Source organism: Ammospiza nelsoni, chromosome 17 (genome assembly GCF_027579445.1).
Source record: "Ammospiza nelsoni isolate bAmmNel1 chromosome 17, bAmmNel1.pri, whole genome shotgun sequence".
Taxonomy (NCBI): Eukaryota; Metazoa; Chordata; class Aves; order Passeriformes; family Passerellidae; genus Ammospiza; species Ammospiza nelsoni.
In genome coordinates this window covers 441345-502292 of record NC_080649.1, presented here as the reverse complement: position 1 = coordinate 502292, position 60948 = coordinate 441345, and the positions used below count along the sequence as shown (strand labels likewise).

Genomic DNA, 60948 nt, shown 5'->3' with positions numbered 1-60948 from the left:
GTTTATCACTCGTGTGCACTTCCAGAGACACGCCGCTGTCGCTAAATGAAACAGAGTCATTTCGTTGTGACCAGTAAAAGCCCGTGAAGTGACAGTGAGCATCTCACAACCACCCTGTGCCGGAGCCCTGTGTCAAACCTGTTAACTGGCCTGTGTTTGCGTTACAAAGATCAGGCAGTAAAACCCAGACTGGTTTTGTTTTACAAGGCGCAGCAGAGGGAGGGAAGGGGGCCCGGGCTCCTGCTGGCCTGGCACAGCTCGGTGGCCCGTGGCACAGCGAGGGCTGCTCGGTGCCAGGGTCGGGCACTGGGCTGTGGCACCACCACGTGTGGCCCTGCCAGCCCAGCTGTGGCCACAGGGACAGAGGGATGGGGCAAACCGCTCTGGGGCCCAGCTTGCTCAGCCTCAGCACGGTGACCTGGGCACTGAGTCCCAGTTCCCCTGCGGATGACAACTGGGCAGGTTCGGCACAGCACTGTGATCATTTGTCACTGGTGGGGTTTCCCCTGACCAGCTCTGTAACTAATTGTGACAGGGCATTAATTGCACTCATCTGCCTTTTCCGCTGTACGAGTTTACTGGAAAAAATATCCGTCCTGCTGTGACTCCAGCATCCTGGGATGTGGCAGCTCAGGTCCTCTGGATGCCCCCAGGCCGCCCTAGTACAGGCCGGGAGGCTCCAGCAGGATGCAGCAATGTAAAGGTGCCCTGGGCTGGTGCTTTATGGTCCCCTCCCATGTCCTGGGGCAAATGTGAACTATTTTGTGACTGATGACATTTTGTAACAAGACCAGAGCTGATTTATAGCAAACCCAGGAGTGATTACCCCTGTGTACCCAGGGGAGCAGCTTGTACCGTTCAGGATTCATTATGTAAACTTGGGTGAGAAGGTCTTAAAACCCAGAGGGACGGCACTGGTTGTGACAACAGGGTGATTCACCCCGACTGGAGCCAGCTGCCACCTCCGCTGTGTTCTGGGTGATCACATCCCGCCAGGACAGGACGGCTCTGTGCTCTGTGGCAGGTGAATAAATACAGGGAACACATGGTTTTAATCCCTAGAAATACATTTGGATAAAGCACATGAGTGGAAGAGAGAGATGTGACCCCTCATCCCACCCCTGGTGCTGGATGGGGCCTGCCTGGCTCAGTTGCTTGGGGCTTTGCAGGTTGGGTTGGGTTTTTGTCACCCTCCCCACAGTGTCCCCTCCTGTAGTTTGTGTCTCACAGCTTTGGGAACACTGCCAATGGCAAGGCTGCTGGGGTCACAGTGCCACCACAGTCCTGGGGGGCTGGCAGCCACATACCCAGCAGTGAGGGGGGCTCAGGTCCTGACAGGGTACTGCTCCCACCCAGGCAAACTGAGGTAGATGTGCACCACTGGGAGGACAAGGCAGTGCAAGAGTGTTACAGGAAAATGCTGAGGCTTGGCTGAAGATTCCAGAGGACAGAGGCAGGAACACTGTGTCCACAGCCCTGGGGCCAGGTGTGTTTCCCTGTTTACGCCCCCGGCTCTGTTACAACCAGGCCAGGGAGCAGGCATGGCTGCGGGTCAGCACCGGGCCCGCGGCTGCCCACAGGGGCAGGGACAAGGACAGGGAGGGCTGGAGAGACCCTGTCCTCCATCACAGCTGCCCACAGGGGCAGGGACAAGGACAGGGAGGGCTGGAGAGACCCTGTCCTCCATCACAGCTGCCCACAGGGGCAGGGACAAGGACAGGGAGGGCTGGAGAGACCCTGTCCTCCATCACAGCTGCCCACAGGGGCAGGGACAAGGACAGGGAGGGCTGGAGAGACCCTGTCCTCCACCACCACTGCCCCAAGGCCTCCACTGCCCCTTGCTGCACACTGGGTACACCCCAAATCCCTGCCCAGCCACTTCCCCAGGGCTGGGTGCCCTGAGTGCCCAGGCAGGTGGGACGGGTGCAGGCTGTGCCCACGCTGCCCAGGCCGGAGTGGCACAGCAGGCCCAGTCTGGCAGCTGGGATGGCAGTGCCCAAAGCTGGCCCGGGGTTCCTGCTCCCCCTCCTGCCTTGGGCAGTGCTCTCCTCTCAGTCTGGTTCCAGGGTGAACCATGCCCATTGTGTGTGCCAGGGGGTGTGGGCAGCTGGTGAGGGCTCCACATGTCCCGGCCTGTCCTGCTCCAGGGAGAGGCCGCCATGGGGATTAGTGTGGGGCCGTGTGGTGGCATGTCCCTGCTGCAGCCTGGGTCACACTGCCATGGGGATTAGTGTGGGGCCGTGTGGTGGCATGTCCCTGCTGCAGCCTGGGTCAGACTCTGACTCACCTGGAACCGCTGTGGTGCCACCACGGCTTCCCTGCCATGGCCTGGCCTTGGCTGGGGATGCTCCAGCTGCTGGAAAATGCTTCCAAAGTGCTGAGAACAGGCTGGTGGGGATGGCTCAGGCCATCTGTCTGGTATGGGGAACTGCTCCGGGGCTGGCTCACCCTGCCCTGGAGGCAAAGGGGTAAAATTGAGCCATCCACACTGTCCTGCTGTGTTTGGCCTCCCCAGAGCTGGGCTTGAGCACAGAGGCTCAGAGCCTGGATGGATTTTCCATTTCCATAGGCATGTGCTGGAGATGCCTTTCCCCAGCCCAGCCCCATTTACATTAATGAGGCATTTAACTCCCAAACCTGTTTGTGGACCACTGGATGTCACCCAGATGTCACCATTCTGGAAGGGACCTGGGCAGTTTTTAACCCTGTCGGTGCTGCCTGGCTACATCTGCTGGGAGCAGCTTTGGACAGCTGCCCCTTCCTTCCACTCCGAGGGAGGCTGGGGTCTGCTCTCCAGGCTGACAGCCCCACACGGGCAGGTTCCTGCCATCCAGAAAATCTCTGCGCAGCTGGATTTTCCTCCCCCTCGGCCACTCTTCCCCCACAGCCCTTCCATCACCTCTGGCTTTCTCCCTGCTGGCAGTGGCTGTGGAGGAGCAGAGCGAGGTTCTCCTGCTGTGCCTCCTCTCCTCCAGGGCCGGTCCCGGGCTGCCAGCAGCCTTTCCCGTGAGTCACCGGCACCTGCTGCCCCAGGTTTGTTTCAACACCTCTCCCCAGCCTGTCTCTGGCCAAGGCAGTGCCTGCCATGCTGCCTGCACCTTGGCTGTGGTATTGGGTACTGCAGCTGCTCCCCGCAGCCCTGCGGTGCCACAGAGCTGCAGCTGTGGGTCTGTGGGTCCGGGGTCATCTCAGAGCTGCAGTTGTGGGTCTGTGGGTCTGTGGGTCCGGGGTCATCTCAGAGCTGCAGCTGTGGGTCTGTGGGTCTGGGGTCATCTCAGAGCTGCAGCTGTGGGTCTGTGGGTCTGGGGTCATTGCCATCCCTGCCCAGAGCTGCCCACTGTGGCTGCAGCTGTACCCCAGGGACGGGAGGCAAGCAGGGGCTGTTGTGAGTGAGGGGTGCCTGCTCTGGAGCCCTGAGCAGGGCTGGCTGGGCTCCCAGTGCCTGCCGTGGGTCTCCTGGGAGCACTGTCCCATGGCAGGAGACCAGGCTGCCCACCTGAGCCCAGAGCCAGCGCAGTGCAGCAGGGGATGGTGCTGAGCCCTGGGTTTTACAGCCTGCTGTTCCCATAAACTCCGAGCTGAGTTTCTCAGGAACTTTGGGTTTATGATGTTCAGCGTGTGCCAGTCCTCATTCTCAGACCATCCCCGGTGCCTTTCTGTGTTTGAGGTGACTCAGGAGTTCAGCACAGCGCAGTGTTTAACTCATGATGAAGTAAGCCATTTCTGTAGCTCCGTGGCTCTCTGCCTTCTGAGGATTATTCATACAGAGAAAAGGCGTTGCACCTGCCCAAGAGTAACTGCAAACAGCACCTGCAGAACACCTGTGCTTTTCCAAAGAATGTAAAGCAAGTGCTCTCCCAAAGAGGCAGCTATCAGGACACACATCCTGGGCTTTCAGTGGGACAGCCCTGACATTTCTGCTGCTGGACCACTACAGGTTAGCAGCCCTGCTCTCCATCAAAGGATATTCCCCTTATCGGAACTGCAGTTCTTGCTATAAAGTCTGACCAGTCCTACACCTGCTTTTGTGCAGGGTTGGCACTAATCTGTTTATTTTTCAAGGTTTTGTTTTGCTCTGGGAAGGCTTTAGAAGCACAAACCCCTGCACCATCCCAGTCTGTGCCAGCTGCCAGTGCCTTCCCCAGCCCTGGAGCTGGGCTGGGGGCATCCCTCCTATCAGGGGGCTGATTGCATGATCAGCACTCCTGATATAACCCAGCTCTGAGGGCTGCTGGGGCTGGGCAGAGGTGCTGGAGCAGCCTGGGGGGAAGAAGAAGCCCAGTACCAGCCTGAAGCTGAGCTTGGGTAGGCTCTCCTTAGCACTGCCTGCAGCAGATGTGAGCAAACCCCGTGAGAACTGCAGTCTCGGGTGCTGCTGCACACACAGGTACAGATGTGGAGTGGAAGAGCTGTGCTATGCCCACTTTGTGGTGTTTGCTTGCTTTCCCCGGGAGGTGAGCCCCCCAATGCTCCCTGCAGGCTGTGCTCCATGGCAGCTGGGGGCAGCTGACCCCTCTGCCCTGAAAGGCAGGTCCTCAGTTAGGTGTAACGGGGCCAAACCAGCTCCTGTGCCAGCGCCACCAAGCTGGCAATGAGGGGGTTGGTGGTGAGGTGTTCCTTAGCTCTGCGCTTTGCTGTTACTCCTGTCCCTGCTGTAGAGGGGACAGCTCATGCCTGTAACACCGAGGGGAGGTGGGGCTGCCCTATTCTGCTCTAGCTCTGTTCTGCTACTGCTGCCCATGGGCAATATTGCCATGATGATCTGGTACTTGGTGCTGTTAGAGGGGATGGGGATGAGCCATGGCTCGCCCAGGGCTGCACCAGTGGCTGAGGCAGATCTGCTTCCCATTCTTCCTGCAGCCTCCAAGGGACTGCTTGGGTGCAGAGCTGTCTGGGGACACCTGAAGTTCCAGTGGTTTTGGTCTCTTGCTGGTTAACATTGCTTTGTGAAAGGCCTTTTCACTGTTAGTGCTTGCACCCCATGCTCCTGCTGCCTGCTCTGAGCTGGGTCCCACAGAACCCCCCTGCTGCAGCTCTCTGAGAGGCCTGGGGTATCTGAGAACCTACAGCCCCTGGGCAGGTAGAGACAATGCCTCTCAGCTCTCAGGATGCCTGCAGGGAACTAACTCATACAGTGGTAATTTAAAAAAAAAAGGGCAAAGCAGTTACTCAAAAATATATCTTTATTTTTTTCAGTTTATCATATATTTAAATAATTCAGTTAAAATAGGTTTTATTGCACATTAAAGAACCTTTCTGGATTCTCACTGTCCTGTATAAAATAAGGTCATAGAGAAAGGAAAGGAGAGACTCTTCCACTCAGACACCCCTGACATGCTCTGCATGGCTCTGGCCCTACAGACCCCACCAGCCCGTGTGGGATGGGCTCTGCTCCTCATCTCCACAGGGAGCTGAAGGCAGCACGGTGGGCTGTGGCAGGAGGGAGGCCCCAGCTGCCCCAGGAGCACTCACGGCTGTGCTGCACAGCCCCTGGCCCTGGGGGAGCAGCACAGGAGGCAAAACGTGGGTACTGACACTGCTCCGTGGATGGGACTGTGTGGGGGCAAGGCGGATGAGGTACACAAGGGGCAAAACTTCCTCCAGGCATTGCCAGCTCCAGGGCAGGCGGGGGGGGGAACTGGCTGCAGGAGGAAGTCCTTGCTTGGGGTTGAGCAGGAAAAGAGCAGCCAGCTAACTCCCTGTCAGGCTTCTGGGAAGTAATTTAATGAGTGCCTTGGAAGTTATGTTTAAGGGCTGCTTGAGTGATGTGGAATGGAACAAGCTTGCAGAGGATGCACTTCATTACTGTGCTCCAAATTGGATTTCATGCCCTTTCAGATGATTCTTTGGGGATGACTTGGGCTTTCTTACCCCAGCTGTAGTAACTTGCTCTACAAGCCCATTTTTGGTTGTCCTGGCTTTTCATCTCACAAGAAAGAGCTCCTCAGGCCACCATTGGAATTGGGTTTCTAATGAAAATTCAAGTGAGAGCTTTCCTTTCATGCTCTTTTGTGCCTTGCCCAAGCCCCTGTCATGCCCTTCCTACAAATGCCATCCTGGATTCCTGACAGCCTGGGGTTTTTCCCACAAGTCCAGCCACACAGCAGAGAGCAATTAGTGTTAATGCTCAATGTGGCATCAATCTGCTGCTGTGGAGCAATTCCTGCCCACATGCAATGGGGTGTGTGCAGCTGGTGGCTAATGCGTGCCTTTGCCTGGTGAGACATCCCAGCTTAGCACCACATCCTGCTCCAGCCATCTCCTGCCATCATTAACTCGAGAACTGATGTTGCTTGAAGCTCCCAACGTCTCTGAGCCCTCGGCGTCTGTGTCTGAGCTTTGCTCGGGGCAGCTTTGAGTGCCAGTTCAATCCCTGAGTAAGGGTCTGACCTGGCAGCCCTTCGGTGCTTGTCCGGATCGGTGCCTGGCCCCGAACAGGCGTGTCCAGCACCCACCTGGGGGCGGGTGTGCGTGTGGCAGGTGTCAGTGCCGGCCCAGCTCCAGCGTGTCGGGCAGCTGCTCTGTGAAGGCCGTCTCCAGCCGCAAAGTGCTGTAGTTGGGCGGGGGAGTCCTGGGCAGGGGGCTGTCCTGGGGCAGCGGCAGGCGCAGGGCCGTGGTGAAGGTGGGCAGGTCCTCGTCGATGCACGCGGGGTTCTCGTGGCCCTGCCTCTCCACGTCGCCGGCCGTGGCCTGGGCCGCCCTGCCCTGCTGGCGGCCGCTCCACCACTTCTTGGCCCTCTGCCACTGGCGCCGCAGCACGATGGACAGCGAGTCGATGAAGAACACCTCCACGATCTCGATGACGCACACCACGGAGCAGCTCATCCACAGCCCCAGCTGGCCCCCGAAGTTGGACAGAAGAATGACGAGCTGCAGGAGCAGAGAGCACAAGGTGAGGGTCTGCCATGGAGCCATGACGGCAGGCAGGGAGACGGAGCCGGGGCACCCAATGCTCAGCACTCCCAAAGCAGTGGGCCCATCTCTGCTGCTGTTCTCTCTGGCTCAGCTTCAGAAGGAGCCTGGAGCTGAGCTTGCTGTGCAGCCCCTGCACAGGGCTCGGGGCTGGACAGGCAGAGACGTGGCCCGAGATAAGGGCTGGAAAGGGCAGGACCGGCCCAGAGGTGCATATCTGAGATCAGCTTCCTGCCCCTGCCCGTGTGGCATTGCTCCCCTGGGCAGGTGAAAGCTTCCAGCCTGCGTGGGAGGAAGCGCTGCGTCTCCTGGGAGTAGGGACCAGCATGCTCACTCACCGTGTTGGCAGGATTCTCTGAAATGAATCTCTCGTTCAGGTCCTTGTAAAACACCATGAGGTTGGCAAGGTCTGTCCTGGGGAAGAAGGAGGCAGGCAGAGGGTTTAGTAAAACAATAACATGAAACATACTGAAAAACTATGCAAATAACCAGTTGGACCAGTAGGGCTGGGCTGCTCCAAGGGAGCTTTTTCCCCAATTGCCATCATTAGGGCTGCTGAGATCGTATCAGAGCTGGAGGTGCAAGGCAAGAACACACAGGGGGACTTACTTGTTCAGCTTCTTGTTGAGTTTTTGCCCTTTGTCCCAAGAGAGAACTCGGAGCATCCAGTCCTGGAGAACAGACAGAAAATGCTGCTCTAGCTGCAGGTTCTTGTGCAGAGACCCTTGGGAAGGGGCTCGTGCTCCACATCTCCTTGGGCTAGTATGGGTACCAGAACTGAGTGTGTGACAGGCCAGCTGAGCCCAAGGGGATCTCCCAAGACAAATTTCAGTTTAATGATGAACGGCTGGAGGGGAAGCCCTGAGCTGGAAATTACAGACTGTTCTCTGGGCATAGTATCACTGAATGCTACTGACTACCCCAGGGCCTCCTGCTTTTGTGCTGAGCCTCTGGGGTTACTCAATGCCTTGTGCCAGGCTGCTGTTCTGGTGGAGTGCAAGTGGGGACTGACCTCTGACACGACGGACGGCCACTGAGCAATGCTGGTGGTGAGCGCCCACTCCTTGAAGCTGCAGAGAGAGGCAGGGTGTCACTGGTGAGCTCCAACTCCCACACACGCTTCACCTCTGGCTGTGGCAAGGACTTACCTGCAGGCGTCTTTGCAGATCTGCTGGCAGCCCAGCTGCTCCTTCACAAACTTTTCATGCAGTCTGTAGTAGCAGTACACTGCAGGGGAGGAGCAGGATGTGTGTGAGAAGCCAGAAAGAAAACCTGCTACCTGGGCTGGGGTGGGACATCTGGGGCATAGGTGGCCTTTGTGGCCATCGCCTACATGGTGGGGATAAAAAGATTTATCCTATAAATATTGCAAAAGACTCTTGAGAAGTGGCTGTCACTTGATATAGACATGAAAACTGCCACACCTGGTCAAGCCCTCCACTCGACTGTTCTATGGTGGGCACAGGTGACAAGCCATCAGGGCAAGTTTCACAAACCAGTCAGTGTGAGCAAGGGAGCCAGTCTGGCTCTGGGTGTGGGGGCTTAAGTGGGTTAAGGCAGATTTGGCTCATCCCAGCACGCTGGGTGTGCAGCAGCTGTGACAGGGACACTGGGGGTGCAGGGGCTGTGTGACAGGGACACTGGGGGTGCTGGGTGCAGGGGCTGTGTGACAGGGACACTGGGGGTGCAGGGGACAGGGGCTGTGTGACAGGGACACTGGGGGTGCAGGGGCTGTGTGACAGGGACACTGGGGGTGCTGGGGCTGTGTGACAGGGACACTGGGGGTGCTGGGTGCAGGGGCTGTGTGACAGGGACACTGGGGGTGCAGGGGACAGGGGCTGTGTGACAGGGACACTGGGGGTGCAGGGGCTGTGTGACAGGGACACTGGGGGTGCTGGGGCTGTGTGACAGGGACACTGGGGGTGCTGGGTGCAGGGGCTGTGTGACAGGGACACTGGGGGTGCAGGGGCTGTATGACAGGGACACTGGGGGTGCAGGGGCTGTGTGACAGGGACACTGGGGGTGCAGGGGCTGTGTGACAGGGACACTGGGGGTGCTGGGGACAGGGGCTGTGTGACAGGGACACTGGGGGTGCAGGGGCTGTGTGACAGGGACACTGGGGGTGCAGGGGACAGGACTGGCAGCTGAGGCATGGGCAGTGCCACAGTGTTTCAATACTAACTCCAGTTTGGGTTCTTCTTGTAGTTGCAGTACTCGGCGCCAGCGGGCAAGGGCTGCGCATACTGGGCACAGCCACACGACTCCACCATGGCCTTCTGGAAGCAGGAGTGCAGGCAGATCTGGGGAGAAACAACACCTGGGGGCTAAGAAGCAGCACCAAGCTCCAGGCTCCTTTGCACCTAAAAACACCCTGCTTATGACAACAGCAGTGGGATGGGAACCCTGTTTCCCTGGGCCTTCAGGCTCTGCTGTGAGTGAATACAAATATGGTGCATGGTGGAGGGTTGAGGTTCTAGTGCAAAAAAAAAACCAACAAAACGTAATCTTCATGGAGGATTACATATATGGGGGTTCTGTGAATGCCCCCACTTCCCTACAGCCACCAGAAGCTTCAGTGTTGCAGTTGCTCTTTACAGAGTCAAGGAGAGGGTTTTAGGCCTGCCATGGCACGTGGCCCATGAATCACTAACTAGGTGTGGGAAGTGACTCACAGCAGCAAACGTTCACAGCTTCCACCAAACCCTGCTGGTGCCTACTGAGAGAGGTGAAGCTGGGAGGATTAACAGGGCAGCAGAGCTGTGGCTTGTGCTAAAACACTGGGACATGCAGGAACAGAACTTCTCTTTTAAATCCCAGTCAAGCCTTTCGGTCCCAGTGCCAGCCCTCCTGAGCACTGAGTTTCGGTGAAGTACTGTTATTAAAAACCTGAGATCATGTCTGGGTGATCCTACCTGGCACTAGACCAGAGCAGATTTCGTATTCCCCATAAAACAGAAATTCAGCCCAGACCTGGGCTTTGCAGCAGGCTGGAGCTAATGCAAGTACGATTCTTCAAGTGGAGAGTGGCAGAACAACTGACACTCTCCAAGAGGACCAAATTACAGAAACCATGCAAAATTAGTGGAAACTTACTCTGTAAACAAACATCCTGCTATCTGGATACTGATTAGATGGTTTCTGTTATTCTTGGAGTCCTAAAGGTCACAATTTCTGGCTTCAAGGGTTACTAAGCTGCAACCTTTACTTGGCCAATATTTTCCAGTCTCACATTGCTTGAAAATTGCCTAATGAGCTCATGTTCTCTCTTTATCTAACAGGGTGCCTGAGGGAACTTCAAACAGCAACCACTTAGGAATAAAAGTTGGATTTTAAGAAGTGCTGTTGCATTTTACATCAGTGGTAAAAGCAACAACCCTGTGCTCAGACTGTTCCCAGTCTCAGGTCCTCAACCACAGACTGTTACAAAGTTTTTCATGCAGGCAGTTTTCAAGCAACTGATAAACCCAAATGCAATGGCTTTACCTGGAGTGAGTAGCTCTTGTTATAGAGATTTTCCACAGGTATGTCAGCTCCTGTCTCTGTGCAGTCACTGTAGGGTTTGCTCAGCTTGCGAGACTGAGTCTGGGAAACAGAAAAGAAAAAAATTGTGGTTTTGGAGTTCACAGACAAACCAAAGGGTTCAGTGACACTTTATCCCAACTCTGAAACTGTAAGTGATAAGGCAGCTTTGAGTAGAATGTTTACCTTTTGCTACCTAAAGTGATTTGTCGATCCCTTGTCAAAACAAGGGTTTTTTTGTCACTAATATCCGTTTCCCAAAAAAGCTGCTCTGCTGGGATTCTCTGCTGTCTTCCTGGAAACCTTCTGCAGGAATGCAAGGTGGTGCAATCATGGCAGTGAGGATTTTTCAAAGCACAGTAATCCATATGCACGTTCTCTCCAAGTCTTAGAGGCTGTGTGTCTTTACTCTGGATGTTTGTGTTCTGAGGGAGGGCACTTGTTGTCGGGGGTTTTGGGTTCTTTTCTGTGAGGATCCCCACCTGCCTGAGCTGCTGTTGCCTGGCTGCTCCCGTGCTGTGGGTAAATAGCACTTGAGGCTCCACTGGTGCTCAACAGCACCTCTCTCAATCCACTCTAAATCTCCCTCAAACCTTTTTCCAGGTGCTGCTTTGACCCTTCCTCTCAAATGCTAATGACTTTTCCCAATCTCTGCCCAGAGCAAAGAGCTCTGACATGCCAAGCCTGTGCCTGCAAGCTCTGTGAAACCAGGGCTGGGAGCCCTCAAATTCCCAGATCTGATCCCAGCTGCATGGCCCACTTCCTGCAGACTGCCCTACCTCCCTCAGCCCCTGCTATCTTCCCCCAGTAATTATCCACTTTACAACAGAGTGGCCTGAAACAACAAGAAACATCCATTTAAGAATCCATTCACTGATCTTTCTCTACAGAGTTTAAAATTAGAATTTAAAATTCTTCACAAAGGATCAATCCAGCAGGAACATGAGAAAGGCTGTTACCCCTAAGGCACCGAATGCAGCTCCTGAGGCCACCTGATAAGAGCATACCTCACCACTTTGTCTACAGCCAGAGAAGGCTCTGGGCCATTATGGTGCAAGTCAACACTTTTAGAGATGTTTCAATCTCTCTTTGGAGGGAAAGATGGGATTTCAGTACTAGAGATGCATTACTTTTGAAAATTGACTGAAACCAACTTTTAAATTCCACATGCAATGTAGTGCCAAGACACTACCTCAGTCTGCTCCTGGGGCTTCCAAGAGATGATCGATCCTTTGTACAGAATTATTTTGTTGTGGCTTATGCTCCTACAAAACTTACTTGTTCCTTCAGGTACTGAAATAATTTCCAAATGAAATATTTAACTAAAGCATTGTAACTCTGACCAAGCAACGCCTTGTTTGCATGCCAAAGAGGTTGGAATATTTTTGGAGGTGGAGGGCAGTCCTAGCACCCAGCAGAAAGCCATGAGCACTAACCAGACACTAATGGCATGTTCAGAGCCCAGCGAGCAGCACCGTGAGGGACACAGCTGCTGTGTCCTCCTTGGTGACCTCGCATGTGGGGACAAACCCTGACCTGGCACCTCGGCGCTGCAGCCCTGTCCTGACAGCCCGGACCCCCCACCACTCAGCAGGCTCTCTGGAGTTCTTTTCCCAGCAGGACAGTGATCCCCAGCTTTTGTTCTGACACCAGAAATTGCGTCCAGCCTCTATTTTGGCTGCCTCATTAGGATGCAATTGGATCCCTTCCTCATGACAAATCCTTTATATACAGACATTAAGATGTGCCCAATCTTGTTTTTTATACTACAGCAAAAGTTCAACCCTGTTGTGCTAGGAACATATTACATTAAATATTGAGACTGCCTTGTGTGACAGAGCCTCCGTACGGTGTGATGGTGACAAAGAAAAGTCTTGAGAGAGAGACTTTGTGTCCTCACACCATCCCGGTTCCCAACCTCTCAGTCATGATTGACCAAGGAGCTGCTGCCACAGTTTTCCAGACAGCTGGAAGACAGTTAACTATTTGCATTTTGTGAAACATCAGCCCTCTTTTAATGCCTTTTCTAATGCAGAGCCTATCAATATTCGGCATACCCAGATAAGCAGGATAGCTGATGCTCCACCAGACCACCAGAAAGAAAGGCAGAGCTGAAGTGCTCACTTAACAGCCCATCCAGATGAAAGGGGACCCGGCATAGCTTTCGCTGCTGTGCCGAATCCCCTTGGGCCAAATGCCTCCTCTGAACTATGCTAAATGGGGAAAGCAGGAGCTGCAGCTCTCCTTGCCTTTGCTCACTGCTGGCAAAAGCAAAGCTGCTGCCCAGGGCGGTGGTTTACTGCTGGGATACAGAGAAAACCAGCAAAGTGAGGCTTACAGTCACAAAACACTTCAAGGGGTTGTGTTGCCACCATCCCTAAGGACCCGACCCCAGCACGGGGACCCAGCTCCAGCTCTGGCTCCTCAGCCCGGGGACCCTCGTGGGATCAAACTCCCTGCTCATTGCTAAAGCCAAGCGAGGCACTTGGCAACATTTCTGTGGTTGTGGATTTTGCTGTGAAAACAAAACCAGAAATCCCCTGGAAAGCCAAGGGGTGGAAGAAAAGGGAGAGCAAACAATATCCCGGGACAGTTTGGTTTAGAAAGACCTGATTTTCCCACGGCCTATTTTTCAGAGAAGTGCTGTCACAGGATTTCCTTCAGGGCACTTCAGGTGCTGAGTGGGAGGCATTTAAAGGCCTTCGAGCTGCTGGCTCTCTGAAATCACCCCATCCTGTTCCTATTTACAGCTGTACCAAGGCAAAGGTGCGCCCAAAAAGGAGATTGTTGCCACTCACAAAGTGCATCCCTATGGAGGTGGCCGCTGCAGTCTCAATTTCCGTGCCAATGTCTTCAATGAAGGGATACTCGTTTTGGTCGTGGACCATGATCTTGGCTCCTGTGGATGTCACCAGGAAGGGGTTGTAGTCTGCTTCATCGATGTACAGAACAACCTGCAATCCTGAACCACAGAGACAAGGCAGGAAGTTACACCAGGAGCTAGAGCCACGTTTTCTGATCAGAGAGGGCAGGTTTGTTTCATGTTATCTGGCCTTTAGAACTGTAACAGCCAAGCACAGCCTCTGCCCAGACAGACCAAGACACCTGCAGCCAGTAACATCCCTTTGTGGCACTGAGTACAGCAAACAAATAACGTCTGCTGAGAACGTGGCTGGAACTCATTTCAAAAAGTTATATAACTGGGCAGCAGTAATTTCAGCTGGAAAACATTAGTGATGCAATGATATTATCTGTATTCCCAGGCAAGAGTTCGCACTAGTTCAAACAGGCATTTCCCCAATCAGCCTGTACATCTACAGCCAACACATCGCTCACGCTCCAGCAAGATCCAGTTTGCTGCACCACTTGTTATCAAACAGTTCCTCTGCAAACCGCCCTGGAACACCACACGCGTGCAAAGGGCCCTGGAACACCACACGCGTGCAAAGGGCCCTGGAACACCACACGCGTGCAAAGGGCTCCGGAACACCACACGTGTGCAAAGGGCCCCGGAACACCACACGCGTGCAAAGGGCCCTGGAACACCACACGCGTGCAAAGGGCCCTGGAGCACCACACGCGTGCAAAGGGCCCTGGAACACCACACGCGTGCAAAGGGCCCCGGAACACCACACGCGTGCAAAGGGCCCCGGAACACCACACGCGTGCAAAGGGCCCTGGAACACCACACACATGCAAAAGGCCCTGGAAAACCACAGGTGTGCAAAGTGCCCTGGAACACCACACGCGTGCAAAGGGCCCTGGAACACCACACACATGCCAAGGGCCCTGGGACAGCCCAGGTGTGCCAAGGGCCCCGGGACAGCCCAGGTGTGCCACGGGCACTCACCGTACTCGCTGCCGCCCGTGGAGGTGCTCAGGATGGTTCCGCTCTCGCCGCTGTTGAAGGTGTAGCAGTTGCCGTGCAGGGGGTGATGGAAACGAGTGAAATGCCTGGAATAAATCGAATAGCATGACATTGTTCCCTGTAGTTCTGTCTGTGGGAAAAAGGCAGCACATTTGGACTTTGGTTTTGACAGAAACAGACCCGGACTGCACGGGGGGTTTATTACTTCTTTTCAAGAAGTTTATTTTGCTGGAAGATGTGGGTCTCTTTCTGAGTAACTTGAAACTACATGGCAGTATGATCTAGTTTAATATTTCAGGAGATGGAAACTCGAGGAAGTTTTAATGTGGGAATGGGGTTAATAGCATGGGGGAGGCAGATTCACAGAACTAGCAGTGGCTCCTGCTGGAATTCAGCAAATACCAAATATTCCATTCCTTCATATTATGGACTTGGAAATAAGCTGTTAAGATGGCAGGAATTTTCTGTGCACTGACCTTTTGTCACAAGATAGGCCATCAAAGAAACATGTCAATAGAAGGTCCTCGGCAGAATAACTCAATTTTTCTTTAATCTCCAGGGGAATTTGTGCCATGATGTTCATGTAATGCAGCTTGTACCACTCCTGGATGGCGTTAACCCCCGAACTGAATGTGTACAGGGCACAGTCGCTGCTGTTGTTTGCGTCACACTGACAAGCACAGAGGGGAAAAAGCATTTCAGATGGACTGAAATCAGGGATTCTACAAGGCAGGTGTAAATTAAGGATTGTACATATGATAGTGTTTCTCTTCCACAGAAATAACCATGTATGAAGTTACAGCGGGCATCAAAGACCTTTTATGCAGGGCTAAGTGATATGACCAAATATTTCAGGACCAAAAGAAAGGTCACAGATGACACTGACTATTTGGGAAGACTTCAGGAAGGTACTTCTCTGCAGGTGGACCTGCAGCAGCCATGGAGGCTTAGGCAGAAGAGCAGACAGGATGCTCTTCACCACTGTGCACTGCAAAGCCACCTGAGCAGGCAATACAACCTGCCAGAGGGACACTGACCCCAACACAGCCCCTTGCTGCCCCGCGGGACACTTGCTGGCCAGGGCACAGTGACACTCACCAGCTGAAAGCCAATGATGTCATTGGAATCGCCCGAGTTCACGATGGACGAGTCCTTGTGAAAGACACTTCCCTCTATTTTCCTCTTCTGCCCAGTGTGCAGCTCAGTGGCTGTCCTGGAGAAGTCCTCGACCTTCAGCAGAGGGATCTGCTCGAAGAAGTCCCTCCCTGTGCTGTTCCAGTCATCCACCGACCGGCGCACCTTGGACTTGCCCTCAGAAAATCCATAGAAAGTTTCCAAAGCTTTTTTTGTCTCTTTGTCCAATTCGTATAAATATTCTTTCATGGCACTGTACCTGCACGGGAAACAAGGTAACAGTGACATCCCATCCCACCTCACTGCCCAGCTGCAGTGCTCTGCCTGCTGCACTGTGGATGCCGTGGCTTGGGGCAGAATTCCCTGTGGTCTCCCACCAGGTTCTCACATCAGTGAGGGCAGACAGAGCTACATCCATGGAGAGATCTTGGAGCAGGGACCCCAGGGAGCAGAGCAGACTGAACTACAGAGAAAGTTCTCCCAAGACTCTCAAGCTCCTTATGTTAGGAAGTCTGAGGAGGCAGAGCATGTGGAAATAAGACTTCATCTGTGAAGCTTCATTAAAGAGCTGGATCCCCATGGGGACCAGGGTGGTGGGAATCTAGCAGCAGAACGGAAAGCAATGTAAAGCATGATTTGACAGGAGAAAAAGTACTGCTGATGAATCATGTCAAAATATCCCATAAGGAAAGAAAGAAGCAAGAGAGGAGTGAGAGATCTGCCCTTTCCACTTTTTAGGAGATGATGCTGTTTGTAATCCTGGAACTTTAGTCCTGGGAAGAAGGGAATTTGAAGAGAGCCAAAGAGCTGACAGGGACTGTCTGGAGCAGAAAGCACGAACCGAGCCGGCAGCAGCGAGAGGTGAGAGTGTAAGCCACACAGCACGGAGGGGGATGTGGCACACCAGGTGCCCTACAGGGCAAAGCCGCGGTAGGGAAAGTGCCGACAAGGAGCGCCGGGACGAGCTCGGGAGCTCCCATCGTCCCGCCAGCCCCCCGAGCCTTACTTGTACGGGTTGATGTTGCAGATGGTGACGGCGGGGAAGGGCAGCTTCTGGAACTGGACGGTGACGGACACCGAGGCGCTGTAGTAGTTCATGAGGAGCTCCGCGCACTGCCAGAGGATGAGCCCCACGGCGCTGAGGGTCAGCACGATCCAGAGCAGGCGGCGCAGGCGGCCGCGGGACACCACGATGCGGCGGCAGCCGTGCGTGTTGGTGTTGAGGCAGTACCAGCGCATCAGCTCGCTCAGCGTGGGCGCCTGCGGGCCGCGCACCGGCAGCGTCCGCTTCAGCCGCGCCGTGATCTTCTTACCGGGAGCCGTGGCGGCCGCTGCGGGCGGACCGGGCACTGAGCGGGCGGCTGGGGGATCGGCGCCCGCCCGGTGCTCCGCCACGCCGCGACCGCAGGTCCCGTCCCGTCCCGCCCGGAGCCGTCACCCGCCATCCCGCCCCTTCCCGGTGTTTGATCCCCGGGACGGCCGTGCCGGGGGGATCGCGCTCGCCGCGCCTCACCTCGGCCGCTCTCGGGCCCCGGCGGCGTCATGCTCCTCTCGCAGTCCCGGCGCCGCTGCCGATGGGCCGGCGGGCGGCCGCCCCGGTACCTACCCCCGCCGCCGGACCGCCCCGCCCCGGACCGCCCCGCCCCGCCCCGCCCGCCCCGCTCCGCGGCCGCGCAGCGCCGCCCCACGGCGGCGGCCGGGGCTGCGCGGGGTGCCCGGAGTAACGGGCCCGAGCGGGGCGGGCCCGGCCGGGCGGGTCCCGGGAGCGCTGCCCGAGCCCCCGGTGAGGAGCGCGGGGACCGCGAAGGGCGGGGCTGGGGGCCGGACCAGCGCCGGGACCGGGGGCGCGGCCGCGGGGGTGGGGCCCGGCCCCGCCCGCGCCAGCACCGAAGATGGCGGCGCTGCGGCAGCGTCTGCCCGTCGCCAAGGTGGCGGCGCGGTCACGTGGCGGCGCGCCCCGCCCCGCTCGCTGCATGGCGGCGCCGTGAAGCGGCGGAGCCGCGGCCCGACCCGGCCCGGCGGGATGCGGCGGCCGCCGGGCTGAGCTCCGGGCCGAGCGCCGGGCGGGCTGAGCGGGCCGAGCGCCGGGCGGGGATGCGCGCTGCGCCGCGCCGCCATGTCGCGGGTGAGCGGCCCCGGGCCGGCCGGCAGCGCCAAGGAGAAGCGCTCCTTCAGCAAGCGGCTTTTCCGCGGGAGGGCGGCGGGCGGCGGCGCGGGCTCGGCCCCGACCGCCGCCCCGGCCCCAGCGCCGTCCGGGCGGTCGCTCGGCGGGTTCATGAGCCGCGTGCTGAAGACCCTCTCCACGCTCTCGCACTACAGCAGCGAGCCCGAGACCCGCGGCGCGCTCGCCCCGCGCCTGCCCCCGCCGCAGGCGACGGGCGGCCTGGGCAGCTGCTTCCCGCCGGGCCCGCCGCGCAGCCCCGAGCCCCCGCCGCGCCCCGCCGGCGGCTCCGAGGCCGTGCCCGGCGTGGCGGGGCTGCGCAACCACGGCAACACCTGCTTCATGAACGCCATCCTGCAGTGCCTCAGCAACACCGAGCTCTTCGCCGAGTTCCTGGCGCTGGAGCAGTTCCGCGGCGGGCCGCCCCCCGCCGACGGGCCGCCGCCCGCGCCCGGAGAGGTCACGGAGCAGCTGGCGCAGCTGGTGCGGGCGCTCTGGACTCTCGAGTACACCCCGCAGCACAGCCGCGACTTCAAGGTGAGCCGGGGCCTCGTCCCGTCGAGGCGGGAGGAGCGAGCGCCAGGCCAGGCCGCCGGGAGCAGCCCCGGAGGGCCGGTGCCCGCGGTGCGGAGGCGGCGGGGCTCGGGGCTCAGCCGGTGCTGCCGTGGCTCACGACAGGTCCAAACGTGACACGACGGGTCACCATGGCACCGGCACCGCAGGCTGCCCCGGTCACCAGCTGCGGAGGGTATCCTGCCGGCCCGAGCAGCCGCGCCGTGGGAAGAGCCCTCTGGCCCTGCTATCTGTGTGCCAATGGCCCTGGAGTGCTGCTCCTGCTGCCGGCATCCTCCCCGGGCAGCACGCCCTGCCCAGGTGACAGCGCTGGGCACCCACGGCAGCGCCGTGGGGATGGGACCGGTGCTGCCGCCGTGCTCTTTGCTCATGGTGCTTGATGCTGGCTGATGGCTCTGGATGGTTTTTATCGGTGAAAATACCCATTTTACTGTTTCATTCATCTACTGTGCTACTATCAGGGAAGTTGTAACTAACTGTTGTTTGTGAGTTGTGAGTATGCAAGGAAGGAGGCTGTTGAGAGGTGTGCCTTGAAGTCTGCTAACCAAGAACTCGTGAGTTGGGGCTGATTTAGGGGGTGTGTTTCAGGAGTACCTGCTTGTCCTCTCTTGCTCGGACTCGCTGGTGGTTGGCCCCGCAGTGTTGGTTCCATCCAACAGCCCCTGCCCTGCCCGGGCCTTGCGCCTGCCCCAGGAGCTGTTGGAGCACAGGGCTTGGTCCTTGTGCTGTGGTGTAAAAACTCCCTGCCGTGGCTTTGGATGAAATCGGGCATTAAAACATAAAAACTGTTTTAAAACTGCCCTAGGCCTGCTTTGCGTCCTGGAACAGGGAGAAGTGTTATTCCTGGCACGGAAGACTCTGGCTGTGTTAGAGAATCAGAGGGTGGGTGGTAGCCTCCACACCATGAACTTAGAGACACTCAGGGGAATGTCTCTACCACTTGCAGGGGTATTTTTCTTGCAGGGTGACTTGCAGAGGAGATGTTCAAATGCATGAAAGCAGCGAGAACACTGACACAGTCTTGGGCCCTCTGTATGCAGTTCAGCTGGGGTGCACAGCAGGTAGAGACTGCGTCCCAAAGTCAGCTCTCCCTTGGCGCTGCTGGATGGTGGGATGTCCTAGAGGGTTCTCTGAGGTGGCAGTGGCCTTTGGCACCCTCAGTCATTTGCATGGCCAGCACCTCTTCCCTCTCTTCTCTTTGCTTCTCCTGTGCCTCTTGAGGCAGCTGCACCCACCTGTCCTGCAGGGAATAACCCTGGAGACCCTGGCTGTTTGCCTTCTCTCAGGATGCCTGGCACAAGGACCACGTGTGCCTCTGGTCTTTTCAGGAGAGGTTTTTATGGGAGAGCACCTGGAAAGCTGATCACTCTCTGAGTCCAGCCTTGGCAGCGCCACGGGGCACTCACCTTGACCTGTCACTGCTCCTGAGGTGGTGTGGCAGGAGAACAAATTGTGGATTTCTCCTGAGTAATAGCAGGAAAAACGGTGAAAGCAGGATTGTCTTCTGGCAGTGGAGCTGATAGAAGGGGGAGCAGCTCCCTTTCTAGGCCAGGCTGTGGGAGCAGGGACACGAGTGGCAGCAGGAGGAAGCCATCACGGCCAGGGATTCAATTAAGGCCATGTTCCGCAGGTGCTGAGAGCAGAACTTTGCTGTTTGCAGGCGCTGCTGACGGTAAGGCAGCGCTGTTCTGCTAGGGATGGAGCTGGAGCCCATCCATCCCATACCTGCCAGGTCCCTGGAGGTTCTGAAAAGCCTCTTGCTGGAGGAATCTGGTCCCAGTCGATCCAGTTCAGCACTGCACGGTGCCAGCAGCCTGGGTCCTGCTGCAGGACTGTGTCATTGTGTCAAGTGCTGTTCCCTTACAGAGGTCAATTACTTCTAATACGAAATTAATGTTTCTAAAGACAGTTAAGTTGCTGAACCTACTATTAAACTTTTTCTCAACAGCAGATTTGCACAGATCATTTACAAATGTAAACAATGCGCTCAGATTGGAGAAAGGCAAAGATCAGTATTTTCATTCTGGAAACTGCTGCTTCTCCGCAAAACAAGGAAAACATCCCCCCAGCTTGTTCTGCTTAGAGGGTGGAACATTCCTGCCTTGATGTAATTGTTTTTTAGGGTGTAAAGTGTTTTCACAGAGTAATTTTGGGCTTTCCCTCCAACAGTAATAGCCACTGACAGTAATATTTATTTGATAGGCAAAAGGCTCTTTATTCAGCATGCTTTCAAATCCATGTGTTGTTTTGTTTGCTATTTTTCCTCTTTTGGCACCAAATGTAACAGGGCAAAAGCACTTGCTAATTCTTAAGTACTTCTCTGCAGCTACTAAATGTATTTTAGGACAAAGGATGATACTTATTTTTTTGCTCATTCTTATATCTGAAGGCTTCTATCTTGGAAGAGAGGAAATTATTTTCAAGGAAGCATGTCTTGGAGTCCTTGTGGACAAGGGCCTTTGAAGGGCTGGTTTTTAGCATACTTTTTACCCTCAGCTGGTTTTCCTTGGTAGTGTTTTCTCTCTTTTTAAGTTGGTCTTCAGGAAATAACCCATGTCATGGGTCTCTGAATGATGCAGCTGCTGAAGTTAAGCAAAATGCAGTTTGAACAGCTGGTTTGTGATAAATGGTTCATCTGTAGCTGCAGGTTGAGGGGAGAGTCTGGCAGAGAGCTTGTGCACAGAGAGGGGAGGTTGGGGCTGCTGACAGAGCAGGGGAAAGGAGGCTGAGGTGGTAGGAAAAGGTCCCCAAGGACCGGACCGAGAGGTGAAGCAGAAGGGTTTGGTTCCTGGGTGGGAACAGAACGGGAGCACCGTGGCAGCGCGCCATGGCAGTTGCTGGGTGTCTCTGCTGAGGGTGACTTTCCCACTGGTGCTGGGCTCCTTTGCTGTTTGCTTTAACAAGCCTTCTCTTCCGATTGCTCCGTGGGTTTTGTTTTCCTGCCCAAACAAAGCTGCTGCTTTCATAACTGGGGCCGATATTGCAGCTTGTGCTTCCTCTTTCCCCTTTGTGATGGGGTGACAATGGTGACAAACATCTATTGTATGAGCAGGGTTTTGGGGTTGTTTTTTTGCAGGGAGCTGTCCCGTGCTGCCTGCAGAGCTGCCGGGAGTGTCAGACCGGCAGCACAGAGTGCCCTTTGTGTTGGAGCCCTCCGAGGTGATGGTGGGGGTCGGCAGTGAGAAGGATTGTGATTTAAACTAATTGGGCTTGGAAAATTATGTTCTTATGCAAATCCTCTGCCTTCTGTGGAGTGTGGGCCTTCTGTGAATGATGAGGCTCTTACCGTCTTGAGACTTTCTCTGAGGCTCCGGGGCAGTTGGCCACTGAAGCATGCCCATGTTTAACAAGACCCTTTGCATGCCAGAGCTGGGATTGCATTTCTCATCCTACAAGAAGATGGCCTTGGCTGTCACCTGCCGCATGTTCAGCAAATACAGCACAGTCACCATAACTCATCTGGGTTGGATTGTCAGAATTGGATCTGAACCCAGAATGAATCCCTGTTGGTAGAGCAGGGATTATTGTGCCAGGTTAAAAGTGCTGCTTCCTTTTTTTTTTTTTAATTTATTTTTAAATTTATGTTTGGTGTGGGATTTCCAGGTAGCTGTTTGAAACTCATTTCAAGGTGTTTTGGGAATGCATTTGGTGCAAATATATCACTTTGGGACAAGCAATCTGTTGGGCACTTGTTTGGGAGTTAATCACTAACTCGTGAGTGATGAAGGAGCTCCTGGAAGTGTTGACATGGTCAGATCTTTGCCTCCTGCTGAAGGTGCAGTGAGAGCAGCTCTCATTGGGGCTGCTGGGGCAGTGTGGCTGTCAGGAGCCTTTGGTCCTGCTCACGGAGCTGTCAGCCCCAGGCCCTTCTGCTCCCCAGAGCCCTTGTGCCTTGCTAATGGGGCCAGTGATGTGTCAGATGTGATCTCCTGGATTGTATTTTAATTGTCTTGCTCTCTGCCCAGCACAGGATCAGTTATTTTATTCTGGGTAGGATCAACTGCTTATTCCTAAGATATTTCTGCAGAGAGCAAACTGTCCTCCCTCTGCACAGAGGGATGGAAGAAAGGGACATGAAAGAATAAATGTGAGACCCTTCACCCTTCCCTTCTGGTAGCGTGGCTGTGGTTCCTGGTGCTTCAGTTTCTGTGTTGCTCTAAAGAGGCTTTGAGTGGGTTAGGTAACGTGGGATGTTGAAGTGCTTGTTGCAGTTCAGTCCAGGTGCTTCCAGTGGTGGCATCAAACTGAGGAGGTTTGTCCTAGGGCTGCTCTGGGAGTTGGAGTTGAAACACTTTCCTTAAAACAAAAAGCAAGTTACAAGTTTTCTGCATCATTTTTCTGATGGTTCTTGGCATCACAGGAATGTGTTTCACTGGGATCACAAAGGTCTGGCAGTCCTGCCACTTTACACCTTTTTTTTTTAAATGTTCATTATCAATAAGATGTAAGTCCATTATTGCATGTATGGTTTGTTTTGTTTTGCTTATTTTCTTGCCTGTTTTTCCTTACAATTGCTTTACTCTCTTTCTACACACATAAACCCCTTGGGAAGGGTTTCCTGCAGCAGATCTGGTTGCCTTAAGGCAGCTGTCTGACTTACCTGTGAAGTCAAAATGCTTTCTGGGGATTTCTGTGTTGTGCTTCAAACTTTGATCGGAGTGAGTGCAGCACGAGGCTGGGGAGCCGAGGCTGAGCAGCAGAGTCCAGAGGTCGGATGTGGTTTGCTGAGGGGGTTCTGCTAGAGGGGCAGCAGAAATGTGCTGTGGGTGCTCCTTTCCAGAGCAGAGGCTTGGCTGAGGCAAGAGAAGAGACTCCAGTGTGGAACAGCATTCCTGCTCCACTGCCAGGTGCCCATGGGGGTTGGCAGGACCCTCTGTGAGGCTGGGGGAGAATGTACATCGTTGCCCACTTGTGTTTTTTGTCTTCTGAGCTTCCAGGTTTTATTTCCATGCTGCTTGTGCAAAATGACACATGGTGAAAGTATGAGAACTGTGTGGTGCCTGGCAGCCCGCGGAAGCCGTGAGGGGGATGCATGTTCCCAGGCAGCTTAATTGGATCTGTGCTGCCCTGTGCTTTGCACATGGCCACACTTCATTGGAGTGAGCCCATTCTCCCTGCCATTTCAGCACAGCACTGCTAATGAACTTGTTTGCATATGGCTGTGTCACTGAAGTGCGTGTTTGTTATAATGTGCAAGGGAAGGCTTCTCAGAGTGGCAATGATGGGATCCCCCCACTCAGTTTCTGTGTCCAGCTCGGGACCTGCAGCAGAGCCTGGGGAGAGCAGGAGAGGTGCAGGTGTGCAGCTCCTTGGGCTCTGAGCCCAGCCTTCCCGTCTGCCCTCTGTGCCAGCATTTACTGATAGTCCTTTACTGGGCTGCTTCACGTTTGTGGCATTCTCCTGCTCCTCAATCCCTTATTCTTTTCAATCCCACCAGTTGCTCTACTAGTGTAGCAGGAGAACAAGTTCTCGCTGAGCAATGTGGGATTTCTGCTCTTTGTAAGGTGAATTCCCCTGGCAGCCAGCGCTGGCTCCTGGCAGTGCCTCCTGGCAGCGGGAGCTGCCCTCTGGGAAGGGCCTGGAGAGGAGTGTGCCAGCTGGGCAGTGCAGCACACATCCTGCCTCTGTGTCTGTGCACACTCTGCACAGCATCGTCTGGGCAAGCTTCACTCTCTCCCTACGGCTGAAGGAAGGTGCTTAAAGAGGATTAACAGGCTTCAGCCTGGGAGGGTGAGAGTAGCTGCCGGCATGAGAGGTGTTAGGCAGGGGCAGGGCGATGATGCTTCTTGTCTGGGCTTGTTGAACGTGGTGGAGAATCCCTCTGGTGCTGCTGTGCTGCTCCCTGTAGTGCTCCTCATGGCTTTGCTTCCTGAACTATTCTCATTAGGGCTGTGCTTACTCCCCTCTGCCTTGCACAGGGCAGGACTGTGTGGGGACACGGGCTGCTGCCTCCAGAGCCTGGTGCCTCTGGCTGCCCAGAGGCCAGGGAGGAGAGCTTTGTCCTGCCCCGGCCGCTGTGACAGACCTCCTGTCATCAAAGCTCCCTTTTCCCTGTGTGATGCCTGTGCTAAGGCCAAGTCCGCAGGGATCTCCTCTGCCCCTGAATGGAGGAGCTCCCTTCCTGAGCCCTGGGGCCTGAACCACGCTGCTGGCTGGGTGCTGGTCTCCCCAGAAAAGAACATCTCCAGAGAGGGGGAAGAGCTGTCTGTGTGTGAGCAGAGAGGGCAATTCAGGTAACTGGTTGTCTGCTGTAGAACTTACTCAAACACAAAACTGTGGCTGTGGGCTTGAACAAGAGAAATACCGTGCTTGAGCATAACTCACTGTTGGACAGAAGATAAAGAATGGCCTTTCTCTCCTGCTCATGTGTGTCATTGGGTCAGGTCTCTGCTGAGCTGACTTTGTATCTGCAAATGCTTCCACAGTTGCTTCCTAGCAGGGCCACACTGGAAAGTAGCAGCCTGGCATTTTTCCTCTCGTTGTCTTTGTGATCTGGAACAATAATAGCAGCAAAGAAGAGGCCAGTAGTTCAGCTCTGTTTTGATCTATTTATTGCATCTATTTGGAGCAGTAGATGAATTATTATTAAACTTTCAGTGGCCTGGTAAAAATGATAATGTCTTTGCTATAGATCTGCTTCATGGACAGGCAGGGACTGATAAGGTTGTAGGGTGCTTGTATTAGGGGTACATAAGTGGGATTGATGGGAAATTTTGATTTTTCCCCTTATCTCTTTGGATGGAGCCACTTCACTCGGGGTGTCTGTGTCCCGCTGCATGCACATCTGGTGGAATGGAGGATCGACCCACCTACGAGGCTCACAAGGGCTGAGCTGAGGATAGGGCTGGAGGTGCTGTGCATTGTGGAAGGTGTTGGGAGGCAGTGTCAGCGTCCATGCCCACTCCTGGTGCCTCACAGCTGAACCAGCCACACCAGAATTGTTCCAGAGTCATTCTTAACACCCTGCAATGCTGGACAGAAGCTGGTCAGATGTGCCAGCTCTGCTTACAGGAGAACCAGATTAGGGGCAGAGGATTAATGGCTCCTGGGGGTTGGTAAATGTGGTGGTTTTCATGTGTTTTTAGAGCATTTGCATCCTAACCCTGTGTCTGAATCCAGTTACAGTTGCTGTTGCATTACTGCAGGACCAGCAAAATTAGGTGTTGTCTTAAGTGATGAGCAAAAGAGGGGTGAAAGTTTAGGGTTATGGCAAGAGCCAGAAACTTTCTGCTGGGCTGGAAGGGCAGACTTGGAAAGTAAATATGGAGAGGTGCTGGCTGGCCAGTGCTCAGTGTTGAGGCTCTTGCTCATTTGTCTGCTTTGCCTGTCAAACGTTCCTGGAGCTGTTCAGGAATGGCCAGTCTGGCTGCTGAGGGGCTGCAGTGCCCCATCCACAGCACAGGGCTGCGGGGATCCCCAGCTCCTGTACAGCCCTTTCTATTGCTGGGGGCTCTGGGGACCCCCATGCTGTTCTGCCTGCTGCCCTCAGCCCACCAGGGAGCAGGGAGGTGTGTGGGGCAGTGTTTGGTGCTGACCCATCAGGCTGGGGGCCTGCCCTATGGGAGTTCCTGGTATTTGTCTCAGTTGTTAAGTTGTTAATTTGAGTCGGCACCTCTGTCTCTCTCAGGTTTAATCACGTCCCTCAGCACTGACTGTTCTGTGTGTCCATTGTTCCCCCCACACCCTGCGTGTCTGGGGTTGCTGCCACAGCCCCTGACAGGGGCTGGGAGGGGACACACACACACAGGACATTCCCTGGAGCAGCAGCCGCAGGGGTTTCAGCAGTGACAGACCCACTGACAGGGGCTGGGAGGGGACACACACACACACACACAGGGCATTCCCTGGAGCAGCAGCCACACACCCACTTGTAGCAGCGCTGGCAGGAGCTGTTAGTGGTGCTGGGGACACGCTGCTGATGCTGGAGTGTTTGTTTAGCAGAGCCTCTCGTGAGGAAGTTGCATCTGATATTTTGTCGTGCTTCCTGAATCACTTCCAACGTCTTGTGATGTGTCTCCACAAGCAGCTCTTTATCCTTAGTCCACTCAGGCTGCAAGAGTGCTGAGGAAAGCAGAGCAATTATCATGGAGATGCTGCTGAGCCGAGCAGTGGCACAGATACGGAGCAGGGCACGTCACTGCTGTGCATCCCTGCTCACTGTGCTTGGGATTGGTACAGCCTGGCTGCTCTCTGGGCACACTGCGTCACCAGGGACACGCATCAGCAAAAGCCAGGGAGGCTCTGGACTGGAGTGATGTGCCTCTGGGGAAGAGGCAATAACAAGTACTAGCCTGGATCCTGAAGTCCTTATGAGAACCCCGCCATGTCCCCTTTTCAGAGGCGCTGGGATCACACCAGTGTGGCACAGAGTGTTGGCCACGGACCACTCCCGTGGTTCACGCTGTGTGCACATATTTTATGTGGGAGAGTGCTGGTCCCTGCACAGCAAGGGCAGTAAATCTGCTGTCAGAAGATCTGCACATATGTAATGAGAGCAGATTATTTCTGTTTCCCATTATTTTGCAGCCTTGAGACAGTGGACAGATTATAGAGCATAGAGGGTGTATGTTTATCAGTCCTTTCCTGCCTCTTTCATCACCACCCCCCTCTCTGGTGACCCCATTTTCAGAGGGATAAAGTAAGCAGCCCAACCTCATTTCTCAAATCTGTTGCCAACTCTGATTAGAAGAGTGGAGGAGCTCTGGCACGAGGCACATGTGCAGCCTGCTGGGCCTGGGCTCCTTCCCACCCATTCCTGCCCTGCAGATGCTGTCTGGCCTCTGCCCTGCCACTGCCCCTCCTGAGGACCCTGCTCTGTCAGTCATAGTCCTGTGTGAACAGTTTCTCTCTGTTCACACAGGTGTGCCAAGGATGTAGGTGCAGCACAGCATGGGACAGGGTGCTGCTCCAGCACTGGGAGCATTGGCTCTGGGGTGCCATGGTTCCTTGTGTCCAGGGAAAGCTGCACCTCCCTGGCCTGGATGGCAGCAGAAGATAGTGTTTAGGATGAGTGAGTTATGCATAGTGGAGTCAGTCTTGGTACCCAGCAGAAAAAATTCCATGGTGGCCTGTACTACTCCTGTGCTTGACACGGTGCTGATGGGACGTAATTTTGCTCTACCTGCATGATGATGATCAGACTGCAGAAGCATCTGTGATTTAGATGTCCTGATCCTGGCTGAGTCCAGGAACTGTAGACCTAGATTAGCATTGATCACCTGCATCAAGGTTTTGGGAAAAGTGTGACCCCACCAAAACTGCAGTCAGCAAGACAGAGTGTGTGGGCATTAGGAGACTAACTTGTTGTTTTGCTTCAGCTGGAGCAAAGAGAAGGTTTCATTAGGGCAGCAGTGTCAGGTGCTATGTGAGGCAGGGTAGGTGTGCTGGAGTGGCCCCAGCCGTGCATTGGCTGTTGCTGCAGGGTCTCTTCTCCCCACAGAACATCGTGTCCAAGAACGCGATGCAGTACCGCGGCAACGCCCAGCACGATGCCCAGGAGTTCCTGCTTTGGCTGCTCGACAGAGTCCACGAGGATCTCAACAATGTGGTGAATTCTGGTGGCATGCCTCCGCTCAAGGTAAGGGATGCTGCTGGGAGACACTGTGGGAGTCTAACTCGCACACAGGCTTTCCTGTTAAAGTAGTTCTCCCCATTGGCTTCTCAGCTTCAGTAGTTCAAGTGGAACAAAAGCTTGCGTTAAAATAATGTTTGTTTCTGCCCTGGAATGTAACCAGCTGTTCCACTAATCCCTGCTCCCTGGGGCAGTTGTGTTTGAGTGGCTCTGCAATAGCCAGGAGGGTTTACTGGGGGCTGCCAGACCCTGTCAGGTGTGAGCCCCATGCCCTTCCTGGGGTGCCCTGCCCACCTCACCTTCCTGCATGCCCACCCCTTGGAGCAGAGTGTGCTTGGTAGTTAAAAATGCTTGTGGCATTTTCCCAGTGATTTTGGCTAAGGAAAGTACAATCTGACTGGGGTTCTGGAGGCACCCTCTTGGTGCTCCCCCCACACCTGGGTGTGCCTCAAGGGTTTGTTCTCTCTTTCAGCCGCCGCTGGAGGATGATGTGCTGCTTGAGGGCCCAGCCTTTCCCATCAGTAGCACTTTTGTGCAGGAACTCTTTCAAGCCCAGTACAGGTATGGTATTCTGTAAATCTGTTGAATGTATGGGTGACCCCAGTATGATTCTAAACTGACACTGGCTCCCAGTACAGTTGGGACTGGTATCACTCTGTTAACAGCTGCTTCTGAATTCCTGCTGAACTAAGACCTTGCTCTAGAGGAAAGAGTGATCTTCACTGCTTCAAAACTGGTATATTCTGTGTAAATCTGCAGTATGTCCCACTACACCTGTTCCTGTGCATCCTGAGAGTGAGTCAGTGCTTCATGGGCAAAGGCTCAGGAAAGCCTATTGCTCTGGGGCTCACCCTGACTGTCAGAGGGAAGAGCCCATGGCAGGATCTAGAGGTGCCTGGGAGTTAGAGATCCCCCAGTGTGTGCAGAGTGCTTGTCATCTGGCACTTGGGAATTCTGAGTGAAGTTATCACTATCCTTTCAGGGCTCTCCCTTGAGTTTCCCTTCTTTCTGACAAGAGAGCTTTCTAATTTAGAACTATTGGAAGAGAACAGCTGAATCACCAGTGTTCCTTGATGACTTGTGCCTGTACTCCTGTAAGAATTAAATTGCTGGGCTTCCTCCCCGTTATTTGCCAACTTTTCCTTTGTAAAGGTAAAACCTTAAGCCTGGTCTAAGACACAAAGCCTTTGTCAGGTGCAGGTTGATTCTGAATGAGAATGGAATCCTGGAGAATGAGAATGGACTCTCATCTGGAGCTTTCCCTGTGTAAGGGCTGTGTGCACCCCAGTGCTGGCTGTCTCTGTCCCTGTCCTGTAACTTCACCTCTCCCCAAAGACAAACCCTTCCTGGTTTCCCGTGGTGGATGTGGGATTTGATGGTTTATACATTGCCAGTGAGGTGTAACTGTGCCCTGTTATCCATGTTGTCCCAGGTCCTCCCTGACGTGCCCTCACTGCCAGAAGCAGAGCAACACCTTCGACCCCTTCCTGTGCATCTCGCTGCCGATCCCTCTGCCGCACACCCGGTACGGAGCTGTCCCCAGCTCTCGGCTCTTTCCCCTGCGTGTCCTGCTCCTTCACTTGCTGCTGCAGGAGACAACACCGACAACATTTCTGATAAGTCATTAAAAAGATAGATAGGACCGTATGGAGATTAATGTTTTGCTGTTTAGGTCAAATGGAAAATTGAGGCTTTTACTTGAAAAGCCTATCCTTCGTATAGAATTAATTTTGGGAGAAAAAGTCTTTGTTTCACATAACCAAAATATTTTGCTGTTCCCTTGATTTATAGCATTTTAAAATTAAAAAAGGGAAAAGGATGAAACATTTTGGTTTTTGAGAACAGCCTCACTGATCGCTCCAATTTAAAAAATTGAAGTTAAAGTCTTTCCTCCAAAATGTTTTGCTTTTTTGAAAGACAGCTGATGCAAATAAAGAAAAAACTTCAGGGGAGGGAAAAAATCCAGATAAAACATTCAAAGTGAAGATAGGGATGCACAGCAAAAGTACATGTGGTATAAACAAACTCCTTCACCTGGTGTTTGCATCCAGAAAACTTGTGTAGGTTCCAGAAGCATTGGAACAGAGCAATGATAGGGCAGATGAAACATCGCCGTCACATTTGCTCTGGAAATCCCTGCTTCACCACTGGGTGGAGGCTGAGTGGGCTGTCCAGGGAAGGTGTCCCCTCCCTCTTCTCTCCCCAGTAGTGCTGCTGGCTGCTGTTGGAGGCAGGATTGAGGCAGCCTGTTCCCAGTAGCAGCTCTCCAAGTACTTCAGGGTGCTGTCTTATACTGACTGTGCCCAGCTTCCTTACTGGATCCCTGCTGGAAACCTGATTGCCTTCTGCTAGACAGTTTTGGTTTTAACTTTGTGGGCCCTTTTGAGATGTTCTGCTTGTGGGAGCAGGTAACACCAGGCCATATGGTAGGAAAGGAGTCTATAATCAAACACCCTTGTCAGGCTGCGGCTGAGTGCAGCTGCAGTGAGGTGGATCCGGACAGTCAGGAGGGCCCTGTACCTGGGGGGCAGCCTGGGTGTGCCCAGGCTGGGCTGAGGCTGCTCGGGCGGTGCCCAGGGGTGCTGAGCCCAGCCTGGCAGTGCTGCCCTGCTCTCCACAGGCCTCTCTACGTCACCGTGGTGTACCAGGGCAAGTGCTCGCACTGCATGCGCATCGGCGTGGCTGTGCCCATCTCCGGAACCGTGGCCAGGCTGCGCGAGGCCGTGTCCTCGGAAACCAAGATACCCACGGAGCAGGTAAGGGGCTGGGCTGCTCACCTGGGTGCCCTCCCTGCGCTGGGAGGGAGAGGGGAGGCTTTTGTCCCTCGTTGGATGTATAGGAATTGGAATTGGCTGCCCATGCTTGAATAGGGAAGCGAGGTAGTGGTGGAAATCTGGTCATGCTCTTCCCTGTGCATTGGCTGTTTGGATCCTAGTGATGTTGGAATAGCCCTCAGTGCAGTGTGCAGACCTGCCTGACCCCATGGTGTGCATGCTGGCAGGGAGGCAACCACAGCAAATTCCTCTGTAGGAAGAGCTTCAGGAAAGCTGTTGAATTCCACCAAAACCTCTCCATATGTTGCTTTTACCTCAGCTTCTCATTTGTGGCTGTCCTTCTCCCTGTTCCTTACTCCTGGCTGATGACAGGGTGTGTTGAGGAGTGCCATCCCTTAGCAGGAAAATCCCAGCTGAGAGATGGGGCACTGAGCTGGTGTGGGTGGTTTGATGGGCTCTGGTTTGCTCGTGGTGCCTGCAGATCGTGCTGACAGAGATGTACTACGATGGGTTCCATCGCTCCTTCTGCGACACCGACGACTTGGACACCATCCACGAGAGCGACTGCATTTTTGCCTTTGAGACCCCAGAGATCTTCAGGCCTGAGGGCATCCTCAGTCAGAGAGGTGAGTCAATAACTCTTAATGCCCACCTCGGGTGACTGGTGAGGGAGGTTTGTGTGGGAAAAGAATGAGTCCCACAAGCTGTTGATGTTCTGGTGTATTGATTTCAGCTCTGACTTTGTCCAGGCTCATTCCAGAAGATTTAATAGTGTTGTCAGCTGGGAGGTTATCAAGCAGTGCTGTACACTCCTTTCTGCCTCTTCTCGGGGCTGATGCTGCAGGCCAGGCTGGCTTAATGGGAAATCTCTTGTCAGCCTTAATTTAAAGGCCTGCTAGGGACCAGATGAAGCCACTGAAATTGTGTTATTTAAAATCAGATTGCTAGTGATGAATAAACAGTCTCAGGAATGAACAAACACTTTCTCTTTCCAAGCTCAAACTCCTCGGCCTCTGCATGGCCCTTTAGTGAAAGGGAATCATGGTATCCTGGGCAGGTGGAGTGTAATCAAAGGCAAATTTTATTATTGGAAGTAGCAAGTTGGGTTCTTGGCTCTTCAGTGTTTCTTGCGGGCAGTAAAAGCTGGAGTGCTTGTACAACCTGCTGTGAAAAATCAGATGGGGAGCACTTGCAGATAAACACTGTGAAAGGAAGTTGCTCTTTGAAGCCTTTGTCCAAGTGATGAAAATGCTCCTGATTCCACACTGACCTGCTCCTCTGTAGCCCAATGAGGGCTTCTTGAGGGGGGCATCAGGGCACTAAAGGCAAATGACATAATGAAATGTTTCCTTTCTCTTAATTTTTCAGGAATACATGTGAACAATAACCTGAATAACTTGAAATGTGGCACTGAGCACTCCCGAACAATAGCTTACTCTCAAGGAATGGTGAAGTCTGGAAAACTGGAACAGTCCTCTCCTAAACTAGCAGCAAATGACAAGATTGTCTTGCTGGTGTGTAACAGAGCGTGCACTGGACAGCAGAGCAAAAGGTGACTGGCAGCAGCATGGCTGGAGTTACTCTTCTGGCTGCTTCCTAAACTGACCTGGATTTTATTGTCCTCTAGTACAGGCTCAGGTGAAGGAGCAGCATCAAGTGCTAAAGAACTTGTTGATCAAGAAGCATTAATGGGTGCAGCAAAATATTTCTAATTTTGGTGAACTTCAAGTATTGCATTACTGCAAAGAAACAAATGCAGCCCAGTTGGGAGGATACACCATGTTTGTCTGGTTTGAGAGCAGCATGTTTGACCAGACGCTGTTATGGGTGGGAATTTTTAATTGGAGTGAAAGTGGGGGGAAGGAGAGAAGTGAGAAACAACCATGACAAAGGCATTTGTATCAGCTGGAGGCTGAGAACTGCCTCAGCCTCTGAAGCTTCACAAAATTTCACATGAAGTTCTCCCATGCAGTTTGGGGTTCCGATTGCTGAACAGGATAACCTTTTAATTGTTCCTCAAATGCTTCTCCTTTCCATAGGTTTGGCTTGCCCTTTGTGTTGCACTTGGAAAAAACAATTGCTTGGGATATTCTGCAGAAGGAAATACTGGAGAAGATGCAGTATTTCCTGCGGCCTGCAGCCTGCTTGCAGGTGAGACAAATGTGAGCTGTTGCATGCACAGGTTCCATTGCTCAGCCCTTTGTCAGCTCATTGGCACAGGCATCTTTGAGACCTTGTACATTTGCTTTATCATGTCAAACGTGTTCTAGGGTGAAGTCTTTGTCAGCCAGGGGCAGGTTGGGTTGGAGGCACTGAGGTGTCTCTGTTCTCTGATCGCAGGTTTGCCCATTCAGCTTGCGAGTGGTCAGTGTTGTGGGCATAACATACTTGCTACCTCAGGAGGAGCGACCCCTCTGCCACCCAACAGTGGAAAGGTGAGCCGGCCCTCAGTGCTGGGTGCTTCCCAGCAGGGCAGAGAGCTGTGTTAGCTGGGAGCTCGGTGTTTGCCATGCAGAAATGAACAGTCCTGGTGGGGATGTGTGGAACGCACTGAGGAGCAGGGAAATGAGGGAGCATCCTCAGGAAGCTGTGTGAGAATACCTCAGTTGTGTGTCATGCCATCTGGAGTCTGTCCTCCCTGGAAATGGAGAACAGAATGAAAATATTACTCTCACTATTTTTTATTTTTTTCTTGTGCCTGTTGTTCTCTGGAATGTTGATAAATGCCTGATCTGTAACAGGTGTATGTTGCCTTACAGAACTCGCACACTTGGGTGAAGGCATTTACCAGCTTTGCCAAGTGTTTTGCTGTGTGAATTCCTTTTACTCCTTTGCAAATCTCAGCTGTGGGAGTGAAGGAAGGGTGAAGGGCTTGTAGAGAGAAATTACATGCCTGTAGAAGATAATGTAGACTTTGGATTGAAGGATGGTCTGACTTATTTCTGCTCCTCCCTGCAGGGCATTGAAGTCATGCGGACAGGGGGGAACTGCTCATGTGAAATTAGTGGTAGAATGGGACAAAGAAACTAAAGATTAGTAAGTATGAAGTAAAAAACCTTAAACTGTGTTCAGCCCACAATTGCTGCTTGCAGCTTGCTTGTGTGAACTGTGCATCCTTCAGCAAACATGAGACCACTCAAACTCCACCTGTGCCCAGCCCCTGTCTGCAGGGGCAGCCTGGGGAGCAAGGGGATGTGCTGGTAAATGTGGTGTCTCCCTGATGCAGCTTGTTTGTGAATACAGAAGAGGAATATATTCCAGACTCTGAAAGCGTCCGCCAGCAGAGAGAGCTTCATCATCAACCTCAGATCTGCACTTTATCTCAGTGTTTCCAACTGTACACCAAAGAGGAACAGGTAGATACAGACTGTGTGCTCTGGCTTGTTCACATGCTGCAGGAACTCCCTCACTCCAGGAAGCTCTGTTGTGCAAACACCGATTCCTTGTGACAGGAGAATAGATTTGTAACACAAGATTAGTTATCTGTGCTGCTAACGGAGCTCCTCTGCAGTGAGAAGCTTGTGGGAGGTCCTGCTGCTGAGTTCTTTGCCTCCCAAATGTTGATACAAGGACTTAGTCCTCTCTTTGGCAATTTCCTCTGTGAAATACAGTGAATATGATAAAGGGTCAGGACAGTGTGCCTTTATGGGTTCAGTTCTGCAGGAAGGTGGCTGCTCCCCTGCTCTGGCTCTGCCCGTTGTGTGAGCCTGGAGGGACAGGAGTGATGGTGTGCACAGGCAGGCTAGAGAGGGCTCTGACCTGGCCCCTGCCTGGCACATGGGAGCCATCTGAATTCCTGTGGTGGTCTCTAATCTGCTGCACAAAGGGCTCATCTGGAGATAGTCTTTGGACCCAGGACTGAGCTGTGATAGTTTGGGAACCTCTCTCTCTTGTTGGTTCTTTCAGAGGTGGGGAGGAGTTAAATCTCTGTGGCTGCTGAGTTCTCTGAGCACTGGGCTCGGAGGGAGGCTTGGGGGACAGGGAGAGTCTTCAGTGTGTAACTCTGGGCTGTTGGGACTACAGAAGAAGGAGAGGGTTCCTAGAGGGCAGTGAGGTGTCAGAGGGGCATCCAAAGTACACCTTTCTTCTTTCTGCTCTGATTTTTTTCTGCTTTTTTATCCCTGCTTTTTTTTTTCTACTGCTGGTTTTCTTGAGACAATACTTTTCAGGCTGCCAAGCCTGCCTGCTTTTTGCCTTGGTTTTTCCTGTTCCTTCTCCACTTCCAAGGCACTGGTGTTTATAAGGTGCAAAAAGTCCTCTGCACAGCAGCACTGGCTGAATTCTGCCTTGCAGCAGAAAGTGCCTCCTGAATGAGACACACATATCTCTGCCTGTCACTTTGAAAAGCATCATTGGGAACCCTGCATTTCCACTGAGCTCGATAAGTGCTGGGGGGAGATGAGGCAGAGGGGTCAATGTCTGCACGGGGCTAGGGGCAGCAGGGGAGCAGGGGTGTGGTGCAAGCTGCCTTGGATTTGCAAACCAACACCCACTCCTGCCTGTTCCTTGTAGCTTGCCCCAGATGATGCATGGCGATGCCCTCACTGTAAGCAGCTGCAGCAGGGTAGCATCACACTGAGCCTCTGGACCTTACCTGATGTTCTCATCATACATCTCAAAAGGTTTAGGCAGGTAAGGATGCCGGTGGTGTTGCTGAGGGACTGCTGAGTGATGTGAGTAGACTCCCCTCTTTAGAAGCAGCCATTCCGCCCTGTGTGTTCCTCACCTGGGCTTTCCCAGGCATGGTGGCCTTGGCCTCTGCAGCTCGTGCTCTTCTCTGTACGCAGGAAGGAGACCGAAGGATGAAACTTCAGAACATGGTTAAGTTTCCCTTGAGTGGCTTGGACATGACTCCTCACGTCGTGAAACGCAGCCAGAGCAGCTGGAGCCTGCCATCACACTGGTCACCTTGGCGGAAACCCTATGGCCTCGGCAGGGATCCTGAGGACTACATCTATGACCTGTATGCTGTCTGCAACCACCATGGCACCATGCAAGGGGGACATTATACAGGCAAGTGTCCTGCTGTGCTGTCTGTGGGGGAGCCTTTCACAAAGATGCTGGTTATATTTCTGTATGGAGTCAGAAAGGGAGTCACTGATGGAAGCAGTGTCACAAGTTACAGAGGGTGAAGGGAACGGAGCCACCCCAAATGATGTTCTGTTCTGAGTGGTAATGGTGGACAAAGAAAGTCCTGAAATGTAAGCTGTTTATAATGTTCTGGCAGCCTCAGGCTTCCATCTTGCCAGTCAGACTGGAAGATGATGCCAGAATCCATCTGTCTCTTGCATTGTCTGAGTCCATCATAGCAGATAACCTTATGTTAAATGTCACGCAGCAAACCTGAGAGCAGTAGGAGTGAGAGAGTCTTACAGTAATGTATTGTTCCTTAGCTTATTGCAAGAATTCTGTGGATGGCCAGTGGTACTGCTTCGATGACAGTGAAGTTCAGCAGCTTTCTGAAAGTGAAGTCTGCAAGCAGACCGCTTACATCTTGTTCTACCAGCGGCGCACAGCGATCCCCTCGTGGTCTGCCAACAGCTCGGTGGCAGGTAAGCCCTGCTGGCCCTGTCCAGGGCTGCCTCTGACTTGTCTTCCTTGGGTACTTTGTCCTTCTGGGGAATTTTCCACCCAGCTCTGCTTAAACCCCCATTCTTGTGTCCCAGAACTCAGCGAGGCTTGTCTGAGTCTGTGGCTGGGTGTCAGAGGCCATGGCAACTTTCCAGCTCTTCTGCTAGGGCAGTTTTGGCAGGGAGATGGGGGAGCCCCTGTGCCCCACGGGTGACTGCTCAGAGCTGCCCTTGTGCAGGACATCAAATTGTGACTTGCTCCTTCCCTGTGGCAGCATTCTCAGTCCTAAGGAGGTGCCCATAGTGCATGTGTTGGTGGAATCCAGGGTGAGCTGTGGCCTCTGGAAAAAAGGGATTTTTGTGGCCTTGGGGTGGCAGCTGAAATGCCAGTGCCTGTGTGCTGGTATTCACAGCACGCTGGGACAAGTGCAGATCTGACCATAAATGCTCCAGAAGAGTACAGCCCCATTCCCGTGGCAGTGTCTGGGTGCTGGGGCCATGAGGGCCAGCTCCAGGCTCAGGTGTGACCCAGGGCAGTGCAGCAGTGCCTGACCCAGGGCTGCCCGGCTCTGCTGGTGTGTGTGTGTCCTGCAGGTGCGAGGTGTGACCCAGGGCAGTGCAGCAGTGCCTGACCCAGGGCTGCCCGGCTCTGCTGATGTGTGTGTGTGTCCCGCAGGCTGTGAGGGCCAGCTCCAGGCTCAGGTGTGACCCAGGGCAGTGCAGCAGTGCCCGACCCAGGGCTGCCCGGCTCTGCTGGTGTGTGTGTGTGTGTCCCGCAGGCTGTGAGGGCCAGCTCCAGGCTCAGGTGTGACCCAGGGCAGTGCAGCGGTGCCTGTCCCCGGGGCTGCCCCCTCTGCTGACATGTTTGTGTGTGTCCCGCAGGCTCCACCAGCTCGTCGCTGTGCGAGCACTGGGTCAGCCGGCTCCCGGGCAGCAAGCAGCCCAGCGTGGCCTCGGCCGCCTCCTCGCGCCGCACCTCGCTCGCCTCGCTCTCCGAGTCCGTGGAGCTCGCCGGGGAGCGCAGCGAAGATGATGGTGTGTACCTCTCCGGGGGCTGCTTGTCCTCCTGTGGCACGATCCTTGCGGAAACAGCTGCAACATCTGTGGTTGAGAGGGATGGTTAGTCCAGCTGAGACAGGCAGGAGCTGGCTCAGTGGGAGCACGGGTGGGCTTCTGTCTCATAGGAAAAGTTGGAGGACAGCGGGCAGGAACCTTAAGGAGCCTTTCAAAGAAAGCAAATGCCATCAATAAAACCTTTCAGTCAGGAACTTCTCGTGCTAGTGTTCTCTCTGGGTCTCACTGCATCACCTTTGCAGGGTGGCTGACACAGTCCTGGCAGATTTAACATAAGCACTAATTACCTGCTGCTGTGCTTATGGATGGTCCCAAGGAGGGAGATGAAAACTCACCCATGTGTGCAAGTTACTGTTCAGTTCCTGGCTTTGCCTGGTTCCTCCACACATTGTCTTGTAACTTCTGAAAATGCAGAGCTTCATGGGTCAGTCAGAGCATTTGGAAGCTGCTGTGGAGATGCCCCTGCAGCAGTGCTGTGACAGCTGTCAGGTCCAACCATAGAAGTCACACTTCTAAAATACTTATATTTTGTTTTTCTAAATACAATTACATCACTTGGTCTAGAGGTGGGAATCCTACTTTGCCTTTCACAGAATGCTCTGAGAAATATTCTTTAATACAGAATCATAATCCTAGCTGGTGATCTTGCCAGTTTCAAGGACTTTGGAGGTGCAAACCTTGTGTTTGATCTGGTGCTCAGGGATGAGAAAAGAATCTGGGTTATCAGTTAGAGGCTTCAGAAAGCTGCTCCTGGGTGACCCCTAGCATGTAACAGTTGTTGGATTCCTCATTCAACTTTTTTGCAAGAAGCTGTGCCTGCAGCCTGCGTGGAGATAAACATGGTGAGGTGTGGGTGGGCTGCTTGGCTCTCGTGGGGAAACGTGGATGGGTGGGGTAAACCAGCTGCAGCCTTGGCTTTCCCACTGAGACTGTCACGTGCTTTCTCTGCAGGAGGATTTTCAACTCGACCGTTTGTAAGGAGTGTCCAGCGTCAGAGCTTGTCATCCAGATCCTCTGTCACCAGCCCGCTGGCAGTGAGTGAGAACGGTGTCAGGCCCTCGTGGTCACTCTCTGCAAAGCTGCAGTTCCGCTCCAACTCCCCATCACGCTTCTCTGGAGATTCCCCAGTACATACCTCTGCTTCCACTCTGGAGAAGATTGGGGAAGCTGCTGACGATAAAGTTTCCACCTCGTGCTTTGGCAGCCTGAGGAATCTCTCTAGCAGCTACTTGGAGCCCTGTGACAGCAGTCGGCGAGAGCACAGGACAGCTCGCAGAGCCCCTTTGGCTGTCATGGAAGGGGCCTTCAGGGAAGAGTCCGTTGTAAGGACATCGAGCTCAGACCTTTCAGATGGCTATGGGAAAAGCTCTGTGCAGCCAGACAGGAATCACCCTGCTCTGGACCCTTTTGATAACAACAATCAAATCGCCTTTGTTGACCAGAGCGATTCTGTGGACAGCTCCCCAGTGAAGGAGGTGAAAGCCCCAGCTGGGACGGGGCTGGCTGCAGAGAAGGCACATGACACCCCTAAGAAGGGTCACAGCTCCAAAGGAGCTTCTGAGCCAGACAAAAGTTTGAGGAAGGGAAGGACAGTCTTAGCTACCCAAGAGAGCAAAGTCTCTCACTCTTCTCCTCCACTGAAGAGCTCTCAGAAAGCTTCCCGGTCTCGAAGTAAGGCAGACTCCTCGAGGGTCAGCGGGCGACACGGGTCTCCTGCTCCCACACAGGCCAGGAAGGACCACAGCACAAAGTCCCTGGAGGCGTCTGTCCCTTCAGCTCCACAGAAGCAGAAGTCAGGTTCTTCTCCATCCTCCACAGCTGCCAAGAAAACCCCATCAGGCTCATTGACTAAGGGCTCTTCCTCCGGGAAGAGCCGGACTTCGGAGCGCAGCCTCAGCAGGGAGGGCTCCAAGGTCAGCCTGGGCTCGGATAAAACGAGCGTTACCAGCGGCTCCAGGACGAGCTCCCCGCGCATCAGCCACTCCAGGAGCGACAGCAGGGCAGTGGACAGCAGGCACGTGCGCAGCTCCTCCATGGCCAGCCTGCGCTCCCCGAGCGCTGCCGCGCGCTCCGGCCTCAAGAGGGACAGCAAGTCGGAAGAGAAGGGTTTGTCTTTCTTTAAATCAGCCTTAAGGCAGAAGGAGACACGGAGGTCGGCAGACCTGGGGAAGACAACAATGCTTTCAAAAAAGACAGGGAGTGTCAGTTCCAAGTCAGGCAGTAAAAATGTGCTGGAGGACAAACCGGATAAAGGTGGTGTCCCACCAGCCTCTCAAACCAATGCCAACATGACCACAAAAGAAAAACTTGTCTCAAAAGATGCCACATCTAACAAACATTCTCTGCTATCCAGTCGCAAGTCCAAGTCTTCCCAGCTAGATCCCGGAGTCCAGTCTCCTCCTTCCAGTGGCAAGCAGTCTGCTGACAAGCCGCTGAAAAAGTTACCTTCCAGCATGCAGGTGTCTGTACGGCCTTCTCTGGAACCTCAGTGAAATGCTGCAATCCAGGTGTCTTTTCTTCTGCTGAGAAGCTAATTTATTCTGAGCTCTTGTTTTTTGTTCATGTGCCTAATGTATGTTTTTGAGGAGAAGTTAACTGCAAGTTGTTAAAGCGCCTTTGATTCTGCCATCAAACCAAATAGCCACAGGCAGCCAGCACTGGTGCAAGTAGCCTAGCTGGAGTCGTTGTTGAACATGAATGCAGCTGTCCCATAGCACTTGTACAGGAGTCTCTGTCGAAAGTGCAACAACTTTCTTCAGATTTGAGGGTTGGGACCTGCCCGCAGTTGTACTGACACTGGCGTGCTTTGTAGAGCTGTGAACTGATATTCCTTTGGTCTTGTTCTGAGTGGGCTGTGTCCACACTGGTGTATGGCCTTGTTCTGAGCTGTGGAGGATGCGAAGGAAACTGGAGAGACTGTCGCTTCTTTCTGCTCTCAACTCTCTGTCCCTGCTCCCCTCCATTTCCAAGCTTTCTAAAGGGCAATATTTCAACACTAATGTTGTTTCTCAGGTATATACTCAGCCAGTATAGGAGGGACTAGCATTAGTGACGGACAGAAAGGTACCTGTGTGTCTCTGTGCACGTCTGTGTAATAGATTTCCTTTTTGCATTCCAGCAGCAGGAAGTTTGAAATGTAACCTGCAGTTTTTGTTGCTGTGTCTGTGAAGAGTTTTGCTTTGTCCATACCTAAGGCAACCTCTAGCCTGTCCTGTTTCACTACTTTCTTCTGAAATGCTCTACTAAACAACAGAAGAAATCCCTGGGCAGCAGCTGCTGGTCAGCTCGTCCTGTGGAAGCAGTGCCATGGGAGAGTTACATCCACACACCTGGATGGCCATGATGCTGTCAGGATGGCCCTGTTCAAACTCCTGGAAAGCGTTTCCTGATGTGCTCAGACCCTTATCCTAGTGGTGTAATTAAGCCTCCGTTATCTCTAGGGGTGATGTTTCGACCAAGTGTCATCCTGCCCTCTCTGAGCATGCTTTGACAGGCCCCTTGGTGTGGGTTGGAGGGGCAGTTTTCCTGTTCCCCAGAGTGCTGTACATTCTTCCCTCTGGCCTGCCTGTCCCCTGCCTGTGGGACTGGCTGCCACATGTCCCTCAGTGGAAGGTTCCCCTTCTTGTTTGGATGACAGCCTCCACCAGGGTCAAAACACTACATCTACTGATGTCTTTGTTTACATGCCCTTCTTACAGGGGAGATTCCTCAAGTTCTGTAAGGTTCCTCTTAAGGTGGATTTCTTAAGTCCTTTTACATATATGTGGTGTAATCCTTTTTTTTTTGAATCCATGAGTTTTTATTGATGTGCTGCATATCCTTTATCCACAGCCTGTTGTGTAGGTTGTGACAAGCTGGGCAATGTGCCGGGCAGGCTCTCTGCTGAGTGAGGTCTGTGCCTGTCCAGCCCAATGGCAGAGCTTGGGCCAGGGACGTGTGTGCTCTGTCCCATCAGCATAACAAACTGGCCTCTGCCCCCTCCCTTGCTGAGGTCCTGCTTGCCCTGCAGGCAGCCTTGCCCCCAGGACACCTCGCTGCTCTGGGATCAGTTTTCTGCTCAGCACACACCTGCAGCAGGCTCCTGGTGTGTGTGGGGCTGGGCTGGGAGTGCCCTCGAGCTGGGGTCAGTGTGGGATGAGCCCACCTGCCGTGGAGCCCTTGCAGGGTCCTGGTGATGTCCTGCTGCATCCCCTCCACGTGCTCCAGCAGTGCCCACAGCCTGAGGTGGAATGCCCTGCCTGTTCCAACCCAGACATGACTGTCCCCCCATGCATTCCTTCGCCCAGGCATTGTTTCAGTCTCATTTATTGCAGCAACGAGAAGCAAAGATTGCATTGCTTGCTTCTGAAATGTATGACTTGGATTATTCATGGATTATTTTCTGTTACATCCAGCAGAGCAGATAAGACTTGCTTCACACTGCAGTACTTAAATTACTCCCTGAAATGTTGATGTTGAAGTATTTGTTTAAGGTTTTATCTGTATTAAGGTCTTACACTGTCTTGGCTCTTCTCTTGTAACAACTCTTCTAGCAAGAATGTAATTCCGGTGGCTTATGCTGGCTCGGTTTGGGATCTTTTAATAGACAGAACTACTTTCTGTGCATTTTGCCATGGACATTTGTGAAAGGTTATTTTTATCAAATGACATTTTTTTCATGTCATCATTCACTGGAGGAGTTTAAACTGGAAGCTGGTGTGTGGGTTTTGAGGTGGTTTGCTCCTGTGCTGCATGCCTGACTGAAGGGAATTTGGAGCCATGTCCAAACCCATGTTTTAGCTGAACACCGGTTCAATGTTTCTATCTGTAGCGAGATAATGGTCCTTGGAGCTCTCATTTGGGTAGAAGGGAGATGGAGGTCCTGGTATTCCAGCAGCTGATAAAAGTAATCGAACCTCTGCAATCCCATGAGAAGCCGATCTCACTCTCTTTGTGCACATTCTCCATAATTCCTGATGCTAATTGCTGCCAGCTCCAGCCCTATCTGCTCTCTCAATGCAGCCAGCCTGGATTTCTGTCCCTCTGGAAGGGCAGCTCTGTGCACAGGCTCCTTGCTGTGCAGTGTGAGTAGGCAGGAGGGCTGCCCTGGCAGTGCCCTTGTCCCTGAGCAGGTGGGGGCTGCTCCTCTCTGCTGGGTTTCCTGCTCAGGGAGTTTGGCTTGGGGTGTCCTCAGGCAAAGGGGTTTGGCTTAGCAGGGTGCACCAGGGCTCCTGTGGGACATGAGACATGCACTGGGCAGAATGGGGGAGTGTGAGCCTGTGGGGAGTGCATCCTGCTCGTGTCTGTGTCTGTTCCAGGGCCCTTGGGAGCAGCCCCTGCTGTCCCTGCACAGCTCTGCCCGTCTGTGTCACACATCTTCAGTAGTCAGTGAGCTTCCTTGCACAGGACAGGCTTGAAGGGTGTGGGAAACACTGTTCTCTGGGAGTGTTAATCAAAGCCTTGTTGCTGTTGCAGTCCTAACTCCATCAGTGAAGTAGGATAAATGTTTCAGAAATGGCATGTAGGTTATTACAGGCCCTACTTAAAGGGGAAAATCATCAGTCTTCTCTCCTTGCTTTAAAGCAGACTTCTCTCTTGTCCCTTTCATGTGTAGGAGCTCCTGTCCATGGTGTTGTGTTGTCCAGCTGCCAGGATGTGGCACGGTACCAGGGAACACTCGAGAGAGGGATCTGCCAAGTCCTAGATGCCAGCACCACCGTGGCTTTGCAGATGGATCCTTCAAGCAGCAGTGGCTTGAGGCTGTTCTGGAGCAGCTGCATGTACATGGTCACATCTTAAAGTTCCTGTTGGCCATCAGAAGCACTCGTGGCTGTGGGGAGGTGGGCTCTGCCATCTCCCAGAGGCTGCTGCTGCCCAGGGCCCTCTGCCTGCCCTGGGTGGTGGCATGTAGGGCCTGGAAGTCTCACTGGCATCTGAGTGTGATGGGAGCAGCTCTGCCAGCTCTGTCCTGGCCAGCCTGGCTGGGTGGCGGGGTCTGGGGCCTTCCTGCCAAGGTCCTGGAAGCCAGGTACAGCTCACAGTGATGGGCAATGCCTGGGAAGGGAGGCCCAGGCATGCCTCTGCTCCCAGACAGGTGAGCTCCAAGGCAAAGCAGCGTTCAGGCAGAGTGTTTCCAGCTGGCTTTGGGTTGGTTTGCCTGTGCCAGCGTGGGACCTGCATTTCACCCCACATCCCCAGTCTGCCACTCGCTCCTGCTCCTGGAATTGGCCCCTGGGCGCAGGAGAGCAGCGCCTTCATTCCAGTGCGCAATTCCTACAGGAGTCACCTAGAGACTTTTTTTTACCCTTTTTGGGCTGTATCTTTTGGACAGTGTTTAGTAGTATTCAAGTTATAAGCACATTTTCAACGACGTGTATTGAAGAGGCACCTTTTATTTGTATTAATCACATTTGATAGACAATTTGGTGCCTGCAGTTCTCTGTAACTTGTGTCTCACTTTGGGTGTGTAAATTGTTAACCCTTTCACACTTATCAAATACGGATTAATAAAAACAAGATGCTTAGGATAGAAAGCTAGCAGCTTAATTGCACTTCTCCCACTGCAAGTGCCCTCATCGCTGTCGCTGCAGGGGTTTTGCTTTCTGAAGCTGCAACTGGAGCATGCCCAGCATTGTCCTCGGTGTGAGGCAGCCTGCATGGCCCTGCTGTCCCCCTGCATGTCCTTCCTAACTATGCAAGCCTCTCGCCCAGCCGTGGCTCTGGAGCAGGCTTGGAGCCTGTGCTGGCCCTGCTGCTGGCACACAGGAGCATGTCCCTGGGTTCTGCTTCCTTTGCACATCTCTGGCTCTTTCCTTTGCAGGATTCTGCGTTACTGACAAGGCTGCAGCGTAACGTAAGGTTAGAGGGATTGGAGCAGGGAAATGAGAACAAACTGATTTCTCTTTTGTGTTGTTTTTCCTTTTGTTAGCAGGGCAAACTGCTCGGGGTTCTGTGTGCAGCCTGGCATTGCATGCAGCGTGAGGGGCTGTGAGCAGGGCACACAGAGCTGCTGTGAGTGTCCTTGTCAGGGCAGCTGTTCCCTGCTGCCCAGGCTGCTCTTGGGGCTTTGCCTGCCTCTCTGGGGGAGCCCTGGGCTGCCTGGCCGTGCTCAGAGTGCCCTGGTGCTGGGGTGCTGGGGTTGGAGCCATGTCCTGTGGGCAGCCCTGTGTGCTGCACGGCCAGGGCAGCTGCCCTGGGCTTCCTGCAGGTCCCAGGACTCCTCCTTTGGTGCCCTCCCCTTGGTCAGCTGGCATGGAGAGGGTGTGGAAACAACATTCCAAATAATTTCACTGTTGGGTGGTGGTGTTTTTTGTTTTTGTTTTTTTTTTTTTTATTTATTTATTTTAGTTTGGTTTAGGTTTTTTTAAATCTTTGTCATTTGCCTACTAATCCAAAAGAATTTGGCAGTATCTAATGATACCTGTGGAGGGAACTGAAATTTAGTTTTAATCTGTGGTGAGATGAAAGTCCTACGTGGTTTTCTCAACAAAAGCATCGTAAAGCAGTTACTGTTAAGAGCTTTATTTTGTAGAAGAAAAGCACCTGAAGACTTGTACAATGTCTGTGTTAGACCTGAAGGCTTAGGGACTCTGTTTTTTAGAAGGTGATAGCACTCAATTTATCTGCAAATAGTGTTTTTTAAAAGACACAGATTAAAACTAAGTGTAACCACCAGTCCCGGCTCTCTCAGCCCTGCAGCGCACACGGGCTGGCCTCAGGCTCGTGTACCATTTGTGAGTGCAATAACCCCTTTGGAGGTGCTACACTGCCTTGGGTAGGGTAACACAAGGGAATCCAGGCCACCGGTGGCTCCTTCATTGTCCTGTGGCCTTCCAAGTATGAATTTGTACAGATTTGCTCACCACCTGTGCCTCACCATTGGTTAAAATTGAATTTTAAGTCCTGTTGCAAATGCAATTTCTCTTCTGGACACAATGTCAGATTTTACACTGGAATATCTACAGTTCTCAAACTGCATGTCACATCACTGTACCTGGTACAGGGACGTGGGGCTTTCCCACACCTTTGATATTCTCCTCTGTATTTTAATGCTTTTGACCTGTACAGTAATTGGAAAGCAGGCTGTCTACTTGGGGTTGAACATTGTACCATAAATTTTAAATTATTTGAGGACAACTGCATGAGACTGTGTCAATGCCTTTTATTATTTATTTGTATGTTTTATTATTCGAGGTGTATGCACTTTTAATATGCAGAATTTATATTTTTATGTTAAAAATCATTTTCTTTCAGAAAGAAGAGTTTGAATATGAGGAATTGGAATTAAGTGCAAAAAGGGGAATATGTAATAAAATACAATAAATTTATTACTAGGCATCCTGCCTGAGTGAGCGTTTTTCCAGGCTGCAGCTTCAGCCTTGCTGTGTTCCTGCCCTGCCTGCTCTGGGCCCAGGGTGGGGGCACAGGAGCTGCCCCAGGGCTGCTTTGGGAACACAGAGCCAGAGCCTGGCTTGGGCTCGGCCTGTGTGCTGGGGAGGGGGTGGGAGGGCTCCTGCTGCCCCTGTGCTGTTCTGATGCTTCTCTCTCCACAGACCCTCACCCAGCGCCGCTCTGCTCGGAGGGGTGTGGGACCTGCACCAGAGCCACTGCTGGTGAGTGGGGCCCTGAGCCCAGGGCAGGGGCATGTGCTCGGGTTCCTCTGTGGTGCTGGAGGGCTCACAGCTGCCCAGGCAGAGCTGGGAGTGCTCCCTGCCCATGCATCCATCCATGGTTCCATCCATCCATCCATGCATCCATCCATCCATGCATCCATCCATCCATGCATCCATCCATGCATCCATCCATCCATGCATCCATCCATCCATCCATCCATCCATCCATCCATCCATCCATCCCTCCATCCATCCATCCATCCATCCCTCCCTCCCTCCATCCATCCCTCGTGTCTCAGCCCCCCGCATGAAGGGGCTGCTCAGTGCCAGAGCAGTTCCCTGCCACCCCCAGCCCTGCCCATGCCCCCTGCCATGCACAGCACTGAGGCCAGGCTCCCCACAGGAGGGACACGTGGCCCCAGGTCCTGTGGCATTTGGGGCCAGGAGACCCCCAGGCACATCCCCACCCCTCCAGGAGACCCTCGGGCCAGCCCTGTTACAGCATGGCCAGAGGTATTGGGGGCTGGGGTGGCTTCAGGGGTTCTGCCATCAGCAGACACGGGAGGCTTGAAGCTCCTCCAGCTCTGTGCTAATTAAAGATCATTTTTCCTTTAGCAGGGTGAGCAGCGGTGGCTCCAGATGTGGAGGAGGGTGAGGATGGGCTGCTCCTGCTGCCACCCCCCAGCCCAGCGAGGAGGAGGATGGAGCAAGGCAGGAGCAGGACAGGCTGCCTCTCCTGGTGCTGAATGGAAAACCTCTGTCCCTGGTGGGTTGTTTGCAGTGACCCAGCCGGGCTGGGAGAGCTGCTCCAGCTGCTCCAGCTGTGCAGGCACAGCCCCTGCCGGGCTGCCCGGTCTCGGGGCAGAGGGGGCACAGATTGGGCAGCCCAGGGTCTCCTCTGGGCCCAAGGATGGAAGGATGTGCCCCACCCTGAGCCTGCAGCCCTTTGTGCTGTGCCCTCAGATCCTCCTGCTCCAGTGAGCCCTCGAATCAGTGCATCAGGGGCCGGCTTGGGCATCACAAACTCACCTTTCAACACGATTTTTGGTTCTCAAGGGTTCCTTTTCTCTCCTCCTCCGTGCATATTTTTGCAGGAGGGGACTGTTGCACAGGTGAGCAGCATTGTCACCCCCATGCCCTCAGGGCTCACCAAAGGGGAAGTTGTCAGTGACTCCCCCTGTTCCCCAAATCCCCAGATGGGGTGTCCTGTCCCCTTGCCTGGCAGTGGTTACACAAATGGTGATGTTGGTGTGTCCATCAACAGCTGTGCTGCATGAGCCCTTGCCCACAGGGTCCTGGGGCCCTGGGGGATGCATGGTCCCTGCCAGGGAGCCTTGGTCTGTGTTTCCATCCATCCATCCATCCATCCATCCATCCATCCATCCATCCATCCATCCGGGAGTGGTGAGCTGGAGCTGAGCCTGGGAGCTGCCCTGGCCAGTCAGGCACACGAGTCCCACCCCTACCGTGTACCAGAGGCACTGCTTCACAGCTTGTGTGGAAATGGGGCTGGCAGATGTCATATTAAATCATGGGGTCATCATTTATTTATAGGTGATTACATTAAAGAGAGATTAATATAGCCGAAGGCTTTGCAGAATTAGAGTTAATGTACTTGTGTTTATTGTATTTGCCAACATTTCTGCAATCCAGCTGGGTTTTCTGGCCACAGGATTTAACAGTGAGCCCAGTGCCATCCTCCAGCCTCCCTGGGAGGGGGGTGCAAGGTCCATGTAGAACATCTGAGAACTTTGATCCTGGAGTGCTCAGTTCTGCTGCCTCCCACTCTGAGGGTCCGTGGGCAGCACCTGGGGCAGGGCAGGGCCCAGCAATGCTTGGAGTGGGCTGGGAGGGGAGCCCGGGGCTGGGGCTCCCAGCTGGCGCTCCCAGGCTGGATTATGCTGTGTTTAACTGGGATCAGAGCAGGCAGAGCTGGGCACAGGGCTCTGAACCCTGGGCAGGGGCTGTGTCCCTGAGGAGCAGCCGTGGGGCAGTGCCAGGTGTTTCCTTGGCCCTGTGCCCCCAGAGCCGGGCCGGCTGTCACTGTGCCATGGGCTGCAGGGTGTGCTGCCAGCTCAGGGGGCACCAGCAGAGCTGCCCTGCTGATGGATGCGCCAGAGGAGCCAGGAACAGCCTGTGCGTGGCTGGAGGTGCCAAACCACACAGGAATGGTCCCTGGTTGTGCCAGTCAGGACTGAGAGTGCAGAGTGGGTGCCTGGTGGGGCACTGCCTGCCTCTGAGAGCTGCAACAAACCCAGGTTTGGGAGGCTGTCAATAAATTCTAACACGTTAGGCACTGTCACCCCTACCCCTGGACTCTTAAATTTTGCTCTAATTGGAGTATTGCTTTTCCTTCCTCAGCACTTTTTCCCCTCGGCCAGGTATCGATCCTGGCTCTGTGGGGATCTGGGCTAACTGTTGGCAATTTATGGGAACATAAAACTAGTCCATCGTAGAGCAAAAACCCAGCTTTTAATAAGAAATGGTGACATCAGCCAGAGGCTGATTCCAAGGTGGGTTTACCATTTTACTGTGGGTCCCCAGGTCAGGGGAACAGGGGCTGTTCGGGGACCATCAGGGACCATCAGAAGCCTCTTGGGCTGGGCTACCCTGTGGGCAGGGGTGGCCTGAGGGGCTTTTGAAGATGTGGGGTCTCCTTTCTGGTCTCCTGTGCCCCTTCCCATGGTGGCTGAGGGTCTGGCTTGGGTCCCCTGACCCCACAGGACCTGGGTCCATGATATGTCCCCTCCTGCCTTGGTCTCTGCTGTGTGTGACAGGAGCTGGTGGGCAGCAGGCTGCGCTGGGGCTGCAGGAGATCACTGCGAATGAGGGGCTCTGGTGCTGGGCAACCTCCCCAACCCTTTCACGTGTCCTTGCTCAGCTCCCCCAGCCCCTGGGGCTCTCCCCTGGCGATGGATGCTGGTGGCTTTGCGGAGTGAGGCTGGTTGTGAATTCCTGACCCGTGGGCCTTTATCCTGTTGGGGTGTTCCTGCAGCTTTGGGGGTGTGGGGTCCTTGGGGAGCAGGTCCCTCGGATTAGGAGGCACCTGGCACTCCCAGCCCAGCTCCCAGCCCCTATGGGAGCTCCCGAGCATCCCCTCACTCGCAGCCCTGCTCCATCCCTCGCTCCCCGCCCAGCCAGCAGAGGGTCGCTCTGCCCTGTCTGTGTCACGCAGCGCCAGGGCGTGTCGTGTTGGGTGTCCCGGTGTTGTAACAGCTGCTCTCCCCGCCATTTGCTGCCATCTAATTGTGGTTTTATTGAAATGAGTCTAAATTGTCTGGGAATACATTAGCTCGCTGTCCCTGTGGCGCGCACTCCGTTAGATGCGAGCGCTCCGCAGATCGCTCCCGTTTTTAATCTTGCAGAACCGGCTCCCTGGAGAGCGGCTGCACTTCCCAACAGCCCTGATGAGTTTCCAGGGCTGGGGTCAGACTGTCTTGGCAGTGGTAATGGGGCCGGGGGCCGCTCTGTGCTCCAGACTGTGAATAACGCCGCGGCTGCTGCCCCGCTCCCTCTGCTCCAGTGTGAGCGCCGCAAAGCAGCTCCCGGAGCCCCCAGGACAGTCTTGAAGCACTTTAGTATTTTGCGAATGATTTATTGAGGGTAACGAGCAGATGATAGACCGCATTTCAAGGTGTGGATTATCTATTAGAGCTGATGTTGAAGGCATCTGCGCTGACAAGCTGCTGCCGAGCGAGGCAAGCACCAGCGGTCCGCTGTGTGGCAGGAGGGGTCAGCACCTCCTGCCGCAGCTCGGAGACGGCCCAGTGCCCTCCCGCTGCCCTGGGACAGCGCCGAACCCCTGTCCCTGCCCGGGGGGCGCCGTCCTGCCATGGCTCACAGCTCCTGCCGTGCCCGGTTAGCAGGAACCTGGTGGCGGTTCCCCGGTGCTGGGTGGTTCATGGGCTGTGGCATCACCTGTGCAGCTGAGGGAGGGAGGTGGGCAGGGGCTCCACTGATGTCTCAGGTGATTTGCCTTGCAGGGCCGGTCGTGCCCCCAGGACCTGCGGTGCTGCCCCACCCGTGGCCCGGTGGGTCCGCGGTCCCCGGAAGGCGCTGGCTGCGGGACACGAAGCTCTTTGCGCTCCAGGGTCTGCGGGACACGAAGCTCTTTGCGCTCCAGGGTCTGCCCTGCATCGTCTTTCACCCTCCTGCAGTCGGTGTTGCCCGTCCCCGTGTGGCACAGCCAAGCCGGGCCCAAAGGGGGCCCTGTGGGCTCGGAGTGACCGCGAATGGACATTGTCCCCTGGGCACCCCTTCTCTGCTGCGGGGGCCGCCCTCTTGCTGTGCTGGCTTCGTTACAGCGAGATTAATGCTGGTTATTGGGAGTTTTTATCACCTCAATGTTTCCCCTCAGCTCCTGAAAACAGCTTCTGCCCGGATTTATTACCTGGCAGATAAATACAAGTGCAGGTTTATTTTGTCTCCCTGTTCATCAGAAAGGAATGAAAATGTAAGCAAAATAGTAAAAATAAAATAGACTCAGTTTTTCTTTAATTGACCTTTGATTTTTAACGTAATACCTTCCCCATGTTGCTGCTTCAGCCTTTAATTTCTCTCGGTGAAGTGGCTGTGTTCAATGATTCATTCTGTCCTGAGGCAAAGCACACACTGTAATTGGTTTTTAACTTCCTGGAATGTCAAAGCCAGGATTGAAATTTTACGTATCACACCACCAATTCAATACTGGCTTTAATAATAATGTTGCAGAAAGGAAAGCAGATTTACAGCTGTAGAAAAATGTAATCAAATTTTGAGCCTGAATGCAGTAAGTCCAAACGCTAGTTTTCATTTGGAAACTTGTTAGATAGATGTGACATCACCTGAGCGGTTCCCAGCTCATTTCTGCTCTCCGAGCCGCGGCCGGGGGAGCTTGGAGGGCTGGGGCCGGGTGGGGACGGCGGGTCCGCTGCGGCTGCTCCGGGGCCGCGCTGCGCTGCTCAGCGCCCGACACGGGCCGGTACCGAGCGCCGGCCGGAGCCGCTCGCGATGGCAGTGGCCCCAGGTTCGGCCTGAAATCGGCCTGAAATTCGGCCCGAGGTCCGCCCGAGGTCCGACCCGAGATCCGGCCCAGGTCTGGCCCGAGATCCGGCCCAGGTCAGGCCCGAAATCCGGCCCAGGTCTGGCCCGAAATCCGCCCGAGATCCGGCCCAGGTTGCGCCGTTGCCGCCGCCGGGGCTCTCCCGGGCCGGTCCGGGCTCTGCCGGTGCCGCTCCGCGGGCCGGGGGCTGCTGGGGGAAACACCCCGACAGCGCTGCAGACACCAAACAAGCGATCGATTCTGGCCAATTAATGTCTGATAAAAACTAATAACCCTCCTCTCCCTTTCTTATTACGGAATGACCTCCAGCGATCCATTAGTTTAACAAACGATATGCGGACGTTCAGCATGGCTAATGGCTCTGGATTAACGCCGCTGACACCTAATTCATCAGCGTGCCCGCACCACAGAGCTGCCGTGCCGCGCCCTCCATCACAGCGCGTTCCACAGCGCCTGGCCCTGGCACCCCGCGTCGCCTCCGTGTCCCCGTGTCGCCCCCGTGCCGTGCCCGGTGCCAGTGCCCGTTCCCGGTGCCCTTTGGCCGCAGGCTCTGCGCATCGCCCCGCAGCGCCGCGCTCCCTGCGAGCTGCTAGCGTGTCCTAAAAAGCTAACTAAGCTGAAATTATTTTCTTTCCTCTGAAAAGCCTTTAAATAATATATTGCCCTCACTCGCTGTTACTGAGTGTTTTTTTAAACACAGGGAACTTTTCCTTCTCCCTTGTGCGTTGCATCTGTTTGTGGTAGGGTGTGAATTCCCTTGGGAGGATCTCTGGAAATTCCATCTCAAGGCCAGTGCCCAGTGCCTCCGAGCTCCCAGCCCGGCCCCTGGAGCGGAGGGCTCTGGAGTGGCCCCTTGCAGAGGCTGAGGGGAAAAGCTCCCGGCCCTGTTTGCGGTGAAAAGAGCTGAGCAGCCCCAGGGACAGCGGGGAGAAGGATGGGAAGGGCCCCGCAGTGTTGCTCCGGGCTGGCAGCGCTCCATCGCCCCGGCCTGTGCCCGGCTGGCGGCTGGGAACGCTCCCTGGGCTCCGGGATGGTTCCTCCCAGCCAGCTGCCAGCGCTGGCAGCAGCGCGGCACCGGCCCCGGCTCCAGCCCCGACACCGGCCCCGGCTCCAGCCCCGGCTCCATCCCCGGCTCCATTCCCGGCTCCAGCCCCGGCTCCATCCCCGGCTCCATTCCCGGCTCCATCCCCGGCTCCAGCCCCGACACCGGCCCCGGCTCCATCCCCGGCTCCATCCCCGACACCGGCCCCGGCTCCAGCCCCGGCTCCAGCCCCGACACCGGCCCCGGCTCCAGCCCCGGCTCCATCCCCGGCTCCATCCCCGGCTCCATCCCCGGCTCCAGCCCCGACACCGGCCCCGGCTCCAGCCCCGGCTCCATCCCCGGCTCCATCCCCGGCTCCAGCCCCGGCTCCATCCCCGGCTCCAGCCCCGACACCGGCCCCGGCTCCAGCCCCGGCTCCATCTCCGGCTCCAGCCCCGGCTCCATCCCCGGCTCCATCCCCGGCTCCAGCCCCGGCTCCAGCCCCGACACCGGCCCCGGCTCCAGCCCCGGCTCCAGCCCCGGCTCCATCCCCGGCTCCATCCCCGGCTCCAGCCCCGGCTCCAGCCCCGGAGCTCGGCAGGATCCCGGGGTTGGCCGGGGCTCTCGGCTGAGCTGCAGCACCACGGCCGGCCCCTATTGATTTCCATGGCTGCTAATGGTCTTTTTCATACTAGAAGAGGCTTTTGTGGGGAGAACTTAATCCAGTCCTATCACTGGGTGAAATTGCACTGCTCACTGCTCAGATTTCCAGGATGTGAGCTACTGTAATAGCAGAGGGAGTTTTATCTAATATATTTAATGCTCCAATATTTTCATGGCATGACAGGTTCTAATTGCACTGCTGCAGTACCAGGAGCAAGAGAGCCCAGGGTCTGCGGGTGTGAGGGGGCTGTCCTGGCACACGGTGGCTCGTGGGCACCATGGCTGTCACTGTCACCAGTGGCTGTGCTGAGCCCCAGTGTAGCCACCAGCGCAGACTATTGAGGTGATGATGAGGCTGGTGCTGGACATGATGGAAATGTGCGGGGAACTGGAACCTGGTGTTCCCCAGGGCCATTTCTGGCCTTTTCTCTCCCCAGCAGAGCTGCTCTTGTTGCTGGATGTTTGGGCTGGGGCCAGGGACAAAGCCTCGGGTCAGATGGGGTGACAGAGGTGGCACCTCTTGGGACAAGGGATGCCAGGGCAAGGTCAGGCCCTGTGTGCTCTCGTGCAGGGCAGCAGGGCAGGCTCAGGGCAGGCAGGACGTGCTGACCTGTGCCTGTGTTGCAGGACAGGCTCCCTTTGGCTTGCCCCTTGCTGCAGGACAGGCTCCCCTTGTCATGCCCCCCTTGCCATGTCCCTGTGCCCCAGGACAGGCTCCCCTTGCCGTGCCCACGGCCTGTGCCAGCCCAGGGCTCTGCCAGCTGCACTCGAGGCAGCCAGCCCAGCCCTCCCCTTGTGGCCCAGAGCAGAGCTCAGGGCTTGGCTTGTGCAGGGCTGGAGATGTGCTCCTGTCTTTGAACCATGTGCAGGGAGGTCCCATGGACTGTGATGGCCAGGATCAAAGGTTAGGGAATTTCTCTGTGTAACTTATGTAAATGAGGACTAATGAGGTTTTCATGATTACCTTTAATTAGCTTTTCCACAAGTAGCAAAGGTTTATATGGCCAGGATGGGTGGCACATGCAGGTATGTGCACAGCCAAGAACCTTCATTAAAAACATTTCTAAAAAATTAATCTGCAAGATGCAAATTATCTATTAAATGCTCAAGAAGAAGGTTTCAAACGGGAAAAAAAAAAGCCCAAGGAAAGCAGCAGCTCTGCCAGCCCTGCAGGGCTGTGGTGTGCAGAGCAGGGCAGGCTGTGCCACACGGGGGATGTCTGTCTGTCCTTGAGGCTGTGTGGCAGGCACAGAGCTGGTGCTGGGTGCTACTGCAGGGTCCTGGGCAGCCTGGACAGAGAGGTTTGTACCAGGGTCAGGAGCAGCTCCCCTTGGAGCTTCCCTCTTGATCCTGAAGAGCTGCAGCCTTGTGTTGGGCAGGAGCAGAGCATACATGAAGAGACAGCAGAGTGAGTGAGTGAGATGGTTCGGACAACTGCATCCAATTAGCCTGACATTAATCCTGGGCAAACATGTGGAAAAATCACTGCAAAATTCAATTAATGGGAGAATTAGAGCCTGGGAATAGAAATTCATGCCTGTCAGCGTGGCTGAGCAGAAGTAGGTTCTGTCAAACCGACCTGATTTCGTTCTTTGATGAGGTTCTGAGTTTGGTGGTGGCACAGCAATGGCCTGTGTTCCCCTCAGTGCCACAATGCCCTGGGGAATGAGTGATGAGAATGGATTGGAATGCAGGGCTGAGGAAGGGGAGGGAAAGCCTTGTTCTGCAGCTGGGGATGGCAGTGTCTTCCTGGGGAGCTGTGTCCCTGTCCAGGTGTGAGAGCAGAGGTGCCGTGGGGCAGGAACGGCTGGTGCTCGGGCAGGGGGAGTGGAGGAGAGACATGAGACAGGACACTGCTGCTGCTGCTGCTGCTGCTGCTGCTGCTCTGGGGCAGGGAATCACCTGCCTGGCACAGGAGCAGAGCTCCCCTCCCCACAGCACCGGCTCTCTGGGGAAAACGTGTGTGCACCAAACGTTAAGTTTGCTTTATTCAAACTATTACATGAAAATTACACTGAGTGTTGTGAAAGCAGCAGGAGCTGTGCCCAAATCTCCGTTGCCCTGGCAGGAGGTGCCATGGTGAGGTGACATGTCACAGCCAGAGCACTCTGCCCCATGTCTGGGCACCCTGGTGCTGCCTGGCTGGAGGATGCTGCCTGTCCCCACTGCCTGGGAGGGTGACAGGCAGCCGGGCTGCAGGAACCACTTGGCTCCAGCACTGCCACTAACGTTTCCAATTTCCCTCTGGAAATTGTTTCTGTCAATATTTTAATTTCATTTGGGCTGAGCAGGTGGAGCGGAGGCAGCGCATCCTGAGCAGATCATTTGTCTCCTGCTCTGGGCTTGGCGGGGACCCACCACATGGCACACTGCCAGCAGCTCCTCATGGATGGAGCCAGGATGGCCAGAGCAGGAGGGCATCGAGCCTGCTGCCCCAGTGCCCTGCTGCAGGGCTGGGCTCTGGGCAGGACTCACAGGCAGGGACCCACTGGTGCCTCCTATGGGGCCACCACACTCCCCCTGTGCCACGGGAGCACCATCGAGGCGGGAGCCTGGCTCAGCAAAGCCCCCAGGGCACGAAGGGCAGGAGGAGGTAATGCCCAGGCTGCTGGAGCACTGAGGCCACAGAGGGCAGGGAGCCCCTCATGCTCCTCTGCCCTCCCAGGTGCCCCCAGTGCTCTCCCTGCAGTGAGAGGTGTTTGCTGGGGAGAGGAACTGGGTCTCACCAGATGGTGGGGCTGATAAATTGCCCAGGAAAAGCAAACTAGTACATGCAGCTCGCGTTTCCTCTGCGTCTCCATTGCAAAGTGCCAAAAGAAATCTGTCTCAGGAATTATTTCAGAGAGGGTAATTTCTGTTTCCCAGTTGCTGTCATACATTAGAAATATCTGAAATGCCTCCGGTTGGTTTCCAGTGGTGAGGAGCAGCCAGGGGCTGCCATGGATGAGAAGCACTAAAAGAAAATAAATTAGCCTCTTGCACTCAGCCCTTCTCAGCAGCGCACCACGAGTGACGAGCAGCTGCTGCTTAAGTAACGACCAGAATAATGAGCAGAGCAAGGTCCGCAAGGGAATATTAACTCTGAGAAATAACATTTTCTCCCCCTTTTGAAGTTTGCCCCGTCCTGGTGTGGAGGTGAGCCATGGCTGCTGAAGCTGGCAGCGAGGGCTGTGGTGCTGCTCTGCAGCATCCTCTGCCCCACTCTGCCCGTGCCAGCCCTGTCAGCCCTAGGCCAGTCTGTCTCTTCCTGGTCCAGCCAGGTGTAAACCTGCTGTGCTTCCCACACTACCCAGTCACCTGCAATCCAACAGGACTGGCACTGGTCACTGCAGTGCCACACTGCTCACCACCACCCTCTCACCCCAGCTCTGCAGCCAGGGAAGAGCCTGAGCAGAGGGCACAGGGCTGCACTGTGCTCTGAGCTGAGCTCTGTGTTTCAGGCAGGCTGGCCCACGTCGGATGGAGCGGGTGGCTGTGGCAGCCAGAGCTTCTTGGTGGCTGTGAGTGAGCCCCCGTGCCTGGCACAGGGTGGGGGAGCTGCTGGCACCAAGATCCCTTGTGGCAGCTCCTGGGTACCATGGGCCCACCTGTCCCTGGGCACCATGACCCACCTGTCCCTGGGCACCATGGGCCCACCTGTCCCTGGGTACCATGGGCCCACCTGTCCCTGGGTACCATGGGCCCACCTGTCCCTGGGCACCATGACCCACCTGTCCCTGGGCACCATGACCCACCTGTCCCTGGGTACCATGGGCCCACCTGTCCCTGGGTACCATGGGCCCACCTGTCCCTGGGCACCATGAGCCCACCTGTCCCTGGGCACCACGGGCCCACCTGTCCCTGGGCACCATGGGCCCACCTGTCCCTGGGCACCATGGGCCCACCTGTCCCTGGGCTTGCCCTGCTGCTGTTGTGCATTTCCCAAAGCCAGGGGTGTGTTTTTCCAGCCCGTAACAGGAGCGTCCCAGTGCTGAGCCCTGCTGTGTAGCAATGAGTGTTTCAGGAGGCTCACCCCTCTGAAGATGTAAGCCAGCAGCACTCCTGAATTTCAATTCTTTTATCTCCTCCGGTTGGCTGAGTCATCCAGGGACCATTCCCCTGGCTCCGTGTGTACACAGTCCCCATTACACAGGGCTGCAGTTTGGAGAAAGTGCCTTTTTTCCCAGTGGTGATTAATGATGATAATCTCCCCTCCCACCGAGCCTCTCAGGTACCTGTTGCAGAGCCACCATCCCCAGAGGATGCTGTGCACTTAATGTGCCACCGTCAGACAAACTGCACATCCTTCTGCTGAAAAAGACACTGAACAAACCTGAACGGGGTGTAAGATTTCTTTGTCTTGTTTCCCACAACACCCATTTCATCTGTCCCACACGGGTGAGCAAGGGGGAAGCAGCGGGTTTGGTGTGCCCTCTCAAGCACGGGGGGGATCCCTTGGGATGATCCTGTGGGGCTGCACGTGGGGGGATCTCGTGGGGGGATCCCTCAGCTGCTCCTCTGGACAAAATGCCGTCAGCAGTGGCTAATTGATAATTTGGACTTGCATTTTTGCCAGGCTGCTGGTCCCAGGGAGGCAGCCCTTTGGGGGAGGCAGCCCTTGGCAGAGTCTCTGCCTTGACAAGCTGCAAGTGCAGGAGTGAGGGCATTAAAATGCTTGTGTGGATCTGGCAGGGACAGCGCTGGGACAGCGACAGGCAGTGATTTGCTGGGAAAGAGGGAAATGGCAATATTCTCCCTCAATGTTATTATAGGGCTGTGCCTCAGGGTGGACAACCCAAGAGCTGTGAGAAAGACTTTAATTTGCTTTTCCTCCCCAAGGAGAGCTAATGGCACTCAGTGCAGCTCTGGCCAGCAGCCACCCTCAGTGCCAGGGGGCACCGAGCACCCTGAGTGCCACACAATGGCAGGGCTGGGGGATTGTCCCCAGCTGGGGCCGGGGCTGGCGTGGCTGAGGTGCCCCCCTGCTCCACCGAGCTCTGCAGAGACACAGCACATCTGAATGAGCTTGTCAAATGAGATTTTCTGTCTGGTTAGAAATGGATTTTCGAGCTCCTCGCTCACATGTAAACATTTTTAGTGGTCCCCAGCCAAATCAGAGCCAGTGAGAGCAAACATCAGGCAGTGCAGACCCAGTCCCTGCAGGGAAATCACTGGCCACTAAAGGAAACCAAATGCATGATGGCTTCGAAAGGCATCCATTAAAGTTGTGCTGAAGTGATTCATGGTGCTGGTAGTTAGACTTTAATTAGATCTTAATCATGTAATTTTATCTTTGTTTTAGAGATTAGAGATAAATGAATGGATTGGTCTCATAACAGTGCTGTGACTAAACAGAGCACTGCCACATGGCAGCTCCGTGACAGGCAGAGATGGGACTGGGAGCATTGGCCCCTCTGGGTGCTCTAAATAAAATTGGTGTGTTTTAAAGAAAGAAAGAAATTTATTTAAAACACACAAATCCACCAGGACCTACCAACACTTTCCCTCCTGGCTGCTCTTTTGGGCATCCCCAGAGCTGTGGCACAGAGCTGCTGTGCCCTGCAGGGTATGTGGATGGATGAGCACGCCCTGAGTGGCAATGGCAGCGGGACCATCCCTCTGCTGGCATGCAGGAACCCCGGATGCGTATCCCTGGAGGGGTTTCCTCCCTTGCAGCTGTGGGACCTGTCACTATCTGCCCTGCCTTGCACCTTGCTCTTCAGTTACTTTATTTGAGCCCTACAAAACGGGCCCAGGTTTGCAGAATTATTCCCTATGGGTGGCAGGACTGGGACAATGCTGCTGAGGCACAGCCCAGCTCTGTGGGGCACAGAGCCCACTGCCAGGGCTGCCCCTGGGGCTGGGATCACCCATGCCTGGCACAGGGGCCGTGTCCTGAAGCACATTCCCAGCAGCCACGCCTGGCAGGGGATGCAGCAGCTCCATCCAAGCCTCAGCTTTTGCCTCTCTGGGCTCTCTGAGCTCTGCCTGGAGCTGAGCTCTGCCCAGGGCTTGCCCCCGGGCTGGCAGGGAGGCGAGGTGGCAGCTCTGTGCCCCACGGTGCTGCAGCGCCCGCTGCCAGAGCTGAGCCAGCCCCGCTGCCCTTGAGCGCTTGCCTGCCCTTGCTGCAGTGGCAGTGCCCCCTTCCCACCTGCCCTCTCCTGCTTGACATGCCACAGGAGCCACTCGAGCTCATTACTGTGGGAGATTATAGGTCCCCAGGTAATAACGAGTCTTCAGATAATTACTAACAGACTCTCTAATAGGAATGAACTCGGTTGAATCCATTCAGTCACTGGGTAAATATTTATCCCTGAGCTGTCCTTATCTCCAGCCACTGGAGCGTGCCAGCGACGCTGTGCTGTCCCCACGCCACAGGAGCCAGCTGGGGAGCGGGGTGTGGTGAAGGAGCGAGCTGAGGTCCCTTCACACCTTGACACAGCTATGGACACACCTATTATACACTTATTCACACACCTATTGACACACCTATTGTACACTTACTAACACACCTATCCAGAGCAGGGCACCTGCGCTGACCCGGCCTCATGCCGCGGCTCAGGGCTGGCCGGGACCCAGCATCACACGCTGTGAGCCCCAGCAGCGATGTCCCCTGTCCCCGTGGGAGCTGTGCCATCCAGCTGTGCCATCCAGCCATGCCCATCCGGCTGTGCCCATCCAGCCGTGCCATCCAGCTGTGCCATCCAGCCATGCCCATCCGGCTGTGCCCATCCAGCCGTGCCATCCAGCTGTGCCATCCAGCCATGCCCATCCAGCTGTGCCATCCAGCCGTGCCCATCCAGCCGTGCCCATCCAGCTGTGCCCATCCAGCTGTGCTGGGCAGCAGTGACAGACCCTGAGTCGCCCCAGCCCGTGCTCCTGTTCCTTGCTGCAGCCCGATGCAATCACGGGAGGGAGCTTGACCTCCCTGACTGTGTGAATCCCAGCTGCCCTGCGCACCCATCATCCCGAGGGCTTGGAGGTCTCCGTTAATGACTGTATTTACCTGCTGCCCACTCTGTGTGCGGGGAAGGAGGCGAGCTGGGAGCACACAGCCGAGCATTGCAGTGGGGGACAGGGCTGGGAGCCCCCCACAGCCACTCCCAGGACTCTGCCTGCTCCAGTGAGCATGGAACCAGCAGTGAAAATGAATCATATTAGCTTGGTAAGAAGTTAATCAAATTTTCTCGGTGCTCACGGTGCTGCGGTCCTGCCGTGGTCAGAGGGATAACAATGCTTGCTCCTCGTGCACCTGGAAATACCAGGGCTGGATTTAACGAGCTGCTCCAGTGACCATGGGAGACCCTGGAGCCGTGGTGTCCCAGGGCTGCGCCCCCCGGGTCAGGGCGTCCCCACTGGGGACAGGCAGGGTGAGGAACTGATGGGGACACCATGACAAAGGTAACATCCTGACTGGGGGTCCTGGGGCAGTCCCAGTGGGGAAAGGACCATTTTGGGAGGAGAGGCTGCTCCCAGGCAGGAGCAGGGCTGTGGCTCCCTGGATGTGCCCGTGGCTGTGCTCTCCTGGGCAGGGCACTCACCACTGATGGGAACGGGCCAGGGAAGGACCCCCTTGGCCCAGCTGGTCTCAAGAGCTGGATCAGGGACCACTTAAACCACATTCATTATGGTTAACCATGTATGAGCTGATAAATATTGAACAGCTGCTCTCTGGGGTTCAGGCCTGAGTGCACCCATCAAAACACAGCACACAGGACGGGGTGGCTGCTGTGGGGACAGCTGGGGCCGTGCTGTGCCAGGGATGGCTGCAAACAGTGGTGTGACAGCCCTGAGAGCAGAGCCCCTGTCCCCGGTGCCCTGCCAGGCCGGGCCAGCATGGGGGTCCCTCTGGCAGCCCCTGTGCTGGGCATCACCTCTCCAAACCAGCAGCACCCCATGTCCTCACCAAACCCTGCCATCCTCAGCAAACCCCTGCCCTGCCTCCTCCGCATGCAAATTGCCTGCTTGGGGCTTTTTAAGCCATTTTTAAGAGCTCCTAATGTGCTCTGCATTTTCAGTGCAGCCCTGCCTGTGCCCTCATTTGCTCACCCTTTGGAAAGCTAATACTTGATTTAAGCACATTTCTGCTCCCTCCATTTGTAGGGACAAATGTAAAGTAATTGTTTGATATCGCAGCAGTTTCCTCAGGCTCCAGCTCTAATTTCCCACTAATACAGTATTGTCAGAAGGATCAATCTAACCTGGCACCTTCTGCCTCCTTGGAGTGGATTGGAAATGGCTTTTCTACTGGCTGGGATTTGTGAGTCTCGCTGTGAATGTTTTTCTCCTTTAAAGGAAAAATCATACAAGCAAATATCCCATTTTCCTGTCAATGGCCATTAATTCCCATCTCTCCCTCCACCTGCCCATACCTGCCTCTGGGTCCCCTCTCTGCTGTGTCTTCTCCTGTGGCTGGCATTGGCAGAGACGCAGATGGGGCTCTCTTAGGTGTCCACTAATTAACTCCAATTTTTTCCTATTAGAGCTCACTGGTCAC

The 60948-nt window shown here is 54.7% G+C and overlaps 2 protein-coding genes across 4 annotated transcripts; one reads left to right on the top strand and one right to left on the bottom strand.

The window, feature by feature from the left end:
- Window positions 1–5165: 5165 nt before the first annotated feature.
- SCNN1G (sodium channel epithelial 1 subunit gamma) lies at window positions 5166–17030 on the bottom strand. The gene is made up of 13 exons (XM_059484243.1): window positions 16947–17030; window positions 16440–16764; window positions 15398–15692; window positions 14776–14969; window positions 14282–14385; window positions 13230–13393; window positions 10396–10494; window positions 9095–9212; window positions 8061–8139; window positions 7925–7982; window positions 7522–7583; window positions 7251–7326; window positions 5166–6870 (listed from the first exon to the last, which is right to left on the bottom strand). The coding sequence occupies exons 1-13, from the start codon at window positions 16975–16977 to the stop codon at window positions 6484–6486; spliced, it is 1992 nt and encodes a 663-aa protein (XP_059340226.1). The 5' UTR covers window positions 16978–17030; the 3' UTR covers window positions 5166–6483.
- Window positions 17031–17549: 519 nt separating this feature from the next.
- On the top strand, window positions 17550–45456 carry USP31 (ubiquitin specific peptidase 31). 3 transcript variants are annotated; one of them, XR_009419637.1, is made up of 17 exons: window positions 17550–18131; window positions 27607–27744; window positions 28211–28299; window positions 29171–29263; window positions 30359–30494; window positions 30994–31138; window positions 31881–32064; window positions 32552–32663; window positions 32853–32947; window positions 33471–33548; window positions 33739–33868; window positions 35025–35144; window positions 35300–35525; window positions 35906–36064; window positions 36965–37117; window positions 38108–40168; window positions 42750–45456. XR_009419637.1 is itself a non-coding variant. In XM_059484605.1 (17 exons), exons 1-16 carry the CDS (start codon window positions 17550–17552, stop codon window positions 39646–39648), a joined length of 3981 nt encoding a protein of 1326 aa, XP_059340588.1. In that variant the 3' UTR covers window positions 39649–39663; window positions 42750–45456. The 3 variants fall into 3 exon arrangements, 2 of the variants coding, with proteins under 2 accessions (XP_059340588.1, XP_059340589.1); XM_059484605.1 differs by having other exon boundaries at window positions 38108–39663; XM_059484606.1 differs by lacking the exon at window positions 42750–45456 and having other exon boundaries at window positions 38108–41009.
- The last annotated feature ends 15492 nt before the right edge of the window (window positions 45457–60948 follow it).

Excerpts from the sequence above, each read along its gene's own strand:
- USP31 (XM_059484605.1), top strand. The coding sequence starts at position 17,550 with ATGTCGCGGGTGAGCGGCCCCGGGCCGGCCGGCAGCGCCAAGGAGAAG. Across the intron at positions 33,549-33,738 it reads GACAAAGAAACTAAAGATTA|CTTGTTTGTGAATACAGAAG; the intron begins GTAAGTATGAAG and ends TCCCTGATGCAG. Across the intron at positions 35,526-35,905 it reads GCAAGGGGGACATTATACAG|CTTATTGCAAGAATTCTGTG; the intron begins GCAAGTGTCCTG and ends ATTGTTCCTTAG.
- SCNN1G (XM_059484243.1), bottom strand. The coding sequence starts at position 16,977 with ATGACGCCGCCGGGGCCCGAGAGCGGCCGAG. Across the intron at positions 9,213-10,395 it reads ACAAGAGCTACTCACTCCAG|ATCTGCCTGCACTCCTGCTT; the intron begins GTAAAGCCATTG and ends GTTTCTCCCCAG. Across the intron at positions 8,140-9,094 it reads CAAGAAGAACCCAAACTGGA|TGTACTGCTACTACAGACTG; the intron begins GTTAGTATTGAA and ends CCTCCCCTGCAG.